The following is a 72,089-nucleotide window of genomic DNA, read 5'->3' on the forward strand; positions in this document are numbered from 1 at the left end:
CACATTCTTAGAAAAATAAGTTTGACTAAAAGTGTGGTTGTGAAACTAAAAATAAACTCTGACCAGATTGGATGATGTAAATTCAGCCTTTAAGAATGAAAGTTAAGAACGGAAAGACGTCCGTGTGCAACTGAGCTCAAAGGTTCGGCTCTGAGGAGAAGCCAAACATCAGCATTTATTCTGATAAAGAATAAAGCTTTCAAACAAAGAGCATTTTACTTGAATAGGTGAGAAAATTAGCAGCCCGCGGAACGCCGTTCATTTCAACAAAACCAGCCGAACACAAGCGAGGCAGAACGCGGTCTGAACGTCCGTCTGAGTCCTTCAAAGACAGACCAAACACACGGATTAACAAAAACAAACTACAATTTCCTATTAATTATCTTCAGGAAAAGAAAGAGAACACATTTCTGCTTTTCTCTGCGGTAAAATTGCGTCGGGGATTATAGAATTCCAGCCGTCTATTCACAAGCACAGCCGCTCATTATGTTTCCAAAACAAACAGTGAAAGAAAAATCCCAATCAAGCCTCGAGCTGCTGTGCCGTGAAATGACATCAGGAAATGTCTCGGCATTGACAGACGCCATCGGCATGACAACCTGTAATCTCCGACATCCTCGGGGAAATGACACGACATTATCATGCCATGGAAACATTTTTATTAGACATTGTGTGTAACATTAGACTACATTTAAACGTCTCCTCTCTGATTGTCTAATCGAGTCTTTCTGGACGAGATGAAGAAGACATCTGTTCTGTAGAGTAGATGAAAACTAGTATGACCCAAACACCTCGCCATGGATCAGAATGACTCAATCTCATGAACCCACGCGAGCAAACTTTTGACAATACTTTTCATGGTGTTTTTTTCACAAACACGAGCTCACAACCCCGACAGCAAAGATGATGTCGGCCGGATGACCTTTGACCCCAGTGATGCTGCCTCTGTCTGTCCCCTCGTGAATCTCATTTCCTAAAGAACACTTGCGCTCCGTCGGGCATGAAGATCCGTTCATTAATTAGCATATGTTTACTAGATGATAGTCATCAGGCCTGGAGTCAGATTGTGTTTAATGAGAAAACACAATAATCGAGGTGTAGTAGCGCTCTGCCTAATGTTTGCCAATTTAATCTCTGCAAAACATCCGGAGCCACACGCTCGACTCATAACAGTAGTTTCCATCCAGTCAAATATTGTTGTTTAAAAGAACCCTGCCTTGTGTAGATGTAGCTAACACATAACATGTAACTCTGCTGTTTCTCGGTCTGTCTCCTTGTCCTAAAAGAGAGAGAGAAAGAGAGAGAGAGAGAGAGAGACACACATTCATCAATCTATCTACAGAGCAGACGGCCATTAAATGACTCACACAGACACGGACAGACAGAAGAAGAGAATCAGGACTGAGAAACAAGAGACACTTGACGAATCTCTGACGGTCAAAGCCGGATGAGGAGCGCAACTTGAGAATACAAAGTGAACAGAAATACAGCATCTGCAGCGTCATCAACAGACAATGATGATGTCATCTGATCAAATCTGTGTAACCCCGTCTACAAAAAATCTAAATTGAAGCCGAAATGTACTCCCATATGTAAAAAAAACGTATCGTGGTCATTCAGTACAGTCACTGGAATAACAAACACGCACACGCACACGCACAAAACATACAGATATTGTGTTACACAGATATTTTTGGCTCATGATGTACAAAAATATATTACCCACAACCCCTCATTGTCTTCTGCATCAGCCTCTCATATAATGGCAGCTTATCTGAGAGAGAGAGAGACATAGAGACAGATAGAGAGAGAGAGTCTGTGTGTGTTGGGGAAATTAAAAAGGAAACTTTTGGCTGAAGTTGATAAATAGCTGCTAAAACTCATTAGTGGCAAAGTTTTGTGTGTGTGTGTGTGTGTGTGCGTGCGTACGTGCATGTGTGTGTGTGCCTCCATGTGTGAATATAAAGTTTCTAACCACATTTTACTGTGTCTTTGGTAAACTGCAGTTTAATGGAGAAAATACGCTGCAATGGTTTAAAATGATGAATTTGCACATGGTTTGTTGTGAAAATGCAAAAATAGCACACTAATTACCTTTATTTTAAACAACAAAAATAAATATTAGGCTAATAACTGTTCTGCGTGCAAAAGTGTGTTAAGTGCATCATGAAGTGTGCAGTTGTGTGTTGATCAGGATGAGTGGTGTCTAACAGAGACACAATTAGCATGTGAAGCTGACAGATGGACGAGTGATGGAGAGAAAAGTCAGACGAGCGGACAGATGCAACACACACTCCATCAATTAACCAGACCATCATTTGTGTGTGTGTGTGTGTTTCCATCTGTTAGCAATCTGACATCTCCTTCAAAACCATCGACTGTAAAACAAGATGGACGGCGTGACGTCATTCTTTCCATTATGATGAACTGAGCTTAAAGCCTAAGAAAATTAATTAATTAATTAAATTAAGCATAAAACTTCCGCTCAAACTCTCACACGCTTAATCGACCACGCCCCCTGAACGTCCCATTTGACAGCCCTGAACCAAAGAGCTTGCTCAAATAAGGTAAATACAACAACTAACAAATTTATTAGAAATCGTAAATTAATAATTGATCACATCTAGAACCTCCGACAGTCCGCTCAGAGAAGCTGTCAATCATGTTGCATCATATTTATAGCATCAAATTACTAGCTAAAATCACAGTTATCACAAAAACGAACAATTGAACACATATCAGCGTGATGACGACTACATTAAATGATCAAAACCATCTTTGCCTGGAAGTGTAATTCATTTTTTTATCTTGACTGAAGTCTCATTGGTTTACATGAAGAGGGAGGGGTTTATTACCACCAGGGGGCGATCAAAGAGCACGTGCTTCACGCAGCGTTTACGTCACACACATTGTTCTTTCAAAAATGATGTTTGATCTTAACAGATGGATTTTTCTGCAGGAATCGCATTCAACCGAGAGAAAAGAAGGACGATAAACTAAACGGGAATGGACCATCACATCATACACCAGTTAAACTTCTACTAAACGTCATTTTCCCCACCATAAAATCGTTTAATAGCCACAAACGTTTGCGCCATCTCTCCTTCATTTTACGAGCTTCTCAAACGTCTCTCGCCTGAAGGTTCTCGCAGTGATCAATGTCTGCTAAGTGTTTCTCACCAGTGTAATAAACCCAGCAGATTATCAAAGTTTTTAGGTAAACTCTTTCTCATAAACTAGGACGTACTTTCCACCGTGCGCCAGCTTTTGAGGACTGATGAAAAATGTTCCTGTCGTAATGAAATGTTAGACACTTTCCATCTTAACTCTCTGTCAGTTTTGTCATAACCACGTTGCAGTGAGATCTCAGTGGGAGCCGAGAGTGAGACATCATCTTCTGCTATGACTGATTAGTCAATACTGTGTTTTCAGTCAAAGGAAGTACACTTGAGTTGTTGTGTGGCTCGCTGAAAAAAAACAAGATGATTAATTAAGTGTGTTTTAGATGCAGATCCACGTCTATTCAACTTTTAAAATACTAAAAGTATTTATGTTTTATTTAAGCGTAATTTAATAATTAAATTAGTTTTTTCTTATTATCATGTTAAACCAAAACAATGATGTCCGTTGTTTGTCCAAATATCATAAAACGCTAATTAAATTGACATTTTTGACAACGATTTTCTGCGTTTTTTTTGCATCCGTAGCGAGCATTTTGACAATTCAAATAGTTTAAATAGCAAATACATTTGCGCTCATTTGTGCGCCAATGGGCATGCTGGTCTACAAAAGAGGTGTGCTGAGGCGCATTGTTGAGGTGTTGCTATTTTGAGGAACTGAAAATAGACTGTGCTATAGACCCACTCAAAGTCCAAGGTCAATGTTGCAATATTTTTTTGTTATTTAAAGAGCATGTTAGTAGAACATGCGCCCTTGTTTACAATGCGCTTTCACTTATTAGACACAGGGAAGCACACAAACATGCCAAATACAAAAAAATATTGGATTATAATGTAAAAGATATTTATTTTGCACATAAATATAAAATCCTGCTTGTCCTTTAGATGATCTGCTCGCGCGCTTTAACTTCACGCACAAGCAAATCAGTTTCCTCGCTTAAGAAGTGTTCAGCTTTTATGTCAACAAAGTCAGCCATGTAAATAGCGATCCGCTATGGCGCAAGCGCAACTGGCTCTTGAAGGGAATAGAAGATGACACTATGATTGGTTTACTGCACGTTACGCCCAAAAATCACATGACAAATTAAGTGAAAGTGACCTATTTGACTGGTATGGTGATCCATACCCGAAATGTGACCTCTGCAAGTGGTGAACACACGTAAACCCGAAGCAGTTGACCGATATAACTGCACTGCCAGGGAGCAAAAAGGGGTAAGGTATCTTCAGCTCAGTCGTTACCCGCCAGCAACCTTCTGGTCACGAGTCCGACTCTATAACCATTAGGCCACGATTGATAAAACGCAGTGAGACTGTTATCGCGCGATAAAAAAAATGTCGCCGTTAATCTATTCTCAAAGTTGGGTTGGGAGCTGGGTCTATACTACGCAAGCTATGATGACTTTCACCTTGATATTTTAGCGCGGATGTATACCAGCTTAACTGCACTGTACAGGGCGAGAACGAGATTTTTCAACTCACGTGATTCGCGTCATTCGCACAGCCTCATCATCTCATAAACATGACTTCATTCGCGCGATTAGCGCCGCAAGTAGGTCTATTGCCTCTTTGCATTAACACATAAATCACTCGCGCTTGACACGCCATTCACGTTTGATCTGTACACAACATAACGTTACTGTGAAATTACCGCATCAAACGTGACGTGCTAACATGGATGCAGCTATGAAGCCGCCGGGTTTGCTTCAGGGAATATTAATTTTTAAGAAGCTTCCCAATAGAAACATCGACAAGACTAAGGTTGTTTGCACCTTGTGCAATGTGGAATTGGTTTAAAAAAACCACTTTCTCTCAACAGGTAGTGGTCTAGCTTTAGTTGAAACCAGTAACTTTGTATTGAGATCTAATGTATTATGGCTCCTGTATGACATATCGCTTGTTGCTCCCTCACTCTTTGTAAGTCGCTTTGGATAAAAGCGTCTGCTAAATGACTAAATGTAAATGTACTGTAGGAGCTCTTCCAGTCTCAAGTACCACCTAAACGCAAATCATCCCTTAGCTAATGCGGAAGTAAACACGAGTTCATCTTATTGAACATAATTTAATTTTCATCACCAGTTATCATAGTAGAACAGCTTTCTCAAGCAGTTTGAGATGCATTTTGGAAACAGGAGATGAGCCCCTGGTCTAATGCGCCACCTGGCTTGAGAAACCCGTTCTCAAAGACTTACTTTTAGTCATTATTTGGGTAACACACATATTCTGAATGCCTTCGGCAGAATTCAAATGAGCCATTTTAATCTAGATTAATTCCAAGATTAATCTAGATTAAAAAATTAATCTATGCCCACCACTAATAAAAATACAGTGAAAATATTTATTTATATGCACTTTGAAAAGAGTTTAAATAGTTCTGAAAGAAGTGTTTGCTTTTGCAAGAGATGTGTGATGGTTTTCATTGTGTGTGCGTTTGTGTTAATGACATCTCTGACCACTGAAGAGCTTCTTCAGTTCCAACATAAGCACTCTTATTACACATGTAATAAACCAATTCTCTCTCTCTCTCTCTCTCTCTCTCTATGAAAGATCTGTGTGCTACAGCAGGTGAAGGGGGAGAATTAAATGTATAACCCATCCCTCAGCCAGCTGTGTGTGTGTGTGTGTGTGTGTGTGCGCATGCGTGTCTATGATGTTTTAAAACCAATATGTAAGCAAAGACATGTCCTACTCACACAAAACCCAAGGACTCATGACTCATGACTCCACTGCAAGACAAGAATAACCATGACATGATAGAGGAAACATGACACACATCTATTGAATGAACAAGTGAGTCCAGTTATCAACAAAATATCTTCTTTTGTGTTCTTTGGAAGAAATAACATGAGGGTGAGTAAAGGTTTAAAAGGTTTTAAGGTAAGAAATGACGTTTAAATGTAAAAAAATTAACGGCCAAAAAAACAGGCAATTTGGTTAAATCATATGTAAGTATATTGTCATATATGTCATTAAAAGAGATACTTATAATTAATTTGTGTAAAAAACTCTAACTTTTCTGCATACCGGGTTACAGTGTGTTATTAGTTTTAAGCGGTTGTTATCTGGGTATAACAAAACTGCAAATGTCACGAATGGCCAATAAGAATCAAGCATTCCAACCAGCCGTGTAATAATATGAAATATGAAGCGTGCAGGTGTCATGTGCTGTGGACATATTCACCCTGAGAAGACAACTGGTTGCTTTAATCTTTTTGAGTGAAAGAAGTTCTTGGATGAGATTTAGATTTTGATTGTTTAGGTTTTATTAAGTCCACTCAATTCTTTTAGTTACACATCCTTGTGAAAATAAGTAGACAGAACTTAGTAAATAAAGATGTGTTTTTCAGTGACATTTTTAGGTTTCTATCTTAATACACATTTCTATGCATAGCTCAAACACTATTAGAGCTTTTCATCAAGTTGCTAAGCATTTCATGTTTTCAGGTTAAACTGTAAAACAAATTCATAAGGTGACACTTAATTAAAGGTCTTTAGAAAGATTGATCAATCTACAGACTGCTTGAAGGGACACTACTGATAAACATAAAAACGTATTATAACCTGTAAAAATATTCCACATACAAGTTGCTTCAATGAAATAACCCTTTATTGGAAGTTAAACTTTTGCATTTAAAAAAAAAGTAAAAAAAAAACCCACTTTAGCTAACTTGGTATTTGTTATACAAAATTTGTCACTATTGTTACTGTAGGTAAGGGTTACTCAAATCTTACCCTGGAGGTCCGGAGCACTGCAGAGTTTAGCTCCAGCCCTGATCAAACACACCTGAGCAAGCTAATCAGGTTGTTCAGTATCACTAGAAAATCACAGGTATGCAAGTTTGATCAGGGTTGGAGCTAAACTCTGCAGTGCTCCGGACCTCCAGGGTAAGATTTGAGTAACCCTGCTGTAGGTTAACCTTGAAATATGTAATCATTTTGAATCAAAGTCCTACACATATAACATAAATATTTTATTTTGTCAGAACCTCTAGTAAATGATGTATTACTTTTAGTCATAATTAAAATAATCTAAATCTCTATTTGAAAGAAAAGAATGGTGACTTTTAAATGATTCAGAATCGTGCAGCTCTAGCCCCGCTCCCTCCATTCTTTTCTTCAAATTTGAGAAGCCATTTCACTCGGATGTATACATCAAGATACAGAAAAGAGAATCAATTACTTTTCGGTCTTTTTAAGACTAACTTATGATCTCATCTGAAAACAACATGTTTCTGCTTTTAAACCAAGGCTTCTCAAATAATAGTATTCATTTATTTTATATTTGTAATCCTACATGGATCATTGACATTTTTGATTTTTGTTTATTGTTTGTTTTACTGAAATGGATATCTTTTTGTGTACATGCTCTTGTTGCTGAAAACAGTTGTAGAATGTAGTGAAGTTCTAACTTCTAACTCTTTTCTAACCTTTTATTAAAAAACGTGTCCTTATGTTGTTCCAATTCCTTACATTGTTTAGCCCATTTGTAAGTCCCTTTGGATAAAGTGTCTGCTAAATGTAAATGTAGTGAAAGGTTATAGAGTGAGCTGTTCGTCTGATTCTTTTGTTTTTGTTTTGTTATTTTACTGTATTTTGTGTTATTTGGACCCCTTTGAAAATGAGATGTTACATCTCAAGGGGCTTTTAATAAATTCAAAGAATAAGTCTAACTTTACCGAATAACACATAAAATATTCATATGGTAAAATGTACTCTTTCTGTGCAGTCTGACGCACAACATGAAGATCATAACAACCAATTGTGTTGAATTAACATAATTAAATTAAGTATTCGTTTAACTCGGAAAAAAAAATGTTATGAAGAATAATGTTTATAATTTACTCAGGAGAATGAATGTATCATGGGAAGTTCAAATATGTGAGCACAACTTTTATATAAAATGAAGATTACATTACTCAACTATTTAATTACTTTGAGCATTTGGGTTTACAGTATGAAGATGTGACATCACTTGACTCTCTAGTTGCATAAGACACAACACACACGTGTGTCTGTGTGTGTGTGCATGCGTGCGTGCGTGTTTGTGTGTGTGTTTTAAAAACAAAAATAAGAGAGAAAAACAGTAAGTAAAAAGTTTCAGATCAGAATGTAATTTTGACACATAGACAGACGTGCAGAAATGACAAACAAGCTAGAGGTCCATGTGTTTGTTTCGTGTCAAAGCTGACTTTGATTCAGGCTGTGGTTGCTAATGTTACTCAAACCTCCATGAACATGAGGGTTCATTTGACAATAACACTGCTGCAATGCATGATGACATCACTAATAATGAAGTCACTGTGAACCGAAGATTCAACAGAATGAATCACTGCTGCCATCTGCAGGCCAGAAACATCACAAGCTCAACATGAAATGAATCAACACTTCAGAGGATTTTACATCCCACAAATGAGCTTCTGTCATTACTATAGCACACAGCTCACAGTATGCAGTTAACATGTCTGCGTGGGTGTGTGGGCTGTGCTCATTTACTTAAAGAGAATTTTTATTAATCTTTCAAAAGATTGTCATTCACAAAACACGTAGATTTCCATTTAAAGGTTTATGGCCACTTAGATTGCTTCTATCTATTTTATGGTAGTAAAAGGAAATCTGTTGAAGATTAGATATCATATTAGACACACGCACACGCGCACACACACAATCCTAGCCATTGATTTAGCGCTCCAACATTCCATTCCATTTTCTACCGCTTATCCGAACTACCTCGGGTCACAGGGAGCCTGCGCCTATCTCAGGAGTCATCGGGCATCAAGGCAGGATACACCCTGGATGGAGTGCCAACCCATCGCAGGGCACACACACTCACTCATTCACTCACGCACTCACTCCCTAAGTACAATTTTTTCCAGAGATGCCAATCAACCTACCATGCATGTCTTTGGACCAGGGGAGGAAACCGGAGTACCCGGAGGAAACCCCCGAGGCACGGGGAGAACATGCAAACTCCACACACACAAGTCAGAAGCAGGAATCAAAACCCCAACCCTGGAGGTGTGAGGCGAACGTGCTAACCACTAAGCCACCGTGCCCCCCGCGCTCCAACATATGATTACGATATTGCATTTATACAACAGTTCCACGACACAAGTTTGTAGATAAAGCATAAACAACATTGCAGTGACTTTAACAGTGACTTTAAAACCCTAAACGGTCTCCAAGAATGCCCTTATATATAATATAATATCATATTATTATGAAATGTATCCATTTTTAGTTTTTAAGCAGTAAATCATTGGAGCCAATATGACACCTAGTGGCCGTTGTTGGTGAAACGATTAAAAGTATCCCAGAAACCCCATTTTTTTGTGATATCAGCTTGAAATTTGAAAAAAAACTTTAATTTTCTGCCATTTTTTGATGATACTCTTTTTAAAGATGTTTAGTAAAATAAAACAATGTTTATTAATTTTGTATTATTTTTAATACACAATTCAACTGCTATAATAATACTATATATATATAGAATCTCTTCTTTAAAACAAGACCAAGATTAGGTCTCTAGACCACAGCATTCCAGAGTTAAACTAATTTAAAAATTGCAATCACTTTTAAGCTTCACCCTCAAAAAATGGGGGTGACTTAAAGGAAATGGGGAACTACTTTCTTACTCCACGAATTCCAGCCAATAATAAAAAAATCTAAATCTGCTTTATTTTCAAATCTTGCGCATGTAAATTGCATACGTTGGTATGAAAATATGAAATTGAGTTACTCTCGGACTCCGGTGCATACAAATAACACTCACACAGAATACAAATAAATAAGTAAATCATTTTAAACGGATTAATCCATTACTAAATCCAAACCATCACCTGGTTTAAATTAGCGCAGTGCTGCTTCAGTGAAGTTATTAGTGAGAAATATTGAGACAAAAGAAAGAGAGGTTGTAAACTTACACAGAATGCATTATTTCCATTGCATTGTTTATTAGCACCTACCGTGAAAGTCGCGAATTCAGATTAGGGCGAAATGACACAAACGGTGAAGCGGTTTCCGTGATGATACTGCTGGAATGGCGCTAGGCTCTAAGCCAATCGCATTCGAGAACCAGACAGAACTGTCGTATAATGAAAAATAAGCACGGTAAAAAAATGTCTACTGCCATTGTGTGTCTAGTATTATAAACTCTTTATTCGGAGGGTGCCATATAGGTTTGCGTCAAAATACCCGACGACAAAAGGTTGCAAACTAAATCCGCTTTCTCTCAGTAGATGTATTGTAAAACCATGTAAAATCTCCAGTTACTACGGTAGTTTAGATTTTTTATATTATTTACTATGAAAAGAAAATTAAGGAAAAAGTCAAGCTAATAATAGAAAACATTTTATTTCGTTTCAAGCAAACAGGTATATCTTTAACAAGAAAGGGTCCAGTTCTGGTGTAACACCCATGAATGAGGCTATAATATTGTAGTAGTTGTGCATTTTCACCGGGTATTCTCTGTAGGATGAACACAAAGAAAGATATTTGGAAGAATGCTCGCAACGGAGCAGTTCTCGGCCTCCGCTGACTCCCGTAGTAAAGATTACAATCGAAAGTGCACAGAACTGTTTGCTTTGCACATTCGTAAAAATATTTTATTTCGTGTTCAACCAAAAATGACTAAATTTGTGCACAGATATGTAACAAAATAACTAAAGCGTTTCTCATGTGTATTTCACTCATTATTAAATAAAGCCAGAGAGTTGTCGGTTTTGCCGGTTGTTGATTAGGCGCTCACGCAGTTACGTCACAGGAAAATAAGTGAACGGCGTCCAATGTGAAATGATCTAGGGTCCTTCCCAGTGCACGAGCACGCGATAAAAGCGCTGATTCACGACCTCGGGAGCTGATTGAGACGCATCCTAAAGTCTCTCGCGCTGAATTGAACTCACACGCGCACGTAACTTGGCCGTAATGCGCTGCACCTGCTGATTCAAGCCCTCTCCTCCTCATTGTCTGAGCGTTATCCAATAGCGTTTAAGTGAGTCGAAATGAGGTGTCGTGATTGGCTCATTCACATGCCAGTTTATTTAGTGCCGCAGTTTCCCGCCATCGCCCCCTTAACGTTTGAGCGCGAGCATCAGAACACACCGTTAACTTATAAACGCAAATAAGGTAAGAACAATATTTGATTCAACTTCAATTTTAAATGGAGCTCCTCGTGTATAAGCTTCGTGTGCTTATGTGTTAAAGTGAAGACGCGAGGTTTAGTCTGTAAAAATGACCTCTTTGTCCTGTTTGTAACGTTAGTGTGTTGTGTAATGAAGGCCTAACGCTACTCTATTTGGCATTTTCTTTACGAGTTTATTATTTTCACATACTAGTATGGGACGCGGATTTATTAAGCGGTGATCTGAGTTACTGTTAACGTTGAATGTATTTACTCGAGTTGTTTTGTTCATGTGTTAAGACCTTTTAGTTTGCTTGGTTGTATTAACTCTGGGGTTTATCTGAGGTGTTTCTCGTTAATGTGAGTTTGACGGTTTGTGGAAACCGTGATTTTTTTTAATTTATATATATATACCGAGAGTTATATCGTTGTCGCCATTCATTGAAGTTCTCTGTAGCATTACTTCTGCAGCGTGCACGCACAGGTGACGTGAGTGACGCGTGATTGTTTCATGCGCGTGCACAAGAATATCTCTCCGAATTCCTGTAGTAAGACAATTATTTGAGCTCAAGTCTCGATTTTTGTTGATAGATGTACACATGTGATCACGAGTTAAGTGAGGACTCTGGTTGGTTGTGAGTGAAATACACACTTTTCCACTTTTATCGTCATGTTTCTGGTCACTCACATTTTGAAAGACTGACAGGATTTTAAAGCTGTTTTAGTGCGTCGTGTCCTTCAGTGTGTGGTTAAGTGTAACCGCTCGAGCTCTGGCTGTGGCGGGAAGCCTTTCCGTGTGGAGTCTGTACGTTCTCCATGTGTCCGCGTGGGTTTCCTCCCGAGGCCCAAACACACGCGGTTTAGCTTGATTAAGGGTTCCAAATTTTAACTTGTACAACAATACAGTGCATGCATAACGATTATGTGCCTTTATTTGATTTCCAATTCCTAACCACATCAATCTAAATAATTGCAATTGTGTTTATAAATAGGGATGCAGCGATATGTAAATTTTGTCCGATACATCTTCAACATTGGAAGCCAATAGACGATATAAAGTGGCTCGATATTAATATAACCTTTTTAAAGACTGAACATTCTATTATTCCTCTGAAAATCGTGTACCAAGCCTGCTTTACACTAATTAAACTTTGACTTTTACACATTTCTGTCTTACTGTTTAAGTTAATAAACAAATTAAATGAGCAGAGCAACCCAGAAAGGTGTTCTCAATAGCCACAAGTCTAACAGGTCTCAAGACAGACAGCAGTCAGATTCAAACAATGTTTTTGTTCCTACAATTTACACATTATAAAAAATCTCTACATCAACAATGTTTGATGTCAAGGGAATGCTTATGACAGCAGGACAGTTCTGTTCTGTATTTAAACTGTGAGCAGCTGAAGTAAATTAACCAGAGAAAAAGATTGATCATTTATTGGCTATAAACCATCAACCCCAATTTAATTATTGGAATAATAAGTGGAAGTCATTTTTCTTAACCTTAGAAAAGTCTCTCTGGAGACTCAAGGGTAGGGTGAACTTCTGGAAAATGGTGTCACTGGAGGCTAAAGGCTTTCTCATGGTTTCACACTTGATTCTTCATATTAATTCTTCTTTCTTTTGCCAAACTTAATGTGTTAAACTGGTTGGTTTTGACTGCTAAGTTAACCCAGTGAGCATTTTGCTATCCCATTTGTCGCTCCTCAACTTTGCAACTTCTAGCGTTGCATTCTTATGGGCATTTAATATTTTTTGAGTTATCTGTGTATTAATTGTCTTTTTTGACTCATTAAATCTGTAAAGACATGCTGCATAGTAATTCTGCACACCTAAATATAAAACATTTTCCCTTTAAGCCTTTGCCAACATTTACATGATTATATATACAGTCAATAGTAATTATAAGATTGATTTGGTTATGAATTGGTCAAATGTGCATGGAAAAAATATGACCAGAAAATCTATGTACCTACTAATTAAACATGCATTGTATAGCTTGATATGCTGGAATGGCGTTCTGTGTGTCTGACTGTATGTTTGTTGTATAAGTGAAGTGTGACGTGAACCATGATCATAACCAGTGAGTGCATTCTTTAAGTTTCTTGAAGAAATTAACCAACTCATTCAGTCTTTACTCTTCAGTTTGAGGGCATACAGATTAGAGGTCGACCGATATGCGTTTTTCAGGCCGATACCGATTATTTCCATGCAAATTAGACCGATAACCGATATTTTGAACCGATATATATATATGGTGTAAAAACGTAAATTTATATAGAAATTAAGAACACATGCTCTGAAACATTTGAAACATTTTTAATTCTGCCTGAGAAATCTTAATCATAACACTTATATTAATACTAATAAAAGAAAGACGGGAGCACCCAGCAGAATTCTGTGAACATTTTGTAAACCACAAGCAACACAGTAAAAAACAACGAGCAACAAATGAAAAAATGAATTGAATGTAACAAATTATATTTATTTATGGAAAAAATATGTTCTGATGACTTTAACATTGCATATAATACTATTCAATTAATCATTTAGCTAATCATTGGATTAACTAGCACAATTTGAATTTATATAATAAGTGTAAATAATTGAATTGCCTTCATAGCTTTATTGTGTATGTTGTTGAAAAGACCGCAATATTTTCATGAAGCTATAACATTAAAAGCAAATTTTAGGCACACTTTAGTACATAAGCCTATTCCTTGATTGAATTGTCGGCAAGACGGGCATTTAATCACACCCATGTGTGTCTCTGAGCAATTATGTGTATAAATATAACTCGATCTGACATTTGTCGCGAGCAGCTTGAGATTGCGGAGTCTATGTGTGTGTGTGTGTGTGTGTGTGTGTGTGTGCGCTCGCGTGCATGAGTTAGTGGGCGGGCATTACTCTAGGCAAACCCCTAGAGTGACGTGTTCCGACTGCTCTCACTAAATCCTTGGCTGCGTCAGAGCCAAAAAACGCATTTCAAAATAAAATGACTTTATCGGCAAATCGGCTTTGAAAATGATCGATATCGATTATCGGCTAAATCCTTAATATCGACGCCGATAATCGGCCAATTCGATAATCGGTCGACCACTAATACAGATGAATGTTTTAATGCTTCTCTCTCTGGTACGGCTGAAAAATGGATAATCAATATAATAGTTTATATCATTTGATAACGTTAATTATTGATGCATTTTAATAGCCTTTATTAAGACCAGCAGAAAATGTGGTTTGAAATTAACCACTGTATTATTCAGTTTCCCACTTTAAACTCTATAACTGTCAAGCATCAGGCTTATTAGGCGGTGTTGGGTAAGTTACTGTGAAAAAGTAATTAATTACCAGGTACTCATTACATATTTAATAGTTATAGAGATTACTGTCCAAATTACTCTGTCCAAAAAGTATTTAGTTACTCATTACTAATTACTTTCTATTTCTTACATCGACCTTGATTAGTTAAGTGATTCAAGGATAGACATGAAATGGCTTATTTAATTCATTCAAATAAATAATCATATTAACTGACCAAAGTATTACAAATGTGAGCACAGATTTTAAAGTAAGACTTTGAATTTTGATGTCAATTACACTATTGCACACGCATATATTTCACAAAGTATTTAGTTTAAGTACATCAAAATTAACTAATTAAATTACAGAAAACATATGAGTAATCCCTTACTTTACTTTTTCAAGGGAAAAGTAATAACAATACATTAACTAATTGCTTAGTAACTAGTTACACCCAACACTGCTTATTAGGTTACTGTGACTTTGAGCACTAATGCTAATGCTGATACATATCTGCTGTGTCTGAAACCCCTCCCTCACTCATTATTACCTATATAGCGAATTACATTTGAATCCACTTTATGGGGAAGAAGTGTATGAAAACTAGTGAACGATTCGGTACACTGACGTAAATTAGCAGGCATCTTACAGCACTGTCGTGGAAATTCGTCATAACGCTTATATCACACCTGTGTGGCTTCATGGATTGGTTAATAAAATGGTAAAGTTCATTTTCACTTAATTTGTCAAGTTTTTGTATCCGTTTTTAATAAAGAGAACAACCCAACTGTTTACCACGTTTATTTACTTTAACCTCTATTTAACAAAATTAAATAGACGTTTAACAAAATTATTGAATATACTTAAAATAAAGCACCACGGTCTTTCTATAACATGTATTTAATCAGTTTATTCTCAAAAACAGGAAAATAACTGTCAACAAGAACAAACACAAGTGTATAAACGTTTATTTGTGGCATAAACGGTCAGTGTCCTCCAGCTGATTCTAATCAAGCGGTCGTCGTGTGTTGTATCATGGGTAATAGTGAGTGACATCTGACCTATTTTACTTAACTGTCTCTCTCTCCAGCTCCAAATGCAGCTTTTGTTTTAATCAGTTGTGTTGCTGTCTTCATTACCTGTGTGTTTAAAGAGTAGAGGGTCTTGTTCAAATTGTGAGTGGTTTGTTACTTTGACACCATTCCGATTAGGCCTACTACTCCCAACTTATTTTATTCATCAGGAAAACACAATATAACGCTTCCAGTCTTTTCACCTGCTACTGTCTGCCCTATGTGTGCGACTGTGTGCACAAGTCCGATTGTGTGTGTGTGTGCACGTGTTATTGTGTGTCTAAGTGTATGAGACTGTGCGTGTGTGTGTGTGTGCGCGACTGTGTGTGAATGTGTGTGTAAGTGTCTGAAACTGTGTGCATGCATGATTGTGTGAATGCGACTGTGTAATCGTGTGTGCACGCGTTATTGTGTGTGAGCCTACGACTGTGTGCATTTGTGCACGTGTGTTTGTGTATGTGTGCGACTGTGTACATGCCTGATTTTGTGTGTGTGTGTGTGTGTGTGCGTGCGCGTGCGTCCATGCGTGCGTGACACACAGACACAGGGCTGCGCTAACAGAGATAGCTCGATCAGATGAAATGTCGATGTCATTAATTTTTATGTAAACACACGCATGTATAAACTTTTGGCGTCTGTAGTTTGTGATGATGCAATATATCGCACCACGCATCATTTATTGTTTTTAAATAGCACCAAAAGTCAATAAATTGACTATGATGACAGGTATTGATATATCGGTATCAAAGTTTTACTGGTCTTGATATTGCTGAGCATTAATATGATGTCTTTACTAATGTTTGTGTGCGGAGCTGATTTAAGGTTAGTTTGGAAAGGCAGTGTTATGCGAGCGTGATGGTGTTGTGTTTGACTCTGTGCTCTTGTTTGCAGACGCTGTTATGGCCGTCAGATTGTGTGATGTGGCTTCTCTTCTGAGAAGTGGATCGTGGTCAGCTGAGCCGTGGACTGGGGTTTGTGGGACATCTTTTGTACTTTTATTATCGTCAATCATGGCCATATGTGGGGATTATAAAGCACCAAGCATATAGAGCATCAAGCATTACTGCGTCTGTTTTAGGGATGCACCGAATATTCAGCCACCGAAAATTTTCTCGGCCGAAAGACTTTTATCACCGAAACAATACGGCCGAAATGTTGTGATGACACAAACAGATACCGCTCCTTTGATGCATCTCTAGCGGACGTTATTCCTTAAATCGCAGCACTAAAGCGTCTCCTATCCTGCATGCACCCTCAGGGCTCTAGAGTGCGACCAATATTCCTTTACGTGTGTGAACCAGAGGTCGCGTAATCCCAAAAATTATTTGTCATTGACAGATTTTTTTACCAGTGACGCCATCATTCTGGCAGATTACAATGAGGGCAATTTGTAAACACCCGTTTCCCTTCATCGTGATATGCTCGTGAAGCGATCTGCGTGTCGTTGTCATTTAACTGACTAGACATGTGATGCGATTTGGGAAAACCCATCGGATGTATCGCTGGGACGCGGGAAAGACAGTTCACCTATCAAAGTAAACCACATAACATGAAGAATGAAGAAGTATTAATGCACATTTTCCGCCAGTCCTGTGTAAACTATGGCATGCAAAGTTGTTTTATACAATGTTTTCGTGAGGTGACAGAGCTCCGCGTCTACAGCACCAGGAGTTATGCCCACTCCACTGCTCACGCGAGCCGGACCGCGATCGCAAAATATACAAGAGATGATCAAAAGTCCAGACACTATGCACATGATAAACAGCGTAAAACTTGCTTCACTGCTTATTAGTTGATGTCCGTAATGTTTCATTGTGTTGTGATAATGGCAGAGCTCTCGTTCTTTAAATGTGCGCTGCACCATTTTCATTACTTTCGTTTTATTCCAACGGTTTTTTACAGTATTTTTATAGACTTCAACACTAGGAAATGTTTTTTTTTACTAAATTGTTATTAGAGTAAGTCTCTTACAACTGTAAAGTGAGTTTTACTTGTGATACTGGACTGTTGGGCTTTTATTTTCATAATTTAACTTTAAGCACGTTTTTCTCCAAATTTCAATGTGCTAAATAAATATTTGCATAATTTGTAATTGATTTATTCTTTGAAACTTTAATTATGCAATTGCAATGCCTTGATTTTAGTAAAGTTAGTACACAGTAATAGCCATAAATGCAAGGGTACTAATAATTGGCCAAATTTCTTTCGGTGTTTCGGTTTTCGGCTTTCGGCCTTGGTTTCCTCTTTTTTTTCGGTTTCGGCCAAGAATTTTCCATTCGGTGCATCCCTAGTCTGTTTCTTACATTTACATTTATGCATTTGGCAGACGCTTTTATCCAAAGCGACTTGCATTGCATTATCCTATACATTTTACATAGGTATTTGCAATCCCCTGGGATCGAACCCACAACCTTGCGTTGTTAACGCAATGCTCTTACCACTGAGCTTCTTTGGATCTGTTTCACCTGTGTGGATTATGTTTGTTAGATTTTTATACCAGGAGTTATCTGATGTCAAGGACTCGTATAATGAACCTTTTGTTTTGTGCTCCCTTCCTAAAATATACATTGTATGGTGTAAAGAGTCGCATGTGGCACTTATAAAAGTATATGACGTGGAATGCTTAAAAGTAAGTTGACTGTTCAGGGCTCTAGCTCAGGTGTTTTACACGTGTTATTGATATGTAAAAGCCTAGACCTTAAATATATGATGACCCCATTCTTTCAGAGAAAATACAACTTCTTATATTCAGAACAATATGGTTGTTTTAACGCTAAATAAAAAATGAATGAGAATTAAATGTCAAAGCCCTAAAACATATGTTTAATCGCAATAGCTTATCAGACAATTAATCGTCAGACAAATGCATTAATAATTCACTTAGAAATTAATACAAATCATCATTATTGATTTAATTATTTGTATTGCATTTGCAAATTCTCTTTCAACACAACCATATTTAAAGCATATCATTCTCAAAGCTTCTTTCTTTATTTGTTATGAACAACTCATAAAAGAGAACACAATTCCTTTAATATCAGTGAGGGTTTTGGGGCCCGTCCATTGTTTGATAAACATTATAAATCGATATCTTTATTATGCTGCTGGCCCTTTAAGAGCTTGCGCAATATACTGTAATACACACGTTTGTTTCTCAAGATGAACCTGACTACTTTCACAAGGATCCTTGTTAATACTGGAATTTTGAAGTTATTTTGTGTTTATATGTCCTTTTTAGAGTAAGAAGGCGCGAAAGAGAACTCTTTGTATTTTGTGTGTTGTGTCTGGCTGTGCACATCTCAAACAACCTGCGAGTCCTGAAGGATTTTAGTGATTATTCTTTATGAATGCTGCATTGACTCACAAATAAATAGGATTTAACGTCATGTATAACATTAACAATACTGCAAATCGTACAAAACTTCAGAGAGCTTTAGACAATAGTAAAGTGCTTAAAGTTTAAACACAAGTTTCCTGCATTAGCTTCACATGCATACAATACACACAGCACATTTCCTTATCTTTGCTGTTTTGTACATTCCGCCGAAATTCTTGTATTCTGCATGTGGCAAAACATTTATTTCAGTTGTAAGATTAAGCGCTTCACTCGTTAGCTCTGTTGGTCCTTCCGCTTCCTCGTATCGTTCAATAATACATAGATTAGTGAATGGTTGAAGGAGGGGAGAAGAAAATGAGTGACTGAATGCCCCACTCTATGTATAAAATTTATAGTACGCAAAAATGACACTGGTGCGACAATTGAGAAAATTGCACTGGCAGTTACAAATGAAACGAAGAAACCAAACTTTTCTTAGCAAAAGCTCTCCTCTGCCTCAGTCACCTGTCCATCATTACACCTCACGCTTTCAGACATGCGCCTCACGAACTCTTGCCTATTTAGTCAAACTGAACGTTCTTTTATTTCTGCACGGCTCTACTCTATCGGACATTTTAAGCGCTGCATTCTTTACCATTGATTGTAAGGGCAGTAACGCATCTTGTTAATATGAATATCTTTGGTGTTTCGAGTAAACGGTTGTCGACAATTAATCGATTGTGAATTAATCATAAACATCCCTATAGCCAACACGCCGTTATTACTGGACTGGTACTTGAACATCTATATGAACCAGCTATGCTTTCAAAGACCTTTAACGTCACTCAAGTGTCTTGTGAATGAAGTTTGGTGGAGATGATAATGCTCAACACTCCAGGTGCTCATCTGTTCAACTGCCCCTCTTATGCGTTTGTGTAGCAGGTGATCGCTGCCATGGAGACGCAGCTGTCTAACGGGCCCAACTGCACCAGCAACGGTCCCAACAGCGTCTCCAATAACTGCACATCACCTGCTGAGCCCCCTGACGGCGGCGAGGACAGTAAAACCAATCTGATCGTCAACTATCTCCCTCAAAACATGACTCAGGAGGAGCTGAAGAGTTTGTTCGGCAGCATTGGAGAGATCGAGTCCTGCAAACTCGTGCGAGACAAAATCACAGGTACACTCTTTACAGGAAGTTATGCAACCGAAAGAAAATGGACGTGAATCATTCGTAGGTGCTGCGTGTGTGGCTTTTACGGTTTTGTAAAAGACCTGAATGGTGTGAGAACACCTGTGCAGATTTCTGATTTTTGACCGCGTATATGTTCAGGTCAGAGTTTAGGTTATGGCTTTGTGAACTATGTGGAGCCTAAAGACGCAGAGAAAGCCATCAACACTTTAAACGGACTGAGACTACAGACCAAAACCATCAAGGTAAGAACCATACTGTACCCTGACCCTCTTTACCTGTGTGTCTAACTCTCAGTAAATGCTTTGTGTTGTTTGTTAAGGTGTCGTACGCTCGACCGAGCTCGGCCTCCATTCGTGATGCTAACCTGTATGTGAGTGGTCTGCCTAAAACCATGACTCAGAAAGAGTTGGAGCAGCTGTTTTCCCAGTACGGACGCATCATCACCTCCAGAATCCTTCTTGACCAGGTCACAGGTGAGATGAGCAGATCAGACTCTATGACTGTACTCTGTACCTCATCCATACCTCACTCATTAAATTCAAGATTTACATTCTGAGCTGTCAAGTCTGATTTGGCTGGACATTCGATTCAGAATCAATTCTGAGGGTCACAATTCAATTCAGAATTGATCCTTGACATCCTTATAAGTGTTGACACGTTTGCTTCTAGTCTCTGAATGGTCACATACTGTATTTTAATGCACCTACCTGCCCAATAAAGTGGTTCTCATAGACATATTTTCTGTTTCTCTTGTCAAACAAGTGCAAAATAGTCATTCAAGGCTGAGTAAGCTTTCTGGAGAATGCTAACGTCTGCCTGCTAGCAGTAAAATCATACGACCCCTCCCTCCCTGCGAATAGCTATCCAAGCCACACCTCCTCCAGAACATGTGAGCGTGCAGAGAAGCTATTGGGTCAGATCAGTTCCAATACCATCATGTTTTTTCAGTGGTGAATGAGACATGAAAGTACAAAGTGAATAACACGAACAATAGTGAATGTTAACTACAGGAGTTAGCTCCAGCACGTTTACGGGTGTTTAGTAAAATGTTTCACTGTTTAACTTTTGCTTGTAACTTTGAAAACATATAAAAAGCAAATCCACTAGATGGAAATCCTACAACCTAAAAAAGCCTATCTGCTTATGCTAACGCCCTGGCTCAAGTAAAAGGCAGGAAAGGAGTCCAGATGCTAGTTTTTGTTGTTTTTGTAGTTGTTTTAGCTAATTGAGCTAATAATGGCAGCTAAGAAGTGTGTTTTGGGATGTGACGGGGAAAAGCCTTGTTTTATGTTCCATGTTAAGGACCCGGTGTCAAGACAGCAGTGGATGGAGTTTGTAATTCCGGGAGTTGTGAAAATGTTTTTTTTGTGAAACGTCATTTCGAAGACGATTGTTTCTCAAACAAGTACCTGTTTTACTCTGGATTTTCAAGTCACTTGCAACTGAGTGACGGAGCGGTGCCAACGATAAAAGTGACCGATTTGGAGTCTGAACCACAGCCGGTAAGTAAAACTTTGTCTACTTTTTATTGAACCCATTGAAACGGAAATCAAATATTCTGTGTTTATGTGATATGCGTGAAAGACAGGTACAGTTGATACGAGACATTCTACCAGGTCTGCTCTCGTTTAGTAATCACAAGACTTTTCGTCCAAAAATGTGCATATAGTGAGGAATATAGATATACTGAAACACCTTTACTTCGTATTTCTTTACACAGACTGATGAGTTTTAAGCTCCGTTCAACTATTAAAAACTATATCTTTTTCTTTCACGTGACCGCTCTTAAGACCGCAGGACTGGTGTCTCCAGGCAGGGTCCTAAAGTACACCCGATTTCTCATGACACATGCAGACAGATGATTTGCTGATTTGTGTTGCGTTTGTTCTCCTGTCTTCAGAAAATGTCCAATTAATCGATACTTTGATTTTAAATCAAAATAGTGTCTTTTTGGAGAAACCGTTGCTTTCGTTCAGTGGGAAAATGTCGTCAGTACTGGCCAGCTAGCACAAGGTCTCGCTTTCCTGGTGCAGGAAACATCTCTCTCTGCGTCTGTGAGTGAGCGGTAGGAGGTCAAGATGGTCACTGAGGGAAAACCTGCAACCTTTAGCTTAGAAAGGTAACGGCTTACGCTTTAGCTGTATGCAGGAAAAGAGTACAGATGCTAGTTTTTAATGGATATCAATGTGTTAGCCATTACGGTTTCTTCAATTGGATTATTACGGACCCTTTCATCTCTTTATAATAAGAGTATCTCTGGAGAGCAGCACATGCACAGCCTCTTTCTCTGTAACCATGTGCTGCTCTCCAGAGATACTCTTATTATAAAGAGAGTGTAAAATCTCTGCTCGTTTAGGTGTGTACGGTGATTTACATTCAAGCATTTATCAGACGCTTTTATCCATTCAAGATATACATTTTTCGCTCTACAATTGGGCCACAGGAACACGACGATGTGTCTTGGTTTAACAACAGAAAATATGTCAATCACAACAGCTTTATTGGGCAATAAGCAGTTTATAATGTTCAGAGAGCAGAATCGAAACGGGTCTGAAGTTCCAACTTTTGCTGCCTTCACGTGCTCTATGAAATTTGATAATTCCAACTTCAACCCGGAAATAATTTATGAACCTTGTAATACTTGTTAAGATACTTGTAATATTTTAATGCTACTAAATCATTAGTAACATTGATATGAATAAATATTATAATGTTAGTAAATCCAGACGTTACTTCCGTGTTTGTGGTGGGAAATATCCCACTTCCATGGTGTATTGAATTCAGTATTAAAACTATTTTAGGACCTCATGAATATGTTAATTAGCGTGTTAATAAACACATTGATCAGTGCCTGTCAGCAAAGTTTGAGCTTCTGTTGACCCAATCTGATGAGTGCTGTCTGATGAACTGACTGCATTCAGGATGGGTGTTGCTAATATGACATTAAAGATCAAATAAATACATTTAGGATGCGTTCACACCAACCCAAATAACATACTGAAGGTACATGAACACTTGATTTGCATGTGGATGTTCGGTTTATATTGCTTCCCACGTTTGTGGACTTTGATAATAAGTGTCATAATTTAAAGACAATTATTTACCACAATCACAATTAGCGATTAATCATCAGCAAGGTTTTACAATTGTGACTAGTTGTTTGTTGAAACCCTGTCACTCCATACTAAAGCTCCACCAGAACTCTCACTGTTGTTTGTTTATAACTTGAGGAGTTGTACCGGGTGTTCAGAGGTGTTGGGTTTATATGCATATGATGTCTTTACTCGTGTTAACGTGTTAAGGTGTGTCCAGAGGCGTTGGGTTCATCCGTTTTGATCGGCGTGTTGAAGCTGAGGAGGCCATTAAAGGTCAAAACGGGCAGAAGCCGCCGGGCGCTACAGAACCCATCACAGTGAAGTTTGCCAACAACCCCAGTCAGAAGAGCAGTCAGGCGTTACTCTCTCACCTTTACCAGTCCCCCGGCAGGCGATACCCAGGACCTCTGGCACAGCAAGCACAGAGATTCAGGTAGCACTCGCTCACTGCTCTCCTGATGACTTCACATCAATTTTAATTGAATTTGAGAATGTGATTTGTGTTTCAGGCTGGACAATCTGCTCAATATGGCGTATGGTGTCAAGAGGTACGTTAATGTATGTTTGTAAGAAAGCTTTTAAAGCAATGCCTCATAGAGCATTCACACCTAACGCGACTTGTGCAAATAAATTGCGCCATAAGATGTATTGTACAGATCCAGGTATGCACATACAGCGACGATGATTTTGTCCTCCATTGTTGTTTTGAATTTCTGCCTCCTCTCGCTACGTCATAATCACGTCACTACTAGAGCAAACTCCTGATTGGTTAATGCAGCGCAAATATTCGCCAAAGTTCAGATCTTTCGATTCGTTTAAATCATTCTTTAGGCGTTTCAAAAGGTTGCGCTGCATGATGTCCTATCGCGTCTTTGCATTGACTTGACATGTAAGTCTCTTGCTCTTAACGCTTCTTTCGTGTTTGGTGGGAACACAGAGTTACTGTGACCAGGGATTAGAGTTTTCTGTCTAAATAGGGAGTCAAGAAAGGGAAGGACAGCATGCAGGAGACAAAGTGATGATAAAAGAAAATTAGTTTTTAGGTTTAATTACGTTTAGATGCTCAATCTAACTGCATCTATTCCATAACTCATAAACAATTTGTAAGGGGAAATCCACAGCTAGCCGTAGGTTAAAAGCTTTAATGCACCACGTGTAGGCCAAGAACGACCCGACGCAAATCCTTTAGTGCACAGCTAGCTGTGGATAATCCCGCTTATACCATGGTCGTTTGCCAAAATAAAGCTGTTGTTGATGTTTACGCTGTCATTTTAGATCAAACGGGTGAAAATGAGTTATTTTGGTGGGTTTTAATGCACACCTTCCAGCCAATCAGAATCCAGGATTGAAACAGACTATGGTATAAAGAGAAAGTCAAGGATATGGAAATAAGAAATTAAATGCAACACAGTATATACGTTTGTTCTCTCACTTCAGAATGTCTTCATCTTCAGAAAATACACAAAGAAATTCAGATCCTACGATCCATCATAGCCTTCACTGTACAAATTAAATATAGCTTAAAGCTTATTGTTCTAGAGGTTATTCAGTCAGGAGCAGTGAGTGTGTTTTGTCTTTTTGTTGCTTGATGAGCAATAAAAACTGAAATGTTTATGTTTTAAGAGCAAGCGCAGCAATCCAACACATTTGCCATTTGAACAATGTCCTGTGGTGCGGTAACCGGGGTATAAGCTGAATAATTGACTATGCTCTGCATCGTGGCCCCATCGCCTCCTCGGGGTTGTGCATTAACTTTAGAATAATTGAATGGCCCGTCGTCTATTATTCCTTATTTATACTACAGTATTTTTTTTGGACAAATGTGTTTACTACTGTATAGGAAAGCATTGAAAAACAGAACTCAAAAGGAAATAACGAATTTGGGGAAACCTACAGTTATATAGTGGAAAGGCGGCTGAAGAAGCGAAAACAAGCAGATGTCATAGTTCTGTGTCAGCCACCGTAGTGCTTCGAAATAGAGGGTGGAGGGGCGGAGTGAGCCATTGGTTGCAGTTCACAACCTCACCACTAGAGGACACTCAATGTCATACACCGGACATTTAAACTGCTCTACACTCTTGGGATAAAACTAAAATGGGTCATTATAATATCATACGAGTTCATAGTTCACAAAAGCTTGTGTGGTCAAATAAAAGGGTTACTTATTTTTCTTGGGCCAATCACATGCCTGAGTGATGTATAAGAGTTGTTCTCCGAGATCAAACACAATCTGAGCATGTTTCTTGACCAACAGAACATGAGTGAACGGTGTGATTGCTTTAGAGTTAGTGGAGTGTAAATCTCCTGTCAGAATTCTATCATTGCTTTTAGTGACATTGTGTTCTGTTTGTTTCGGCAGTAGATTCTCACCAGTGAACATTGACGGGGTCACCAGTCTGGCGGGCATGAATCTTCCGGGTCACGCTGGTGCGGGTTGGTGTGTATTTGTGTATAATCTGGCTCCAGATGCGGATGAGAGCGTTCTCTGGCAGATGTTTGGTCCATTCGGTGCCGTGACTAACGTGAAGGTCATACGAGACTTTAACACCAACAAATGCAAAGGCTTCGGCTTTGTCACCATGACGAACTACGACGAAGCCGCTGTGGCCATCGCCAGTCTGAACGGATATCGACTCGGCGACAGAGTTCTACAGGTCTCTTTCAAAACTAACAAAACACACAAAGCTTGAACCAGTGAACACACACAACTTTAAACGCTCAAAAGAAAATAAGCAATATTTAGCCTTCTTGTTTTTTGTTTTTAAGCTTTAAGTTTCTTTTAAAAGCTTTAGTTTGAAGATCAGTACGAGACCGTGTGTGTTTTGGTTTTCAGTTGCCTTTTGATTTCTTGTATTTCACTCTACATCTCTGAGTTGGATTAAGTAGGTTATTTTGTTTTGTAATTGCTTGTTAATGTTAAAATAAAGGCAGAATAAAAATCTTAACTAAATTGCCGAATTGCTGCAAACCTCTGAGGTTTAGAAGCGTCTATTTTTATAAAAATAAGCATTTGTGGTCCTTTTTACTAGAGATGCTGCAGCGTAAGTATTTTCATCTTTGTGTGATGCCTCATGAGCTTCAGAAACTTTCACAGAAAGTTCGTAACGCTTAATGTTTGGTAAATGAAAATAAAACGGAAACCTCCTGAGGGGTTTGTATCAGGATTTAAGACTGGCCGTGTTTGACACGATATACTGCAAGTTCATTTAAGTTGCTTTTTATTTTTCTTTAGAAACGCAGGCTGAGAAACTCCAATTTTATTGTTCCTGCAGGTGATTTTTCATTTGACCTGGTTTTCTTTGAAGATGACTTGGTACAAGAGTATAAGTATGTTTGTTTGCCTTATTTTTGTGTTTTTTGATGATTTGGAAGAGGCATTTATTATCATTGTAGCAGGTTTGGTTATGTCGTCTTATATTAAGAGAAGTGTGGACACGTGGGGTTATATTTCCTTTACTTTCATATGCTGTATATTTATGTGGTTTGAAGATGTGCCGCATGGTTTTTTTTGTGTTTAAATGCAGGCGCTTCATTTGTTGGTGATGTCATAATCCTGTGATTGCGTTCACAGTCGCTCTGGACATATGCCTTCTACTCCACACTTGAAGTGCTCTGAGATTTTTCTTCGTTTCATCTTCTGTTCATTTGGGTTAATGTTCAAACTGAGTGAATGAACTGTGATCTCAGAACGTCTGCAGTGTGATCCATTGCATAATGTGTGAATGATTGTTTATTTAAACTTGTACAGCATGACATTTTTCCTTCATTTGGGTTTATTAAGTATCTTATGTTAAGCATTTAAATCAGACAAGATGTACGTGTTGTTTTATGTTTGGAATCCTTTGCTTTTTTTATGTTAACTACATCAATAAATGTGTAGATGCTAAAGCACACTTTAGTTTTGTCCTATTGTTTTGTAAAGGGTTTTGTAACTCTATTGACATCCACACCAGCGGACGATAACGTTATGCTTTCGTTCACATTCCCCAATCAATGTTTTTCCCCAAAATATGACCACAAAGGTTGGAAATGCGTTGTGTCTGGAATGTTAATCATCGATACCCAAACCGTAGAGATCCGCCAGAGATTGTAAACCGGTCTGTGTATCGCTCATCAGCTGAAAGTGCACCTAACCACATGCTTCTTTGTATCTCTATCATTATATGTGTGACGTAAATCCTGCTTTACTCCTAAATGATTTTTATTTTAAACTTCTAGTTATGGTTATAATGTGAATGGCTCTTAATAGTTGTTGGTTGGGCATCTGAAGGTTTTTGTTAGGATGGTTTTATCTTTACAAGTCTGTTGGTAAATGTGAATTCAGCGTAATACTGGAAGCAGACGCATCACGGAGTAACGCATCTTTTTCCATCTGAATCTATTCTTAATTGTTATTTGAGCATCCTTGTTTCCTTTTACTGCGTCTTCACTCCAACCTTTCAGGACACAAGTGAAGGAAGCAAGGAAAAGACAAAAGGATGGAGGAATTACATCAAGTGAAATGGTATACCCTCGCTCTCTTTCGCGTCCCTTCAAAGTGTCATCACTAAATGACTGTGGAAACTGAGTTTGCTTCCAAAATAAGAACTTCAGTTTTTTGTATTAGCTGTATTTTTTTAGTTATGATGGCTTAAATCAAATCTAACCAACTGCAGTTCGATTGATGTTAATTGGAATGCACAATAAAAAACGGAGTTAACTCATTTTGGAAACAAACTCTTCATATTTAGCACATTGAGAATCTAAAGAGTTCTTGATCCACGCTACATTAAAATAAAGTTAAAAACATGCTTAAAAGCGGTAAGAAATAATTAACACTTTCTGAAACGTATTCGAACGCTGGGGGAGTGTATTGAGCATAGAAATACTATGTCATATAAATCCGACTCGACTTTTGACAAGTTTACCATGTCAAGCATGAGAAATGAGAAGCCAGCACGTTCAACAGTGTAAAGAGGTCATAATGCATGAAAAAGCATCTGCCCCTTAACTATAAGCAATACGTTTAATTAATAAAAAAGAAGTATGAGGAGCAAAACACGGACACACAAATGCAGGAACATGCACACACACAAAACAGACACACAAACCAATATGCTTGAAACACAACCCCGCAGGCACGGAACACAAAACTGTGTATCGCAAAGAAGAAATACAGTTGTGAAAAAACATTTAGAATGACATAAATATACATTTTCATGAAGTCTACTGCGTCAGTGATTTTTTAAAAATTTTGTTAGATGTTACTATGCTATACTGAAGTACAATTGCAAGCAGTTCATAAGTGTCAAAGGCTTTTATTGACAATTATATTAAGTTTACACAAAGAATAAATATTTGCAGAGTTGACTGTTCGTTTTCCAATTTGCACGGGCATGCTGTCAATCAACTTCTGGTCACATCCTCACTGATGGCAGCCCATTCTTGCAGAATGCTTGGCGTTTGCCAGAGTTTGAAGGTTTTTGTTTGTCCTACCGCCTCTTGAGGATTGAGCACAAGTTCTCAATGGGATTAAGGTCTAGGGATTTTCCTGGCCATGGACCCAAAATGTTGATGTTTTGGTCCCCGAGCCTCTTAGTTATTACTTTTGCCTTGTGGCAAGGTTCTCCATCATGCTGGAAAAGGCATTGTTCATCACCAGACTGTTCTTGGATGGTTGGGAGAAGTTGCTCTCTGGGGATGTTTTTGTACAATTCTTTGTTCATGGCCGCGTTCGAAGGCAAAATTGTGAGTGAGCCAGTAAAGCATCCTGGTCTCAGGATGCTTTACTGTTGGCATGACACAGGACTGATTGTAGCGCTCACCTTTTGCACCCTGAAGCTTAATTAAACCATTTTATTACTCCGTTAGTCACAGTACTGAACTGGGTGAAGACGGAACTAATGAGCACGAGCAGTTGACAGAAGTATAATTAATGATTTATATATTTTGTGCGGAGCCTGAGGGTCTGTGTAGTATTTTCATCCCATTCTGCTGGAATGAAACACTTTGTGTGTTACGCCAGGGCGAGTGATGTTACTACTTCAGGGCGTAAAAGAATTGGTGAACCAGTTCAGTGAAACGAACTGTCTGAAAGACCCGGTTTGCAGAAAAGAGCCAGACTTCCCTTCACTATGGAACAGCGGGCAGATCATTTCACAAATGTGGAACAGATCCAGAGAAGACTGATGTTTTGGGCACCACAAGACCACAAGAGAGTTCTTTGGCAGAGCGTTTGGATCTGGGTAGGCTTGCACCAGCCATTCGTAATTTCTTTCAACGTAACTATTAGCTAGTTTGTAACTAAATCTGTATGTTATCCCTGGGGGGTACACAAGTCTGTATTGGCGAGTGAAGATAAGGGGGTGCTGAACCAGTGGTGGTCTTGTAGGCCAAGAGTAGAGCCTTCAATTTGATACGAGCAACAATAGGGAGCCTATGTTACTTAATGAAAAGAGAAGTGAAATGTGCTCGCTTCGGTTCATTGAAGACCTGTCATGATTCTGCCGCATCGTGCCATGTTTCTTTTGGTCTATTGGCGGGATCATGACAGAACCCCATGTTTTTATGTGGAGATGGCCAATTATGGCCCTCTCTCTGGTCTCATCTCTATTCCCTTCCTATCGTCTCATCGTGCTGTGCTGGATGATTTTGGAGTGTTTGCTATGTGTCCGTGTCACCCGCCTTGTCCTGAATTGTCATGCAAGTCTAGTTTAGTTATTTGTAGTCATGTCTAATGTTGTATCTTGTCTAGTTAGTGTAGTGAGTTCTTGTGTACCCGGACTATTCTATTGTTTTACACCCTTGTGGGATTTTGTTTCATGTTTTGTACCTGTCATTAATGTCCTTGTTTACCCCTTACCCGCTGTCTGCGATTGGGTCCTCTGTTCCTGGGTTCTGTCAGCATACCCTGACAAGACCACTCTTGCATGTAAATACATGTAAACATCCTTATTGTATGTTGGCACTCTTGCCATCTTAAAGGTCCAGTCAGTGAAATATAGCTGCAAGGTTGCGAATTGCAACCAACCGCTAACTCGGCCCCTCCTGTTCGAAACATTATGACTGCTGACAGAACATCGTCAATTATATGCAAGGGGTCCCGCAGTGTATGTAGAAATAGCTCATTCTGAGGTAATAAAAACATAACGCTTCATTGTGTAAACTCTTTATACACCTATGAAGACATAATTATGTATATTATATTGCATTTCTATCAATAGTTACAGAAAATTACACACTGCACCTTTAGGTTACCTGTAACCAGTAATGATGCAAGTTTGGATTTAGGCTTTTTTATATTCATACATTGAGATGATTCACAATTTAACATAGTTCAAGGCATATCATGTTTACTATGTAACTACTCCTCTCCTAATTCCCTTTCTGATGAGCTATGTTATAATACTATAGCATGCGTCGTACTATGTCCATTACTATGTTATTCAATGCAAATTAACCATACTATCATAGCTATGCTAATAAGGCGGCATGAACAGCTAAACCCTGTAGGGCTTTATAGTTAAATGTTTAAAGTTAATGCGTTGCTGAACATGTAACCAGTGCAATGTTGATAGAACCGGACTAGTATGCTAATACCTATTTGTCCATGTTAAAACTGTAGCTGCTCTGTTTTGAACAAGCTGGAGTTTTTGTAATAAGGCAGGCTACAGGGCAACTGCCTAATATTGCGTTACAATAATCTAGTCTTGACATCATGAAAGTATGGATTAGCTCCTTTGCATCTGACAGTGACAGTATATGATGTGTAGTGTATTTCAGGGAAAAGTATGAGTTTAACCACAGTAAAATACGTATAATTTATGGTGATTAACTATACCTATTTTTACACACTTTACCTGATGCAGTATACCTATTAATAGCGACAAACTAAATGCACCCATCCAGTGAGTGACCAGCAGATCGTATATCAACTCTAAGAAATATTACTTTCCTGGCCTTGGAAACATAGCACTCTTACTGTAGTACAGTACCGCTTTAGAAATCATAACGAAATCAAGCAGTTGACGTGACGTTAATATGTGATGAGTAAACACAGAAACAATTGAAGTGTGGATCCAAATGCGGGTTTATTGACCACACTAAAGGGAAAACAAACCGACTAACTAACAAATAACACATGAATTGTAAAATCAGTAAAGAAATTAAAGAATAGACGAAGCAAAGAATGGCAGTATCAGCTATTCACATCTGCATAAACATTTACATTTAGGCATTTGGCAGAAGCTTTTATCCAAAGCGATTTACATTTCATTATCCTATACATTTATACATAGGTATGTGCAATCCCCTGGGATTGAATGCTCTTACCACTGAGCTACAGGAAAGCTCAGTAGTAAACCATCGAGGACAGTCTCCTTAGTTAAAAGGGGTTACAGCTTAAGCGCAGCAATTTAGAATATAGTTAAGATATTTGCACTGGCTTCCTGAGTGTGCGCGGGGAAAGGGTTTTCAGAGTCATGATGGTTTCAAAGCAAGCGGGTCCCGTGTAATTCTTTCGTAGAACCGGATTGGTGGACGAAGGTAGAACGAACTTAGCCGAAAAAAACTGCCAGAATAAACTGTCTCCAAGACGAGAGACAGGTCTCGATGACGTGACCGAGCAGGACCGCACAAACACAAGATGAGCTTTCCTGTAGCTCAGTGGTAAGAGCAAGGTTGTGGGTTCGATCCCAGGGGATTGCAAATACCTATGTAAAATGTATAGGATAATGAAATGTAAATAAAAGCGTCTGCCAAATGCATAAAAAAAAAGATGAGCTTGGTTTCCTCCGTGCACAGATGTTTTAAGCCTGGGGGCGATCCAATTGGATAAAATGATTTTGTGCGCGAAAACCATGTTTCTTTGTCCTGCTTACTAGCTCATATGCAGCTAGAAGTTTTGAGCTGTAATACTCTTAGAATAGGATAAAATGAGTATGGTATAAAATACATTACTGTGCTATGCAACATCTTGTAAGGAATGAAAAGGGAAACATTTAGATATGAAATATGCAGGGATTATAGGTACATTGACCTGAAGTTTGTACAAGAATGTAAATATAAACAGAATACAACTAAGCACACATGCCTTTGAGATTATAGGTGAGGCCGAATAACATGGGGACAAGCATACAATGTGGGAATACATGTATATACATTTTAAAACTGTCTTTCATGGCTACGGAGAAGCAGAGAAATTCAAAGGAGTGAAACTGGTTCTCAGTCTCTAAGGCCCACATAACTTTTCTCACTTTGGTGAACGTCCTGTCCTCCCCCAAGAACCCCCTTTGAAGTCCAGGGAAGAGTATTGAAAACTGTCCTGGTCAGTGATGAAGGTGTTAAAATGGGGCAATTGGACCATTTACATTTACTTCTATTCATTTGGCAGACGCTTTTATAGATTACCTTTTTTTAGGGGCAGCTATCACTGCAGACCAAACAGGGGTAAGGTGCCTTGCTCAAGGTCACTTCAGTCATTTCCTGGTGGCACTGAGAATTGAACCAGCGACCTTCTGATTACGACTCGAACTCTCTACCCACTAGACCAGACTGAGACTCACTGGCGTCTGGTAGATGCCCTGGTCAGAGCCTGTGGTGTTTTACGATACCAAATAGTAACCTTTGCTCCGACCAGATCCTACAGATGTCATTTATATATTTTCTCAAAAAAAGCATTTTTACAGGTATTGGCAACATGGTTTTTAAATGACAGATTAAAATGCCCAGATCCTAGCTGTCAACAAGGGTTCAGGAGACTATGGTATGTTGTGGGTTTTTGTGCGTAAGAAAGCTAGTAGATGGTTGGTTATGCTATTCTGTCTCCTCCCTGACCTGGTCTTAAATCAAGATTCATTCTAAATATTTAATGTGCAGCATCTCACCATCACATTGTTCAGTACGGGCCCGTGCATACACATTCTTTTGGTGGTGTGAGGGAAGCCTAATAATTCAGGCAGAATCATTTTTAACTCATCTTTCTCTTTTATCACTCCAATCCTCAGGTCCTTACACTGGTTACCAGTTACTTTTAGAATCAAGGACCTAAATACATCTCAGATATGCTCATTGAATATAAACCAAACAGACTTCTCAGATCATCAGGATCAGTCCCTTAGAGATAACAAGGGTTCACTCAAAACAGGGCGAGTCAGCGTTTAGTCATTACACCACCCGTAGCTGGAATCTGCTTCCAGAAGATACCAGACATTCACCAACAGAAGCTACTTTTAAATCCAGATTAAACACACACTTGTTTAGCTGTGCATTCACAACCTGAGCACTGTCCTGCTTTACATCAACTGCACTTCTAATTCTAATGAAGAGAGAGATGGTGGTCTAGTGGGTTAAACCACTGAACTGATAAATCAAAGGTTGCTGGTTCAATCCCAGCAGCCACCACCAGTGTGTCCTTGAGCAAGACACTTTACTCCATGTTGCTCCAGGGGGATTGTCCCTGTAATAAGTGCACTGTAAGTCGCTTTGGATAAAAGCGTCTGCCAAATGACTAAATGTAATGTATTTTATTTTTGCTCTTATTCTTTTTATATATACACTCACATTTTTTAATCAATTTTATTGGTGTACAAGTATTTGTGATCTTAAATTATTTGCATTTTAAAGATACGTTTTATTTCTTTCTGTCAATCATTTTATGTAAAGCACTTTGAATTGCCCTTGTTTATGAAATGTGCTATAGAAATAAACTTGCCTTGCCTTTTATACACACATTTAATACATTTTTTTACTCTCAGGTGACGTTTTAAGTTAAACAAAAAGTATAGCTATATTTCTAGAACATTGCTGCTTACACTTTCTGCTGCTACACTTTCTTGTGGCATGTTCTGCGTTTTAATGTTTATTATGACAGCCAAGAGTGTCATATAGGGTACATTTTTAATTTGTGATTGTTGTAGTGTTTTAAGTACTGCCAAATTAATAAAAAATGCTTAGATAACTGATCTCAGATCTGATCTACCTCAGATGTTTAACAGCGCTCTTAAGTGTCAATCTGATTGAGTCCCCCAATCAAATGAATTAAGGCGAGGATCACTGTCCAATCAAATGAAAGAAGGCGTGAGTTGCTATGGACAGAAGTCAAGCTCGATTTCAGTTTCTACTGTGAAAGAGTGGGTTGTAAGTACCTAACTGTTTAATGTTTTATCATAGAAATGTTAGGGGCCATTCACATGTCACATCTAAAAATGTGTGCAAAACACCAACTGCGGCGCTTTCGCCCTCTTTTCAGAGCGCCAGGAGTTTACACTCTTGTGTTGTGCGTGCTTGACCTTCCTCAACATTTAAACAACAAACCTGAGTAAACCACCGATTATAAAAACAATTATCCAACTCCAAAACGCTGAAAACATATAATTTACGTGTTTAATGTCAGTTTGACACATCAAAAACATTACCAGACCTTCACTAGATCATGCTTAACTGCCTGGCTTTGACTCCGATGTGTTTGTAGGTTGTTGTAAGCATATTAAAAAAACTCTATGATTTGCAAATAATTCAAATGCCACGCTAAAATGGGCGTATCGTATTGATAGATCCAACTATGAGATATGGCTTGTAGATCTTATAGATCTAAACTTTGAGTCCAGGTTCACTAGATCTCTCTCCGTCAGGAACAAATTACACCTGGAGATATCAACTCCGTTGTGAGTCAATCCTTTGACCCAAACAACAGGGAGATATAGAGCTGAAGGGAAGAACAGCAGGCAGGAGACGAAGTGATGTTAAATAGACAGACAAATGATTTATTGAATAATCTCAGTTGTGTGTTGATGCTCAAACTTCGTCTGACTAGAAACAGATTCAATATGTGTTTTTAACATTCAAGATTACAGTATCAAAACATTGTCTCATGACATTATTATGAACCTTGAGATGGAGACCAACAGATACTCATATCAGCATAAGACACAATACAACTCCCAGGTTAAACAACAGGAAAGTAAGGATCAAATAATATGAATAGAAGTGAATAATAAAATAAATGAATGAATACATATGATGAATATTGTAATAAATGTGATAAATGAAATGGAATAATAAAATGATATAAACAAGAAACAAGTGTATGTTTCTATCCAGATCTATTAGTATGCACGTCACGCACAATTGAACTTTGGCATATGTATTACACGATATTGCAAGAGTGTGTTGTTTGTACGCAATTGATGAGAATGGGTCTGTATGGTTGCATGTCTGTATGGTAGCAAATCATTGCACGGCCTGTTTCGTTGTGTTGTTGACTCATTGCTTAAAAATAGCATCAACCCACATTTTAGGGAAAAAAAAGTTTATTTATTTATTTAGGGAAACTATGTCTTCATTTACACATTTAACTTGCTACTCTCTTCAGCAGTCAATGGTTTAAACAGTTTCTTTTATTTGACTTTAACAAAATGGGACATAAACATATATGTACTTTAAGCAGGTGTAAACGTTTACTATGTTTCAATAAAAAGTAATATAACAGTATAAAAATAGAAATGCAGACCACAGCTGTACTTATGTCATGTGTCATTTTCGTGGTCATGTGTCGTGGCTTGAGTAGAGGCCGGTGGGGTTGAACGTGTCTTTGGGATGTGGCAGATCTCGTAGGAGGCTGCTGAATGGATATCCAGTTGGCGGCCGCAGGGACATCGCGGGGAGAAATCCAGAAGTTATGTATGGCGGAATAAAGTTTGGCGTTGAGTAGGTAAGTCGCAGTGGACCAAACGCGAACCGTTGGTTGAACCCCATCAAACCTTCGCTCCTGAAGCAGTTTGTGGATGAGGACTGGAGGGGGGAGAAAGCAGATTTGGAGCTGAAGTGTCTCAGTGGAGCATCTGTGAAGCTGTTTGATTGGGAGACGGGCACATTCTCACAGGACGGCACGGCAGCTCCAGTGGGGCTGTGACCCTGCTGATAACCCAGCACCAGATCGATGGCCTTCAGAACGTCCTCTGAACTGCTTTTAAGAGCCGCCTCCAGAACGGACGCTTTCAGGTGAGGGAAGATCTTCTGTAAAACTGTAGCGGGGGTTCTCCTGCTAAGGTCTGATGGGTGGTCTTTGAGTTTCTTGAGCTCGATGTCTGACTCTAGATCGGACTTTAGCGACTTCACATGGACTGAGAGATGATCCGGGCCTGGAGACACACTGTCATTCACGGGGTCACTTGAGGGGATGATTGTAGACGCGCAAGGTAGAAATAAAGCCTGATTCATGAACCCATCAGTCACACTGCTCTTACTCTGGGGGTTTTCTGCAAAGGTACAAATAATGTCAGAACACGTAAGAGTCCATCTTAAAACATGGAATGATTTCACAGAGGACAAAAAGACTAAATTTGAAGTTTGTGAAATAAATGTCAACCCCAAACTGGGAACACATTTCCTCACCCGGGTGAAGCATGCAATCACATTTACAAAACCAATATTTACTAACAGCTTTACTAAAAGTTGGTTATTACTCTGAAGTATGTCTAAACACACACACACACACACACACACACAGCAGTAGAGAATGCACGTACCGTCTTTGAAAGTGTCAAACGGGGGTGAAGTGGACGGGTTTGTGCCGATCCCGGTCGCTCTCGCTGTGGGGTAAACCATCTGCAGCTCCTCCTGCGCCTGTTGCCTCCGCAGCGCCACCTGCGCCGCCATGACACGCTGCCGCTCCGCGATTAATGCGCACTTGACACACTCGCAGTCCCGCCAGCGGCAGAAGCGTTTGTGTCCCTTAAGAGCCGAAACCACCCCGTGATTCCTGCAGCGGGCGCATTTCGGGCTGCGCGGGTAACTCCTGTCCTCCGGGCGGAGGAAAAGCGCCGGATGCGGCGGAAAAAGAGCGAAGCGACCGCTGATCGACTCCATGAGTAAGAGAGAGAGAGCTACAAATGCCAAAGGAGTGAAGGAGCTGAAGATTAAATCCTGCAGGTGAAAAGAAACAGGACACCTGACACACCCCTCAAACACACACACACACCCTTCATCCCACATCACATTCATCTCAGTTCTGTTCTACATCAACACCTGAAATCTTCTCAACATCTGTGGACTGATGTGTGTTTCACACTGATCAATACTTTTATCATGTTTCATTCAAATATAGCCTACTAACAATGTTGTTCTCAGATCACAACACTTTCTTGGTGTTTTCAGATGAAGTAGTTTGCAGAACATCCGCACATCAATATAAGAGTCACATATACTGTATAATGTTGGTCCTTTCTCGTTTCACTTCTTTTGTCTTTAATCCATAGGAAACGTCATTCAGCATTTGCACGCCAAGCTTTTTCTTTCCGCTATTTGCGTTCTGTTGGCTGGTGTGACGCCCTTGTGTGCTCTTCTGGACAAGATGCAGAAAAGAAAAGAAATGAAATGAGGGATTTTATCATTTCATTCAACGTCTTCTCCATCTGTATGTTATCAGTGAGTTGTGCAGATCTTATCTAAACACATGTTGCGCTTCTACACGCATGAGCAACAGAGCCACTATAACACAAGACAGTGTGTGTGGGATCTAACACAATGATGCTCCTCACTAACACTAAACATTTCACCACACGTTCAATAGGCCTGAGCTTGACTTTCATATCATTACCAAATATGAGGATTTAAGGACCATTGTAGTTTTCTGGATTTTTTTAATCTGTCCAAATTTTGCTTTTGACTCTTGATTTTTTTACGTTTGGTTTTAAAATAGATTTCAAACAAAGTTGTAATTTGCTGATAATCTACAAGTTTTGTGTGGTTGGTTGTGTTGTCAACTCTGTGTCTGATTGGCAGTTAACTCTGAAGTAAAGGTACAAGTGCTACAAAATAAAACTGAATTGAATTGAATGAGATAAAAGTTCTGTGTGTTTACAACATGTTTATTTGCTCTCCCACTTGTAAATTGCTTTGGAGAAAAGCGTCTGCCATATGAAGAATATTCAGAGTCACCAGAATACTGTTCAGAATTGATCTTATATTCTTCACAAGACAAATTGCAACACAACTGACGATCAAAGATTTCAATTTTTTTTGTTTAACCAGATCATTTTAAAGATTTTGTAAACATTTTAAATGAGATTATTTTCTGCAGCATGTTTCTTATTCGAAATGTGAGACTTAAACAAACATGAGTTCCTCTTGTAAGCCATGCTCCTTAACCTCTCTCTTTCCCTCTCCCTCCCTCTCTCGCACTCTCTCTCTCTTTCCCTCTCCCTCCCTCTCTCGCACTCTCTCTCTCTTTCCCTCTCCCTCCCTCTCTCGCACTCTCTCTCTCTCTCTTTCCCTCTCCCTCCCTCTCTCGCACTCTCTCTCTCTCTTTCCCTCTCCCTCCCTCTCTCGCACTCTCTCTCTCTCTTTCCCTCTCCCTCCCTCTCTCGCACTCTCTCTCTCTCTTTCCCTCTCCCTCCCTCTCTCTGTCTTGATTGTTTGCTGCCACTGAGGTAAGAGACAAGTGAGGGTCCCTGATGGCTCGTATCTGTTCTGGAGACAGATACGAAAAGCAAAAGCAAAAGCAAAAGCTCTGCCAGAAGAAACCAAATTATTAAAATGACAAATTATAAAAAAATTAAAAATCTGAAAATACTTCACACATTTAAAGGTACAGTGTGTAGGATTTTGAAGGATTTATTCACCAAAATGTAATATATAATACAAAACTGTGTTGTGAGTGGTGAAGAAATACCTTACAAAATGAACCGAAATGTTTATATTATCTTACAATGAGCCATTTTATGTATATACACCACGGGCACACCCTTACATTTAATTTATTAATGTGCACAGCCATGTGTCTATAGTACGACTACACGGACAAACTAAGCGCGTTTCGTAAAACGAAGGACGCACGGGACTAGTTCTTCTTCTTCGGCTGTGTTTTGAGGCAGCTTGCAAAGCGACTACATAGAAGGATTAGCAGAAGAAGAGGAAGAACAATAACAGCATTTACTTTTTTATTAGAAATATAAACGGTTCTTTGTTGCAGTAAGAAGCAAAATTTGCGCTAATGGCGGACCACACATACTCCGCACAAGAGCCGATAGAGCGTCAATCTGTTCATTCAAAAAAGAGAAAATACGATGCAGCCAGGCGACGTCGAGACAAAAAACGGCAGAAAACCCGAATAAACATCGGCGTGGCTTTTCCCAAATGGAGGGCACTGAAGCAGGAAAAGGGTTTGCTAAGCGACGCTGAAGTTGCCAGCTTTCTGCTGGACCGGTAAGTTTGTCTAATTTCCGCTATATAAGTGAACTGTTTGTTTGATAGCTTTAGCTAATAGATGAGCATGAGCATCATTCCTTGTTTTTAGCACTTTGTAATTGTAATATAATTCCTTTTTGCATGGCCGTGTGCAAATCAAGTTAGAAATCATTTTTACAATCATAATTTGCATAAATCGGGTGTAAATTATATTATAATACTGCTTAGCTTCTTTGCATACAAATGTGTAATTTAATAATTGATAGGATAAAATCCAAACTTCCAAGTTGCATAATTTATCAGCAATACAGTGTCAACGAAGATTTGAGAAGATACAAGTGATCAATTGGGGTGATGCCAAACGTCTGCTTTTAGATTACACGCCTTTAGCCTTAGCAAGCGGTTTCAATAGGCAGTAAGTTATGAACCAAGTTAGCGTGGCAAAAAATGCTATGCAAAATAAGCGAATACATCACTGACACAATGCTAAACAAGTAACAATAATATTCACTATAACGATTAGAGTAAATGATGAATTAAGTCAATTTAATTATTATTTTTTCCTTGTAAATTAACCTTGTCACTTGACTTGCAAAGGTTACTCTCTGCTGTCTCAGACGACGACATCTCTGTCCTGTGTCCGTAGCTTCGGTCTGTTTTTCGTCTGTGAGACGTAGATTGCATTTATAAACACCACCGATAATGGCCGCTATCATTTACGGAACCCTTTTGTCCTGTGACGGCAACCATAGCTTCTCCAATGGGAGACAGAGGGGGGTATCGGAGCTGTAGGTTGCAATTTCCTACATCGCAAATAGTGGCCTCTGAAACTTACACACAGAACCTTTAATGTGTTTTTCAGTCTGGCATCAGTGACTAAACCCTTATATTTAATGTCCTCTCCTTCCTCAGAAATTGTCTATCTTCCATGCTATATAGCAGCACAAAGTCAGTTTGTGTCATGAATGTTATTTCTGAAAACTCAAGTAATGAAGAATGACCTCGAATGGTGTGAAGCTTTTAGGCTTTGAACAGACACGTTTCTATCCCATGATGCCACAGCTTAAGTTTATTCTTTTCATTCTGTTGTCAACACATCATAGGTGAACGAGCAGTAGAGTCACATGGTGGATGTACAGTAGTGTGTCATGATACTACATGGGGCATAGTGTTTTAATTTAGCGCTGTCACAGTACATGTTTTAGCCGTATATTCTCTCCCCTGCAGGTCTATTGCTCTCACACAGTTTCTCAGTCCAGTGAGTCTTTTTTCTTTAGTGTTTTTCTGTTTTACCAAGAACATGAGTAAGGGGCATAGTGCCTTTATACCAATCCACTGTTAAACAGCTACACAGGTCCTGAAATGAGATATTCAGAAGAACTTCCCATAACGTTTTATACCGTTTTCCATTGTAGTCCTTAAACTAACTGACATGATTCTCAAGAGCTCTGGGGCTCATTTAAAAAGCGTGCGTACATGCTGAGTTGATCGTAGAGTGTGTATGCAAAAATACATACACCAACTTTCATATTTATAAAAACATTCTTTGACGTGAAAAGTGATTGGCGCCACATGAGGGTCTGCGCAGACAAACACACTTTTACTTGTCCCAGTTCTGCAGATTTTTCTTTCTGTTTGTGAAGGATTTGGACGTAGACAGGTGCTCTTTCCTTATCAATGACATTAAGACATTGTTCAAATTTCAAGTGCAATTTTAAGACAGTTTGCAATATAAAAAGAGGGTACACAGGTTTTCTGCGTGTAATTGGTTCTATCAACCACATGTCCGCACTTTGAGAAACGATGTTAAAATCAAATCAAGGGCGGTTTCTACAGAACATTTTATAAATGAGTCCCTAGTTATTTTGTGAGTTATCTTTAAGGTAAAAACATCATATCACATCTTCTCATGTCTTCAGAGACACAACGGATGTACTGTTTTTTTCTAATGTTAAAGTCTTCATCCCAGCATAATATTTACATTATAACATTGAAATATGATGTTTTGTGTGTGTGTAATGTACCCATTAAAGGGAAATAAATAAGAAGCTCTTTATCAGTTCCTTGTTTCCCAGATTCGATACGCTTTTGTGTTTCAAGATTGTACAAAACCTTTTGATATGCATCATGTAACTAATCTTGACACATATCCGCATATAAAAGTATGAAGGAATGAAAATGAGCTGAAAGAGAAATCAGATACTACCAGACGTTAGAGAGAAGTTGATCTGTCAATGTTAATCTCTCACTGGGAAACAATCATGTGTCTGATATACACACACCATCAGCATCCACATCAGACAGATAGAACATCATGTTATTGTTTATGTCCTTGTGCACCTACACTAACAGACATGACTACACAAGTGATTCTCATCAGCACTGAGCAAATGATCTCTGAACTCTCATCTCACTCTTCTGCCTGTTGTTGCACGTCTCCTTCATTCACAACAATCACAGTTTGTGTTCAGACAGAGAAATCCAAAATCATTACAGGTCGATCCGTGTCACGTCAAACTAGATACAGTACATGTTCACATGTTGATGATGTGGTCACGGTCGATGGGCTGTGACACAGCGGCAGGAGTCAAACTGTCTGAGAGGAGCTTGTATCAGCGTGCTCATGCCTAACCTGCTTATCATTCAGGTAATGTAAACAGATCCATTCCCGTCTCTTCCGTCAAGTGTTTGCCAGGTCGCTGGGGTCATACTGCGACTGAAGTTCATATCACAGACTGCACGAGGGGACACGCACACATCATGAGATATGCACATAAATACTGTAGTTTACAGATGTGTATGTGAAGTCTGACGCTTCAGTAAGTCTGGAAATATCAGATGTCACATTGGCGTGTTACAAAGCACTGTGACTCCGGTCATGCCAAGGTTAGGGAGGGGTCAAGGGTCATGAGATAATATGCGGAGATTAACGTTCTTGTGGGGAGCATTGACTCCCGCTTATTGTCTGGGTTCACATGTGATTGTTATGCTGAATTCTTAAATTGTGAGGATGAAGCGACGCCAGTGAACATGTGTTCGACACTGAGAAGAGAAACACTCCAGAGCTGCTATAAAGTCATATCTTCAGCATTCAGACACACATCTCAAGTCCTATTGACCTTAACTGAAATAAAGCAGCATGATGTGACCATTCATGTCATTTCTGCATTTGTTGAGTTAAAAAAAAACAGAATACAATTAACATATATTTCTCTTAAAACATATTTGCATTGTAGTTCCATTCTTACCTTGAAACATAACGGTTGCTTTTCTGAAATAAACCTGCAATAATAAACCTCCATGACTCATGCTGTGGACAAATGTGACCTCCGGAGGAAGAAACGGCACTTGTGGTCATCATTCTCACATAATGTTGTTTTATTTTATTTCACATTTACAGTACATTTACTTTTATGCATTTGGCAGACGCTTTTATCCACAGCGACTCACATTGCATTATCCTATACATTTATACTTAGGTATGTGCAATCCCCTGCGATCGAACCCACAACCTTGCGTTGTTAACGCAATACTCTTACCACTGAGCTACAGGAAAGCGCACATCAGCCTCCAGAGTTTCTTAAATATTGTTGTGCCTTCATTCTCATCACAGCCCGATGTTTTAAATAATAACTCAATGAGTTAAACAAAGACATGAAAGCAGATTTGACAACTGAAGCGAGTGAAAGATCTTAGAAAACTCAGGAGACGAAGCTCAGATTAGGTAAAACTGTGGGTTTAGGCCGAACATATTGTTCAATAGAAAGATGAGAGTTCGTATGCTACAGCGAGAGACAGAAAGACAATCATGTGGATGTGAATTCCCTGAGAGGGCTTTAATCGTCAGGTCCATTTCAATCTGCTCAAATGCTCCTTTTCATCCATGTCAAGAAGAACTCGAGCACTAAGCTAACACAATGATAAACTGATCCTAAATATTAACTTCCTGCGGCTGCTTTAGTTTTAAGGATTTTGAACTATTACTTCGTAAATTTGAGCATTTGGTTATCACTCAGTGATCCACGGAAGTCTTATTTATTTGTGTTTTGTGTTTCGGTTTCTGTATAGAAGTAAATCTCAATGCATTTACACCTTTATCAAATGTAATCTAAACACCACAGAATAACATTACAGTGGTTCCATCAAAGTCTGAAGGTTTGGGTTTGATTCAGTCACACAAAACACATGTCAAAGCTGAAACACTAACCAACTCAAAAGTCCTTTGACGGGTGCCAGACAAGGGCAAATATTGACATTATGTTTATATTTGATTATAAACGTTACATCCTGTTTTTTATCTTAAATGTGATCACATCAGTCAGAGAAAGAGACAAACACAACCCATTTCCTTCAGGTAAGGTCGTATTAGATTAAACAAGTGTGTGTCTTCTGATAGCAGAACTCAGAGTTTCAACACGCTGTGTTATCGCCGATGATCTTGTTGGCAGAAGGAGCATCTTACATGCCTGCAGTATCTCACCATCTTCTCTTAACGCGTCTCTTTACATTCGAGCCCCTGCAGATCCAGCGGATTCTTATTGTGTGACTGGAAGCTTGTGTTCACACCACCACTGCGGATCCGAGCCCTCATATACCGTCCAGATCTAATCTTCAACTGAAAACAACCCTCAACTGATCTAACGCATGCAGATGGTTATGAGAAATGTCACACAAGCTGAAGTTCATAACTTCAGCATTTAGAGGTATCGTTTGTTTGTGCTGTATTGAAATCATATAGAAGCAGCGCTCTGAACACCGACAGTATTAAGGGCTGTGTCCACCGAAGCGCATTTACACAACTGAAAACGCCCTCTGAGGCGCAGTGTTCTGCTCAAAGTTGAGCATTTTTCAACACGGTCGCACACCGGCGCCGATCGTGCGGAAAACGTCAACTGATGGCCGTTGAAAAAAATGGAAAAAACACGCCGGAGATGGTGGTCTAGAGGGAGGGAGAGGGAAAGAGAGAGAGAGAGTGCGAGAGAGGGAGGGAGAGGGAAAGAGAGAGAGAGAGTGCGAGAGAGGGAGGGAGAAGGAAAGAGAGAGAGAGAGTGCCTCCAGGGCACCACACAGATTTTATTAAAGAATTTGGTGGGTTCTTATCAGAACTAGTACTGGCCGAGGATAGAGTCCTTGTCGTTGGTGACTTTAACATCCATGTAGATAATGATACAGATGCCTTGGGACTGGGTTTCAAAGACACTCTTAACTCCATGGGCGTTAGTCAACATGTGTCAGGACCCACTCATCTTCGTAATCATACTTTAGATTTAATACTATTTTACGGTATAAATGTGGACGATGTGAAAATCCTTCAGCACAGTGAAGACGTTTCGGATCATTATCTGATATTATGTTTGCTTCACTGGCTTACCGCTGCAAATCAAACTTCTTGTTACAAATATGGTAGAACGAATACTACCAAAGATGCGTTTCTCGATAATCTGCCTGAATTGTCTCAATTCTCTAGCATGAGTAAAAACTTTGAAGATCTTGACATTACTATTACATTACTATACATTACTATCCAGTACGGAGCCCTGTGGTACACCGTACTGGACTTGGGATTTGCGGGACACCTCATTGTTTAATGCTACAAATTGAAAACGGTCGGATAAATAAGACTTAAACCATTTCAACGCTATTCTGTTAATGCCGACGTAATTTTCGAGTCTATGTAGAAGTATGCTGTGGTCAATGGTGTCAAATGCAGCACTGAGGTCTAGCAGCACCAATAACGAAATACAGTCACGGTCAGACACAAAAAGCAGATCATTTGTAACTCTGATCCAAGCAGTCTCTGTACTGTGACATGCTCGAAATCCAGACTGGAATTCATCATTAATGTCATTCCTTTGGAGGAAGGAGCATAACTGAGTTGGAACTACTTTTTCCAGAACTTTAGATATAAAAGGTAAATTCGATATAGGCCTGTAATTCCCTAGTTCTTTAGGGTCAAGTTTGGGTTTTTGACAAGGGGCCTTATAACAGCCACCTTAAATGCTTTAGGCACATTTCCTAATGTCAGAGATGAGTTAATAATACTAAGAAGAGGATCCATAATTTCTGGGAGCATTTCTTTCAGTAGTTTTGTAGGTATAGTTTCCAAGAAGGTGCTAATGTTTCCGAGAAGATGGATTTAAAATTTTCAATAGTAATGTCAAGATCTTCAAAGTTTTTACTCATGCTAGAGAATTGAGACAATTCAGGCAGATTATCGAGAAACGCATCTTTGGTAGTATTCGTTCTACCATATTTGTAACAAGAAGTTTGATTTGCAGCGGTAAGCCAGTGAAGCAAACATAATATCAGATAATGATCCGAAACGTCTTCACTGTGCTGAAGGATTTTCACATCGTCCACATTTATACCGTAAAATAGTATTAAATCTAAAGTATGATTACGAAGATGAGTGGGTCCTGACACATGTTGACTAACGCCCATGGAGTTAAGAGTGTCTTTGAAACCCAGTCCCAAGGCATCTGTATCATTATCTACATGGATGTTAAAGTCACCAACGACAAGGACTCTATCCTCGGCCAGTACTAGTTCTGATAAGAACCCACCAAATTCTTTAATAAAATCTGTGTGGTGCCCTGGAGGCCTATATACAATAGCTAGAATACATTTAAAAAGTGTTTGGTCCTTAGTATTAGGTGTTAATAAGTGAAGTACAATGACTTCAAAAAAATTGTTAGACTTCTGAGAGATGCTAAAATAATTATTGTGAAGTGCAGCGACACGTCCTCCTCTACCTTTTAGACAAGGCTCGTGTTTATAGTGATAATCTTGGGGAACGGATTCATTTAGAGTAATATAATCATCTGGCTTTAGCCATGTTTCTGTCAAACAGAGCATGTCTATTTTATGATCGGTTATCAAATCGTTTACAAAAAGTGCTTTATTTGAGAGAGATCTAATATTAAGCAATCCGAGTCGTAACAGTTGATTATCTGTATTTTGTTCATGTTTGATTTGTTAAACATTTATCAAATTACTTTCAAGAGGTTTACGCAATATCTTATGTTTGCTAATCCGGGGGACAGACACAGTCTCTATTTTATGATGTTTGTGAGAAGGGATTATTACATGTTGTATATTTTGTGTATTCTGCAACATGAGACGGCAAGCAGACAGTTGGTTAAGCCATTCTGTCTCCTTCCTGACCTGGACCCCAGGTAGTCAGACTTTAGCATTATTAAGACTATGTGCCAAATTTCTAGAGAGGAGGGAAACCCCATCCCAGGAGGGATGGAGACCATCTCGTTTCAACAGGTCAGGTCTGCCCTCAAAACTCTTCCAGTTATTTATAAAATCTATATTATTCTGCAGGCACCACTCAGACAACCAGCCATTTTGTGATGATAATCTGCTATAAATCTCATCACCACGGTAAGCAGTAAGGGGGCCAGAGAATATTGCATTGTCTGACATTGTGCTTGCGAGCTCACACACCTCTTTAATATTACCTCTAACATCATTTGTGCCAACGTAAATAATAATCTTACTGTATTTACGATTAGCATTAGCCAGCACATTTAAATTTGACTTGATGTCGGGCTCTCTGGCTCCCGGTAAACATTTGACTATGGTGTCTGGTGCCCCCATGTTAACGTTCCAGACAATAGAATCACCGAAACGGAAGTAGCAATGTTCTTCTTTTTCATATGGTGACGTGTATCTGAGTGAAACGGCTTCTGAACTGGATTGGATCCTTGTTGATAAATTGGCTGTTGATAACAAAATGGAGACAGATTTGAATGAGTTTAGTCTGTTGTGGAGGATAACCCACCCATCCCCACTAGACCAGGGGTCTCGAACACGTGGCCTGACTGGAGGAACCTCACCAAGACGTCCAGATTCAGACTTTTTTGATTTCAGTGTATTAGAGAGTGTTACGGCATGAAAAGAAGAGGTGGGAGTGTAATGTTTGTAATACATTTGAAAAAAGAATGGTGTGCACGGATAAATCATTCAGAAGAAATACTGCAACACTGTGTAAAAATAAGTCATATTTTCAGGGTTTGGCTGAAGAACCCAAATGCAGGCAGACATAGTGGCGAAGGTGTTAAACAGATGTTTATTAAACAAAAACAGGATCAACTCAAAAGCCCACGAGGGGGGAACATAGGCAAGACTAAAAATAATAACGCAAGACAAAAAGATTTCCTACGAGGGGCAAAAATGAAACCAAAACTCACCGACACAAGGTCACAAAGAACAGGCAAGGTAATGTATCCACAGACAAGACTGGCACGGGATAGACACGACACGACACGACTAGGTATGATACAAAATGAACAAGCACAGGACAATGAAACATGAGGACTATTTAAAGGGGAGACAGACAAAGGATAATTATTGAGGACCTGGTCAAAGAGATCAAACAATAAGGGAAAGGTAACGAGACGAAAAGGGCGGGAAACACAGACGAGACTCGGAGAGAGAGGCCCAACCTCTCTCTCCACAAAGAACCTTAGGCTATGTCATGGCTCCGCCCCAAGACCAAGAATAGACAAGAAAAGATGGCGGAACCATGACACATATTTCATTTCATTGTGACATTAATAAAAATGTTATGTTCATTCTCCATTATGGATGCGTATCAAAGTGTATTCAAGATGTGTGTCCGTCTAGTTTATTTGAGCGATTTTGAGCTGATTGACAGCTCATGATGGGTCATAAGAGTGTTATAAAGTGAGCAGCCTCTAAATAAAGACCCAAACAGACGGTTAAAACAGTTCTCTGGTGCTGTGAGGATAATAATCGAACTATCAAGAAGAAAACAGTTAGATTCATCCACACATAGGAGAAGTGCAGTCAAAGCACAACTTATTACACAAATTCATCATGAACTACTTATTAACATCAATATTGGTTGTATATTAGTAGACTAAGGTTTGTGTGAAGAGTAAAGGAATAGAAAGGATCAAGAACTCAGTATTATTTCGCAACTCTATAAAATTCTTCATTCTGATTGATCAGGCACGACATTTAAAGATATGTTATTTTCTGATAACAAACAGTAGAACTGATAACACACAAAGCTCATTTGAGTACTGACAGTCATCTGGACTGCTAATATTGAAATGTTTAATGCATCATTCTGGCACATGTTTTCTCATACAAGATTTATATTTGTTACATTTGAGTTTAAAGCAATATTTCCTGTCCGATATGGCGTCAGATAGTATGACGAACGTATATATGTAAGGGAGAATAGAGAACAAACTTAGATGTAAGTTACCTAAAGATTTTATTTGCAGCCCAATTTCAAATGGTGTAATTTAAACAAATAATAAAATAACAAAACAAATGTCAACGTGTATTTAAACAATGAAAGCAGACCATCCCTACTAACTGACACTAAACAATGTCATAAAAGTCATGGTTTGACTTTGCAGACCTGGAATCCAACATGGTCCTCCTTTACACATTAACCCTAATCATAACACATATACATAGTTCTGTTAACAACATGATGACCTCAAATCATATATGTGACCCTGGACAACAAAACCAGTAGTAAGTCGCACGGGTATATTTCTGACAAAAGACGAAAATACATTGTTAGGGTCAAAATGATCAATTTTTATTTTATGTCAAAAATCGTTAGTATATTAAGTAAAGATCATGTTCCATGAAGATATTTTGTAAATTTCCTACCCTAAATATGTCAAAACTTTATTTTTGTGAGTCGATCCCTTAATATCGCGAACAAAAAATCATTGTCATTACAAGAGTAAGCCAATAGAGAGTGTTAAAACAAACCTGTTTCTTCTTAGCAACGGCCTGCTATAGCGTCTCACGTGCGCAGCGTACACAATCCGTCATGATCGCGCTTCAAAACATGGATTCTGATGGAAGCGCGTTTGCTCAATCTAAACGCTAATGACAGCAATAATTTAACGAACCTAGTAAATGATTGTTTCGCAAATCATTGGGAAGATAATACAGAATGTCCAGAGACCGGCTTGACATAAGGGGATGCCCCGGAAGACGACGAATTCAATCAATGTTTAGATCGCTTCGACTCCGTGACATGAAGGAATACAAAGTGTTCACTGCGGACTCAGAATTCAACCCGCTTGAGTGGGAAAATTCTTCAAAGTTCAGGTCAGTTAGTCACAAACGTTCTTAAATACCTTCTTTACAAAGTAGTGGTTTTCATGAGTTGTTTATGTCAAAGTTATGCCAATTTTGCTCTGACAAAATGTAAACAAAACATCATCTTAGCATGTAGATCTGCCTCTGTTAATGATGATTCGTTGCCAGCTCAAGTGTAAAATTGTATATGTTCCTGGAGAATTCTTTTTATGAAATTTTGTGTGTATAAAGTTTAAGCTGTGGTAAATCAATGGTGTAAGTTTCATTTATTTCCCATCATTAGTAATATGCGTTGCTAAGGACTACTTCTGGAAAACTTTATAGGCGATTTTCTCAATATTTTGATTTTTTCCACTCTCAGATTCCAGAATTTTAAATGGTTATATCTCGGCCAAATAGTGTCCTATCATAACAAACTATATACCAATAGAAAGTGTATTTAGTCAGCTTTCATGTGGTGTATAAATCTCAATTTTGAAAAATTTACCCATAAGACTGGTTTTGTCGTCCAGGGTCACATATGGCAAGACATTAACAATACAATCCTAAATACAACTCGAAATATTTCAAGAATACTTCTTAATAAAGACATGAAACAATCAATAAACGTCTCTTCAAAACACACGAAACCATTTCCTACTGTAGCACGATTATGACTTACACAGCCTAGATGTGATATGTGCAGATGTAATAATTTATCACTAATCATTAAAACTCCCTCTAAACAGAGCCGCGTTGAGATCCAGTGATGACGTCATTATACAGTCACGGCATCACATGTGCATACTCAGTTGACATGACAAAATAAAAGCCTTTATGTTTATACGAGACCTATTTGACTCGCTGACCTCATCACGCTGTCGTTGAGTTATTTAAGATTATCATCCAGGAAGTTGAAGTGCAGGGAGAAAACTTTGCAGAAATTGTATTATTCACGCTCAATATAATTCAATTTAGAATTCAATACAAATATATAAAAATCGCTCAATAAGACATCAGAATAAAATGGAACTTCTCCAATACTGTCTAGAAATCATCTCGGGGTGAAGCAGTTTTAAAAAAATGACAAGAGAACATTTCTATAAATTCTACACACAGACTGACAACACTGAAGGTATCCCAATGTTGTAAAGAAGTCAACAGATATGTGTTTGTGTGTGGTGCTGATACACAGTCAGTCAAGTGTGTCGTTCTCTCTTCCTGCAGCTAAATTGTTTGCCTAACACTGAAATATACAAGATCTCATCAGGTTGTCTAAACATCATCAATCCACAAGTAAAGTCACTGAAGAATCTGAGAACCCTAACCCTAACCACGAGAGAGAAAAGACACGTGAGAAAGTGCTAATTTATGCAACAAAATCAACACAACAACACAACAAATACAGCAATTATGTGTGTGTAGACCCACTTTTCCTGATGAGAGGGTTCAACACCCGCACTTTTTCTGCAGTTTTTGCACAAACGAGTCACAAAAAATGCCGAGCGCACCGCCACGCGAAATGAGGTCGAGCTCACTCGAAGCGAATTTCCGCTAATGACGCAATGACGTCATATTTGGCGCGCGCACCCAAGCGTATCGAAAGCCAACAGTATCACAATTCGCGTGCTTTGGATCGCCGTATTACAGTTTTTTCCAACTGCTTACACACAAAATCTTTTCATGTCACATGATTTTTTAAACCTCTCACCAAAAGTGCAAAACTAAACACAAAATCTCCAAAACCACAAGCTATTTCTCAGCCTTTGACTCAGCGTTCATTGCATAAAACACTTTTTTCAAAACATTACACACAATTATTTACCTAAAACACAAAAATCTAACAGGAAGTGACTTGCTTTCCTTTTCCAAACACAACCAGTCAAAATGCTACACTTATTCACCAGGTCACACACACTCTCCTCACATGTGGAAACACTAATTGCTTAACTGATCACTATCCAATCACTGCTTTACTGTAGTATTGGCCTATAAATAGATCAAAGGTCAGATTACCTGTTTTGAACAATGCATGCAACAATGGACAGAGAGCAAGAGGAGTAGGAGGAAGAGGAGGAAGAGGAAGAAGAGGACGAGGGCAAAGAAGAGAAGGAAGGAGAGCCATCTCTGATAAGATTAGGGGAACACTTGTTGATCTTGTGATCAACCACGGTTTGACCATGAGAGAGGCTGGAATGAGACTCCAGCCCAATTTGAGTCGATTTACAGTGGCATCAATAATTCAAACCTTCAGAAATGAGAACAGGTATGAAACTATCTAATGACTATTTTAGCTATACAGTAATGTACAGTAAATACCTATGACTTCATAGTATTGCAAAAACATTTGTAACTCTAAACCATCCATTTATTGCACTGCCTTGAATGAATGAGGTTGGTTATCATGCTGTACTACAGTTTGTACACAATGCTTGTCCCTGATCCAGATCAGGAGCATGCTAGATTTGTGGTTACATGGGACAATGTTAGTTTTCACCGTGCTGTTCTGGTCCAAAACTGGTTTACCACCCATCAGCAATTTGTAGTTTTGTACGTACCCCCAAATTCACCTTTTCTAAATCCCATAGAGGAATTCTTCTCAGCCAGGCGCTGGAAAGTCTATGATCGTCAACCCTATGCCCGCATGGCGCTTCTCCAGGCAATGGAGGACGCATGTGGGGACATAGAGTTTGCCTCTGTCCAAGGTTGGATACGCCATGCTAAGAGATACTTCCCTCGATGTTTGGCAAGAGAAAATGTTTCTAGTGATGTGGACAAAGTATTGTGGCCAGCCCCAGCCCGAAGAAGCGATGAAGCGTAGCTCAACAATGATGGCTGCACCTCCACCAATTTCTGGACTGCCCCCCGGGACCCCACACACACAATTCTGAAGAACATACTTTTGGTTTATATATGTCTTTGATTTTGTTGAATGCTACTGTAATCAGGGATGGGCAGTATTTCAAATACATGTATTTAAAATACGTATTTGAAATACAAAATAGTATTTTGTATTTTGTATTTTAAAGCCTTTGGAAAAATCTAATTTAATTTGTATTTAAATACATTTAAGATGAGTATTTTTGTATTTTCAAAATACTCAAAATACTTTGAGCCAGTCAACCTTTTTATCAGGGTGTTTTCGTGCATCAACCAACATAATTCAGGCCAGACACGCCCTTCCCCAGCCCTAACATTCATGCACGTGAGCTTCAGCTGTAGCTACAACCCAACAATCTGTATTGATTGTGTGCATCTGTGATGACACTGATTAATGATACACCACACAAAATCTTTAGCTTTTAGTAGAAAAAAAACAACCTTTGGTTGAATAATGCCAAATTCTAATTTTATTTATTTTTTATTTTAGACAAACTTTCTATTTTTGTTACTGAGTTTGAAGTTATGATGGTGATAAAACATCCATCCATCCATCCATTTTCTACCGCTTTTCCGAACTACCTCGGGTCACGGGGCATCAAGGCAGGATACACCCTGGATGGAGTGCCAACCCATTGCAGGGCACACACACTCACTCATTCGCTCACGCACTCACACCCTACGGACAATTTTTCCAGAGATGCCAATCAACCTACCATGCATATCTTTGGACCAGGGGAGGAAACCGGAGTCCCGGAGGAAACCCCCGAGGCACAGGGAGAACATGCAAACTCCACACACACAAGTCGGAAGCGGGAATCGAACCCCCAACCCTGGAGGTGTGAGGCGAACGTGCTAACCGTTAAGCCACCGTGGGTGATAAAACATAATAAAATAAAACATTTTATAAAGTGTCTTTTTTTGTAGTTATGTATTTCCTACCAGGCAGGGGAAGGGAAGCGGTAAATAAAATGAAAACGAAAGTTTCTTAGCAGTTAAACACATCATGCTTTTTGGCATTTAGAATAGGCCCAGATAGATTTTAGCCTAATAGGGGTACCTGCACTGAATCACCAATTTCACATGTATTTTGTGTATTTTCAAAATACAAAATACTGTATTTGTATTTAAATACATTTTTCCACACAGTATTTTGTATTTGTATTTAAATACACTTTTCCACACAGTATTTTGTATTTGTATTTTAAATACATTTACATGTATTTATGCCCATCCCTGACTGTAATAAACAGTAATGTTTGGCCTAATATATATGTTCTGTATCTAGATTGCATTTGTGTTTACAGTGTACTTGTTTCCCCTCAGCAGATAACTTTCACTGTAGAACATTGTATCGAAATGTAGATATGAGCACATGAAAGACAAAAGAGCTTTAAATTTAGAACAACAGTGTTTACTTGGTATATCGAAACATTCACTTTTATGAAAGAAGTATTTGCCATTTGTTGCAAATGCTTCATCCTGACATGTGTTTATGGAATTTTGAATGCAGTGTTAAATTTTGAAGGAGATATGAGGCATTTTGCATTTTGTGTGTGCAGTTTTGGGAATTGTGTGTAGAGTTTTGAGAAAAGGTGACATAGTTTTGAAAACGTGTGTAAGCAGTTGGAAAAAACTGTAATATCAAAACGCCGATTTCTTAACGCCGCCAGGCGTTAAATAAGCGCCGCCTGGTGCTAAATTAACGTCATATTCTATAGTCGTCATACACTTTCTATACCCAGTGGGCACCTTGATGTCAATTTGAAGTCAAAGTTTAGACAAGATTTGATCAAGATGGTGCACAACATCATTTCAAATTCAAATCATACATCAAATTCTTCAAGGTTGTTAATGAGGTGAAAATATGAGGTTTATCCCATAATGAAATTGGTTAATGTAAGTATAGCCCAATATGTTTGACATTGATATGACGTCAAATCAACGTTGGATTATAGGCGTTCATTTGATGTTGTATTGACATCACATTGACATCAATGTAAATCCAGTTAGCCTGAAGTTGAAATTTCTTTTCAACTTCATTTTGTTTTCAACTGATCTATGGTAGGGCTCTTATAACTTTTTTATTATTTTTTTCTTTTTCTTAATTTTTCTTAAAAGTCATTAATTAATCATTAATTTTATTATGAAAAATGTTGAGCCTACAATGCCCATTCATTCTCTGTACTTTTAATGCCCATTTATTATGTCTTATGTATTTCTTAATACCACCTGTAGAAGGCGCCATGGCCTATTTCACATTTCCGGGTTTCTCATCACCTGAAGTTAGTGAATGGATTATAACAATTAATTTATTTTTTGTGTGAAATTTGATGCAAATGGTATAACATATTATTTTATACATACGCGTAAAAAAAATAAAATTTATAAAAAATATTTGGAGGATTTACTACGTTGACCGTTGAAAAGTACGTCATCAAGTCTTGCGTAGAGTCCAGCGCTTGCTATGCGGTCGAAGCATTGGAGAAGGTTGTCGCTTTTTATCAGGTGAGTAATAAACATCTCATGAAATAAAAAATACGTTATATTGGGTAACTTTGAAAACCTAGAAGATTGTGTTTTGATGAAATATATGACTTGGCGATATATTAGAATCTGGTGAATTGAAATATCCAGCCAGAAGTAACGTGAAGATTTCTGAGGTAAAATTAACAGAGTTAACGTTAGATCCATTAAGCGTGTAACATTGAGTTAACGATTTAGAAATGTCAGCGATTAATGTAAGTTTTGCAATTAATGTTCGGATAAAATAAAAATGCCCTCATTTGAATCTCTTTACCGATGCTATGCGACAAAGCGAAACATACCCATAATTATAATTCATAATTTGATACACACTGATGAAGTGCTCTAAAATGTCCTGGTAGAAGGTCCACTGTGTCAAGCAGGACCTGTCCACACATACTAAAGGTACCAAAAGCTGGTTCAATGACCATTTGTGTTACTGTGCTCAAAGGAAAAATGTTTTTTATTTGTGTGCATATACGTTGTAATATCAGAACTTTCTATTATTAAATATACATCGGCTAGTAATACATTTCTAAATATATGAATGAGAGTTAAATCTTTCGATTTTAACCAGTTATTTCTCTTAAAACTAGTTCTCAGCTGTTCTGGTCACTTAGTTGTATTGTTCAATAATCTTAACAATCATTGAATACTGATTTGGTTGTCTTTTTTGTCAGAATTCTTACAAACAGATTGATGTCAACAATGAATATGGATGGCTCAGGGCTAAAGAAGATCTTTGGAAAAACACTGCTATGCCGTGTTATAATAGGTACTACATTACTTTTCTTGTATGATTAGAGGATGTAGTATCTATCCAGGAGGATACAAGGATACAATTCGCGATACAAGGCTTACGATACCGATGATATCGCGGTGTTGCGATACTACGATAATCAACGTTTTGTTTGTCCATTCTACAACGATACATCACAATATCTGCCTAACTATGAAAAAAAATGTGCAACATATGCTACATTTCAAGTAAATTAAACATGTAATGCTTCAATTAAAATCTTATCTTAGTAAACTGACACATTTAAAACATTTAACAACCCTTAAATATTTAATAATGGCACATTTCTAAATTTAACAGACACTTATTTAAACCTGGGAACATCTTAGTGTTAACCAACTTAAATAAAATAAACATTTAAGAGCAGCAACTTGCATTAACTTCTATGTACAAGTGATGGTTGCTGTAAAATGTCAGGTATATTTTAATGTCTTAAAAGGAGTGCTAATTGTGGTTTCATCTTCATTTAGATGCACTACAGCAGTCCAAACCTTCAGCATCAGAGGCTGAAATAAAAAAATACAGCTAAAAAATCTCCGGTCTGCTCCCGATAGATGTGGGGGTATGGGACAACAAAAGGGGAAATCGGCGATTGATGTGTGTTCAGATTCTGAATAAGTAGGCCTTTAGCCAATTGTTTATCCAAATTGTTTCTGTTCATTTTGGATATGATCTGGGAAAACCCATCACATGGTGAAATAAAAAATACTGGTTTTAGTATTATATGAAAGCTATTAAGCCCTTTCCAAAACTGTTTTTATTTAATTTGCACATTGTTTTTAACAAATGGAAAGTGCTTGAGAGCTTTCATATGATATCAAACCTGTAATATGTACAATTTTCTCATGTGATGGGTTTTTCCAGATCACTTCACATTTATATATTAATCTAAATTTTAATATTTAATTTAAATGTAATTCAAGGAGGATTTAATATTTATTAGTGGTTTAAGAACATTTTAAAATTCTGGAATTGTAGCTGATTGTATTTAATTAAACATGTCTTACATTAAGCACTGTTGTTTCATTATTTATTGGTCTAGAATAGGACATCAATGTGTTAAAAAATGTAAAAGAAAATGCTAAACAAATTAACGTCAAAACTTGACGTCAATTTGATGTCAAGTTTTGACATCGATTTGATTTGCATTTTTGACCAATTCTTCAATGCCGATGTTTGACGTCAATTTGATGTCTATTTAACATCAATTGCCCACTGGGTAACAAGACAAACAATGTAAAATCCGCAAATAGATCCAAGCGGCAATCGAACCAGTCAAGTACACAACATGCGGTTGCAAGCCAACCGTGTTGACCTCTAGACTAGTAATGACGACTACCCAGTGGGCAATTGATGTTAAATAGAAGCATTACATGTTTAATTTACTTGAAATGTAGCATATGTTGCACATTTTTTTTCATAGTTAGGCAGATATTGTGATGTATCGTTGTAGAATGGACAAACAAAACGTTGATTATCGTAGTATCGCAACACCGCGATATCATCGGTATCGTAAGCCTTGTATTGCGAATTGTATCCTCCTGGATAGATACTACATCCTCTAATCATACAAGAAAAGTAATGTAGTACCTATTATAACACGGCATAGCAGTGTTTTTCCAAAGGCCTTCTTTAGCCCTGAGCCATCCATATTCATTGTTGACATCAATCTGTTTGTAAGAATTCTGACAAAAAAGACAACCAAATCAGTATTCAATGATTGTTAAGATTATTGAACAATACAACTAAGTGACCAGAACAGCTGAGAACTAGTTTTAAGAGAAATAACTGGTTAAAATCGAAAGATTTAACTCTCATTCATATATTTAGAAATGTATTACTAGCCGATGTATATTTAATAATAGAAAGTTCTGATATTACAACGTATATGCACACAAATAAAAAACATTTTTCCTTTGAGCACAGTAACACAAATGGTCATTGAACCAGCTTTTGGTACCTTTAGTATGTGTGGACAGGTCCTGCTTGACACAGTGGACCTTCTACCAGGACATTTTAGAGCACTTCATCAGTGTGTATCAAATTATGAATTATAATTATGGGTATGTTTCGCTTTGTCGCATAGCATCGGTAAAGAGATTCAAATGAGGGCATTTTTATTTTATCCGAACATTAATTGCAAAACTTACATTAATCGCTGACATTTCTAAATCGTTAACTCAACGTTACACGCTTAATGGATCTAACGTTAACTCTGTTAATTTTACCTCAGAAATCTTCACGTTACTTCTGGCTGGATATTTCAATACACCAGATTCTAATATATCGCCAAGTCATATATTTTATCAAAACACAATCTTCTAGGTTTTCAAAGTTACCCAATATAACGTATTTTTTATTTCATGAGATGTTTATTACTCACCTGATAAAAAGCGACAACCTTCTCCAATGCTTCGACCGCATAGCAAGCGCTGGACTCTACGCAAGACTTGATGACGTACTTTTCAACGGTCAACGTAGTATATCCTCCAAATATTTTTTATAAATTTAATTTTTTTTACGCGTATGTATAAAATAATATGTTATACCATTTGCATCAAATTTCACACAAAAAAAAATGAATTGTTGTAGTCCATTCACTAACTTCAGGTGATGAGAAACCCGGAAATGTGAAATAGGCCATGGCGCCTTCTACAGGTGGTATTAAGAAATACATAAGACATAATAAATGGGCATTAAAAGTACAGAGAATGAATGGGCATTGTAGGCTCAACATTTTTCATAATAAAATTAATGATTATTAAGAAAAATTAAGAAAAAGAAAAAAAAAAAAAAAAAAGTTATAAGAGCCCTACCATAGATCAGTTGAAAACAAAATGAAGTTGAAAAGAAATTTCAACTTCAGGCTAACTGGATTTACATTGATGTCAATGTGATGTCAATACAACATCAAATGAACGCCTATAATGCAACGTTGATTTGACGTCATATCAATGTCAAACATATTGGGCTATACTTACATTAACCAATTTCATTATGGGATAAACCTCATATTTTCACCTCATTAACAACCTTGAAGAATTTGATGTATGATTTGAATTTGAAATGATGTTGTGCACCATCTTGATCAAATCTTGTCTAAACTTTGACTTCAAATTGACATCAAGGTGCCCGCTGAGTATGTTTATCTGTGTCACAGGGATTTTTAATTTATATTTTAGCATTTATTTTGAGGTAAATATATAAAGAAAGTCAGGAATAAGAGCTCTTTTTCCACAACAAACTTACAGTATACTCTAAATTTCTCAATCGCTCCCGACACCGTCCAGACAGCCTCGCCAACAGCCTTTCAATATTCACCTTAACGCACATCACCTGCCCACTTACATTTCATTAGCACCCGACCATGGTGCACATTATCTACATATTTCCCTTTACCTCTGTGAAGAGATTGACGCTATACCGTATGTGGAACTGACTTTCAGCCGAGTTTTAAGATGTAATTAATTTTAAATTTACATTTTTTACATTTTAGTCATTTGGCAGACGCTTTTATCCAAAGCGACTTACAGTGCACTTATTTCAGGGACAATCCCCCAGGGGCGTAGCAAGCTTTTCAAAAGTGCGGGGGATGGATGTGTTTTGTTTGTTAACAATGAAAACGTTGAATGTAATGACAGAACGGTACAAAAGATATAACATACAAGATATAAAAAGCTTCACATTTAAATGTGTGATACTAGTAAAGTATAAAAACACATTCGGAACACACAGAAAATAAGTAAAAACTCTGTTGTGAAAATACACAACAGTAGACTTGATAATGAATCAGAAATACTTTAATAATCCCAGGGGGGAAAGACAGTGGAAAGCTTGATAGTGACATGGGTCTGACAGGACTGTGACTGTGACCGCTAAAGTTTGCTTACTTGCACCTTGAAAAGGGGAGATATAAAAAAACACACACACAAAGCTTTTTCTCTGGTGGTATAAATAATGTAACAGTTTTCTGTTTTTAAACATTAAAATAATATACACTTTTCGTTCATAGTTCTTCAACAGGTACAATCAAATAGGTAAGTATCCACAAAAGTATTCAGCTAAACAAAAAAAGCAATGTTCAAAATATCAAAATCAATAAACCCATAAATACACTGCTTAAATACTTAAATACAGTCCTGGTCAATTCCCTGCCTTCTTCATCACAGTTACTTTATACATTGCATGCCACATAAATAAACGAATTTAGCTATTTCTGAACAATATCCCAATTTGCAATTAGGATTAGTCTAAAAATTTAATATAATTCAGGAAACACTCGACATATCAACAAAACATTAACAGAACATCTCCCCAAACACATATCAAGGTTATTTAAAAACTTTGAAAGCATAAACACTCATTCAAAGTCGCTGGAAAAGGAAGACGTAAATAACCATAACCGTTCCCGCCTCCTCAGCACGAGCTAACCGATAAATCTAGCACACCAAGAGAGGCGGGACTTAAGGCAGAACAGCCAATCATCATCCGGTCACACTCAAAGCCGGTGTTCTGATTGAGTGGGAGGGGAGAGGAAGCAGTCGCATCGAGCGCAGACACAGAGCGGCAAGAGAAACGCTGGAGCGACTGCTGTAAGGCGTTTGCACAAAACTGCGGAAAAACTGCAAAAAAGTGCGGGTGTTTAACCCCTTTCACCGGGAAAAGTGTGGGTGTTTTAACACCCACATCCCCCACGGTTGCGACGCCTTACAAAAGTGCGGGGGAGGGATGTGGTTTGTTTGTTAACAATAAAATTTTTAAATACAATAACAGAAGGGTACAAAAGGTACAAGATATAAAAAAGTTTCCCATTTAAATGAGTGATAATGTAAAAGTGTAAAAACGCACACAGAAAATAAGTCAAAACTCTGTTGTGAAAATAGACTTGCTAAAGAATCAGAAATACTTTAATAATCCCAGGGGGAAATTAGGACCAGTCACGGAATTTACATAGTATGTCTTGTTATGTTTATCTGCGTCACAGGGATTGTTTATTTATATTTCAGCATTTAATTTGTGGTTAATATATATAGAAAGTCAGGAATAAGAGCTCTTTTTCCACAACAAGCCCCCGACACCGTCCAGACAGCCACGCCAACAGCCTTTCAATAATCACCTTCAATAATATTGTTTCATATGCTTTGTCGAGTAAAATGGTGTCGTAAAATGGTAAAATGGAGATGGTGGTCTAGTGGGTTAAAACACTGAACTGGTAATCAAAAGGTTGCTGGTTCGATGCCAGCAGCCACCACCAGTGTGTCCTTGAGCAAGACACTTTACTCCATGTTGCTCCAGGCAGACTGCACCTGACCCCAGTTAACTTCCAGTCTTGGTTTGGCTTTCGTCTAAAATATTATTATTATTAATACTATTTATATTTAATTTAATTTATCTTCATTTTCATTTCTATTATTATTGTATTGTATAATAATTGTATTTTTTTTTTTTTTAAATGTGTCCTGTGGTTCGATGGCATTTAAAGAAACTGTACATTACACTGACATCTAGCGGTTGAGTTTGCTATTGCAGTCTAAATGCTAAATATTGGATAAACAAGTTTAGTACTCTTCTTCTCGTTTTCTTTTGGTTGCTTTCAGAAATAATCTACGGGCGCTCTATTGTCTGTGAATGTGTACCGGAAGGTTGAATCTGGTTTCTACTAAAACATTTTCCTTTCCCTCTCTCTTCTTTGTTGCTTGATAAAATCACTGTTTATGTCCAAGACAATATCTCATGTCTGTGTTTTATGCGTGTTCTACAGTGTTTCCTACTATGGGAATCAATGGGTCTTGAGTAGGGATGCACCGAATATTCGGCCACCGAAAATTTCGGCCGAAAGTCTTTTATCACCGAAACAAAACGGCCGAAATGTTGTGATGACACAAACAGATACCGCTCCTTTGATGCATCTCTAGCGGACTTTATTCCTTTAATCGCAGCACTAAAGCGTCTCCTATACTGCATGCACCCTCAGGGCTCTAGAGTGCGACCCATATTCCTTTACGTGTGTGAACCAGAGGTCGCGTAATCCCAAAGATTCTTTGTCATTGACAGATTTTTTAACCAGTGACGGAAAAATCTGATGGCCGCCCGTCATTCTAGCAGATTACAATGAGGGCAGTTTGTGAACACACGTTTCCCTTCAGCGTGATATGCTCGTGAAGCGATCTGCGTGTCGTTGTCATTTGACTGACTAGACATGTGATGCGATTTGGGAAAACCCATCGGATGTATCGCTGGGACGCGGGAAAGACAGTTCACCTATCAAAGTAAACCACATAACATGAAGAATGAAGAAGTATTAATGCACATTTTCCGCCAGTCCTGTGTAAACTATGGCATGCAAAGTTGTTTTATACAATGTTTTCGTGAGGTGACAGAGCTCCGCGTCTACAGCACCAGGATCGCGATAGCAAAATATACAAGAGATGATCAAAAGTCCAGACGCTATGCACATGATAAACAGCGTAAAACTTGCTTCACTGCTTATTAGTTGATGTCCGTAATGTTTCATTGTGTTGTGATAATGGCAGAGCTCTCGTTCTTTAAATGTGCGCTGCACCATTTTCATTACTTTCGTTTTATTCCAACGGTTTTGTACAGTAATTTTATAGACTTCAGCACTAGGAAAAGTGTTTTTACTTAATTTTTATTAGAGTAAGTCTCTTACCACTGTAAAGTGATTTTTACTTGTGATATTGGACTGTTGGGCTTTTATTTTCATAACTTAACTTTAAACACGTTTTTCTCCAAATTCCGTTCCTGAACATCATAGCGCTTCAGACGACAGAATAAGTTGGTTATTCTATTCTTACGCTACTTATTATCAACTTTGCACATCTGCAACTCTTGGTGCATTTGTTGTTGTTAAAGTTCTACAGTTAACATATGGGCTATGGGAGTCTTTGTTTGGATACACTATTATGTTGAAGGCCTACAGAGAAAATATTGTTGTATCTTAAGCAGTTGCACTTGTTCTGAATTGACTTTCTTGTAGTAGTCCTACAGAAAAAAATGTAAAATGCACTTGACCTAAATGCACTTTGTTTTCATGAGAGAACATTTAATTGTACAACTTTTCAGCAGGCCAGTACCCTGTACATTATTATTTAATATACACATGAGTGGGGTCAAGTTAAACATCTTAGTTGAATTTTATTTTATACTGTGCATTGTTGCAATGTGCTAAATAAATATTTGCATAATTTGTAATTGATTTATTCTTTGAAACTTTAATATTTATGCAATTGCAATGCCTTGATTTTAGTAAAGTTAGTACACAGTAATAGCAATAAATGCAAGGGTACTAATAATTGGCCAAATTTCTTTCGGTATTTCGGTTTTCGGCTTTCGGCCTTGGTTTCCTCTTTTTCGGTTTTCGGCCAAGAATTTTCCTTTCTGTGCATCCCTAGTCTTGAGATCTGTTATAAGTATTCTTCCAAATATCTGTGTTCATCATAACAAAGACAGAATTGTCATTTTTGGGTGAAGTATCCCTTTCAGACGGACTGGGCTTGTGAGGGACGGAACCGTTTCAAAGACAAACTTAAAATGAGGAGCACTTATCTGAAGCGAATAGATAAGAAACATTATACATCACAGTTTAAAAAGACTTTGCCGCTTTAAAAGAGATTATGTGATCATCAACACAGGGAATATGGTCTTTAATAAAAATGTGAGACAGAAAGGGGATTTACAAGGATTCTTTAATATATATATATAAACAAATACATATGACATCATGTGATGTGGATTACATTTCTCATATGAAATGCTTGGTTTAAAGTAAGTATTTCTTCCATATATCGTATTATAAATAAAACGTAGAGAGAATGATAAAAAGTGTGAAAAGCTTTAGGACGTGATCTTTAGTATAATGTTGATCAGATCAATGGCCAGATGACGATATAGCAGCTTTATGATACATGCAACGCTTTGCTGTTGCTTTTAAATACAAAAGAATGATGATTTACTGTAACAACAACTGAAGAGAAGTGTTCAACCATCACCCCACTCCTATATAAAGTGAAGGACAGAATGCTGATGTGTAGTTTGTGAATGTGAGCAGAAGCTTGAAACTGGTTTAAGTGCTGTCAGTAGATTCACATTCTGCTATAAACGATGACTTGAAAACGGCAGAAACGCGTTTGTTTAGATTGAACCGCAAGTTACTCCCATGGATCACGCAAAGGGTCATGGGGCGTAGCAAACGTGTGATATGTCCCATTTCACAGAGAAGTTCAGGGCAGCGGCCTGAAGACAGCAGCAGGTAGAACAGTCATCTGCTAGTTAGACTGTTTGAAACAACATGGTTTGCACCGATGCACACGCAGGTGTTGTATGTGTAAGTATGCAGGAGTGGGAGTGCACAGCTCAGGGGAGGAGCCAGGGGGGCTTTTTATCCCTATTTCGGTTAGATTTAATAATCATTACTGCACTTGACACTGTAAAAAATACACTTGTTAATGTATACATCACAGTTATAGTACTTTATTTTAAAGGGAGGGTAGGTGATCCTGTCTAGAAAATTTTTTTGTCATGTTGGTTGGAAATCTCCTCCTGATAGCAATCAAGAAGTATAGTGCTCAAATAATGATTTTATAATTATGTATTTTCTTTGAGATGAGCAGGACCCAAAAAGGTTTGCCCAATCAAAAACTTCTGGGCGAACGCAGTGATTGGTCATGTGTTAATTTTTCACTGTGTCAATGTAGGGAGAATGGTGGACAATCAGCAACAATCAAACTTTCCTGCGGAACCGACATCAAGTAAATCTACCTTGTTTGCATTTGTTACAAATATTTCAAATCAATAATTTACTTTTGTGATAAGCAGCCGTGTAATAAGCAGGATAATGCACGTGGCTGGCGGTTTTCATCGGGAAATAAACCCCTTCAGTGTTATACGAGCCCCTCCGCTTGAGGGCATAAATCGAGTTTTCCCTTGCAGCTCTGCTAGTTTTCCTGTATATTTGAATCCTGTGCGAATCAGCCGATGACTTTACAGATGTTTCTCAGAAGAATGAGTTTACCCCAACCTGCCCATATTAAACTACATCAATATTTGGGATTTGGCTCCCTCCTGGGGTGGGGGCAGACATTACAGGTATGATAAGTATTTGTAGTAAGTCTCATTTACATCATTTTGAAAATATAATCATTTGACTGTGTGTTTGTACCTCTCTGGAGTTGATTAAGAAAGCTTCATTACCCTGATAAAGAGAAATCACATTTCAAACATTCCTCAGACACATAACAAACTTCTTTACATTTACGCATTTGGCAGACGCTTTTATCAAAAGTGATTTACATTGCATTACACTATACATGTGTTTCCAAGTATGTTCTAACTAGTGGTGGGCATAGATTATTTTTTTTAATCTAGATTAATCTAGATTAATTCCAAAATTAATCTAGATTAATCTAGATTAAAATGGCTCATTTGAATTCTGCCGAAGGCATTCAGAATATGTGTGCTACCCAAATAATGACTAAAAGTAAGTCTTTGAGAACGGGTTTCTCAAGCCAGGTGGCGCAATAGACCAGGGGCTCATCTCCTGTTTCCAAAATGCACCACAAACTGCTTGAGAAAGCTGTTCTACTATGATAATTGGTGATGAAAATTAAATTATGTTCAATAAAATGAACTCGTGTTTACTTCCGCATTAGCTAAGGGATGATTTCCGTTAAGGTGGTACTTGAGACTGGAAGAGCTCCTACAGTACATTTACATTTAGTCATTTAGCAGACGCTTTTATCCAAAGCGACTTATAAAGAGTGAGGGAGCAACAAGAGATATGTCATACAGGAGCCATAATACATTAGATCTCAATACAAAGTTACTGGTTTCAACTAAAGCTAGACCACTACCTGTTGAGAGAGTTTTTTTTTTTAAACCAATTCCGCATTGCATAAGGTGCAAACAACCTTAGTCTTGTCGATGTTTCTATTGGGAAGCTTCTTAATAATTAATATTCCCTGAAGCAAACCCGGCGGCTTCATAGCTGCATCCATGTTAGCACGTCACGTTTGATGCGCTAATTTCACAGTAACGTTATGTTGTGTTCAGACCAAACGCGAATGGCGCGTCAAGCGCGAGTGATTTATATGTTAATGAAAAGAGCCAATAGACCTACTTGCTGCGCGAATCGCGCGAATGAAGCCCTGGTTATGAGATGATGAGGCGGGGCGAATGACGCGAATGAAGCCCTGGTTATGAGATGATGAGGAGGCTTCTGCTTCCGCGAATGACGCGAATCACGCGAGTTGAAAAATCTCGTTCTCGCCCCGTACAGTGCAGTTAAGCTGGTATACATCCGCGCTAAAATATCAAGGTGAAAGTCATCATAGCTTGCGTAGTATAGACCCAGCTGCCAACCCAACTTTGAGAATAGATTAACGGCGACATTTTTTTTAACGCGCGATAATAGTCTCACTGCGTTAACGCCGTTAACGCCGTTAACGGCCCACCACTAGTTCTAACCCATTACCTTGGCTTTGCTAGCAACACGCTCTTACCACTGAGCTACAGGAAAGGACATTTACACATCAGATGCTGATCAACACAGCAGTGAAATGTGAGGAATACTTGTCCTTAAAAAAGACATTTTTGTCTCTATTTGCTTTTCTGTTTTCAGCTCGGGATGCTCCAGTCCGGTTCCTGCTCCCATCAAGACATCAGATGACCCATCACACTCAGGAAGATGTCGCCGGCCTGTGCAAGGGCCTCCGTTTTTTATTTAAACTTAGGGTTAGGTTTTAATTAGGGTTAATTTGTTTGTGTTTTATGTGTATTTAACATTGTGTCGTTGTGTAAAGCTGCTTCGCAATAGTGTCAACTGTGAAAAGGGCTATACAAAGAAAGGTGAATTGAATCTTAATGAAATTTAGGATAGAAGGGAGTTTTCACCCTAAAATCCTCCCATGTATTTTATGAGCCGTCATAAACACAATCAGAGAGAGATCGAATAACCCCTGAAGATGTTTTAAATGAAGGACATTAGCCTAAACGAGTACATGATAAAGTCAGACTGATATTCGCAGACTTAGTGTCCAGTGAACTTCTGATTGGATTTATTCTGTTGCATTTCTAGAACTTGAAAAACATCATTTCAGCAGATGTATAAGAGACAAACAAATAGAGGCAAAGAAGTCTGTTAGAGCAAACTGTCTTTACAGGATAAAGAGCAAAGCTCTCCAAAACAACGTTGGATTAAATCACAACCATTGGACATTTCACTAATGTATTTCAATATTACACCTTCTCTATTTAATATTTCATACTTGAGTGTTAAGTTACATAAACTTATCAAGTCTTGACACTGTAATCAGGATGAACAGCCAGAGGTGAACTCTGACCCCCGACACTACAAACACGCTTGCCTTTGGCTGCTCACCAGGAGTCTAGACATTGAATGGAACTACTCACTGAAGAATGCATTAAGCCTAACTCTTATATGTAGTTGAAAGAAGCTGAATCTGAACTGCAATATTTATGTTTTTAACATATTTATTATATTGTGGGAGAAACGTTTAGCTGGAAGATTTAACATGAGATACAAAACATGTTGCAGATTAGAGATCTGAAATGATTTTAGTCATAAATAAGTTACGAGCCAAACTGCAAGACCAAAACAAACAAATAAAAAACAAAGAAATGCAAGGAAAAGCAGCTATAAGCTCAATCATTAGATGTATAGATGTACATGTATTTGCTCTCAACTTCTGGCAGGAGTGGAATTTCCCTTCACAGTTTTCTTAAGATGGTGATAATTGGGTAAAATCTTCATGAGGAAATCCAGCTGCAGCGTCTGAGGCTGAAAATGAAGAACGTAAGAGTGAAAAGAATGTCTGATTTACACCATTCATCTTCAGGAGAAACACACATTACCTGCGGCCTTTCAGTCTGCACGCGTCTCAGACACTCGGAGCCATAGATCACTGTGTTCTCTGGAATCACTTCACATGTGTTCACCTGACAGCATGCACCCACGATACAGCCGCTGGTCAGCATCACGTTCCTGCCCACTTCAGCTGAAAACACAACAGCACTGGTTCTGTTTCAAAACATCCAAGCAGCAGCTGCACTAGTGCATCAATGTCACTCACTCATGATCAACTGTACAAATAAACTATAAATATATAGACTTTTCCATAGTTTTTCTATGTTAGCATGTGCTAGGCTAGACAGACATGTTTGGCCGTTCGCTTGTGTCGCCTGAATAGCAGCTGACTGCCCCACAAGCAGTGGCGGCTGGTGAATTTGTTTTGAGATGGGGCTGTGGCTAGGGTGACCACCACCCAACAAACTAAATGTGGGACAGATAATCCGTTTGTGTGGGACAATGTGGGACACACTTGAAAAACGCAAAATTGTGAATTATACAGAATGAAAACATTTGTATATAATATCTTTACTTATAAAAATAAGTTTTTATTTAGTCCATTCAAAGCATAACATAATTAAGACATAGATTAAATGTTATATAACATTAAACAATTTGAATAGCGATTTCAATTTAAGGGTCACAGATGCAGAGTTATCATGTGTTGTAGACTTTGAAGATGTTCTTAAAAAGAGAAAACTAAAGGAATAAAGAACAAACTAATAATGAAAAAGAATTTCTCTTTATACATTTCATGATTTGCTAATACTTTTTATTTTAATACGCTAACCAAAACGAAAACGCGTTTCAAAGCGACAGTTTACGATGTTTTAGTGACTTTTTATTCGCCAAGTTGACATGACGGGATCGCCATCCGATCTACTGACAGACGTTGAAGCCCCTTTGATGGCTAAAATCACAGTCTTCTTCTCATAAACTGGATTAAAAGCTTTAAAAATTCGCATTTGTATGAGCTTGTTGTTCACTGGTGTGGGTTAGGGTTGCTGCTTTTGACACAGCGCTGTTAAATAGTTAAATACTGTAAACAATGGCTCATGTGCGTTTCGGGTTAACGTTTTTCTTAATGTGACAACTAACTAGATTGCTGAAAACGCTGTGCAGTACAACACAAAGCGGAAAGGGGCTCACCCTAGCTGTGGCACACTGGGACAGCAAAAAAATCAGCAAGCAGCAACAAAGTTAAAGAACATCTAGTTACCTGTTTATTCATGAAATCATCTCTGATCAGTTCATTTACCATTAGATACCATTAGAGAAGCTTCGGGTGTACTGTTTGATTAAGAGGTCAGTGTGATCTGGAATTACCGGAGCATGTAATTGACACACAATTGGAAACTGCACCAATACAGACCAGTCCTGATTTTAGCAGTTTGGGGCGACAGAAAAATAGCCCATTTCAGGTAAGATTTCTGGACGCTGATTGGGTAAATTTTGTGTCACAACTTAAATAAATTGTATATCTTAAATCACGATTTGACTCAATTCTATAAAGTCCCGCCTCCTGTGGGCGATTCCTCGATCGCCCCTCAGCTGAAATTGAGACGTGCAGACAGGCCATATTGTCATGACGAAAACATATATTTTCCACAGATGATTATTAGTATTTTTTTTAATTATATAATTATAATTTTGTGTGTATAGTTCAGGGAGGGCAGCGCTCTAGCACCCTTTCTTGGCCAGCCGCCACTGACCACAAGTACAGCAATTGCAAGTTCACATTACATTATAAGAAAAAGATTAACACACTAATCTCTTCAGAGAAGCAATCGTGTTTCCCTCACCTGCACCATATAACGGGATGTATTTATATAGTTTAACTGTTTCTTTGAAGGCCATGATGAGCAATGAGGGTTCAGTCAGTGAAGGAAGCGAATTTGACAGAGTTCTATACCGTCCTTTTCCCTCACACATCCAAATGACATGTTTAACATGCTGGGTAAGTGTTTTATGATTGTTGTATTTTATGATGCGTAGAAAAAAACTAGTGCTGTCGATCGATAAAAAAAAAAGAATCGGATTAATCACACATTTGTTCTGTGATTAATTGCACATAACAATAATACTTTAAAATATACTTTTACATTTGAATAATTTCACATTTAATCTTGATATTAATGTAGAAAAACATATTTCCTTAACAGCGTCATTTTCTGAATGAAAGCAAACATTGTGATCTTAGTACTGTAACTGATGTCTCTATTAAATTGATTATTTTAACATTAATTATAGCCATTCAACAGTATAATTCAGAGCTATCATTTAGGAAATATACAGACATTTAAGGAAGTTCTTAAGTATGTATTTAAGTATCTTATGTATTTAAAATCTTAAATACATAAGAATTCTCATTAGAGCTACAAAATCACAATGGTTTCTTCTTTTATTTGTTCGTTGATGAACATTAGTGACAGGAGTCACAGCAGCACATTTAAGAGCGCCGCCCCTTTGAGAGCGGTCTCAGTATACAGATCTGATGATCACCGCACTCCCATCTTCTGATTAAGAAGCATTTAATTGAGTTTTATACAGTTCATACAGTATCTTAGCTTTAAAAAAAAAAACGAATTTGCCACGCTGTCCTGGAAATAGACATTCAGAAGTGTTTACATTTATTTTCAGTTTCAGTCCAGTAATTCTTTTTCTATCTTTTGTGACTTTTTCAGAGGCTTATTCTAGGTGATTTATTTATTATTATTTCTAGGTTTTGCAGGAAAAAAAAGCATATGGGCAAATACATTATGCAGCGCGAACTCAATCAAGATCCAAGTCTACTCCTGATCCAGGATGGGTCACAGATGGGCGCAGACATGGATTTATGCACATACGCAGTTGATGTCCAGCTGTCGCTGTTATAAGCATGAATTGAGTGACTAAGTTGCAGATCCTTTTTGTAGATTAAGTGTGATCATGTTATGTCAGTATATTAAACTAGAGAACTATACTAGGACACGACGGAGAGTGCTCCATAACACCAGTAAAGCTATCAGCCTATCTGCCAGGGCTCAGACCCGGACAGTCCCGGTGGGATCAACACTGTGTATTGTATACTGAAATATCGTAAAATGGGTTTAAAAATCAGATCACTGTTATTGAAATACATTTTATTGTGATATATAGGGGTGTGCGATATGACGATATTTGATCGCGAACGATTAAAATGACTGCACTATCCACTTTTTCGGAATAATCGTTACATCATCCTATATAGTGCAAGACATGTTATATCCGTTGCTGTTCTATTGAAGTCGTCAACATCCTTGCGATAGATTGCGCCATGTTTACAAGCTTGTATACGTTGCTTGTGAATTCAGTAAGATTAAGTGACGCGGTCAGTGACGATGGAGGGAAACACGGAGGAGTTGGTCCCTAAAAAAATTCTACATCAGTAATATTGAAATGGTTTGGGTTTTCCCCAACTGACACGGCCCAAACAACAGTTATTTGCAAATATGGCAATGATAAGATTCTCACGTCAAACACAACAAACCTTTATAACCACATCAAAAGAGAGCAGCCGAAAGAGTATGCCGATAGTCAAATTATAAAGGGATCCCACGCAAGTAAATCAGGTAGGACCAAGCATCAAGAAACTACAAGACTTAAACAAACGACTTTAAGGAAAGAAGGATTTGAGAAAGGAACTCCGTATGACAGAACGAGCAAGCGCTGGAAAGATGTAACTGACGCGGTCGCATTTTACCTGGCCAAAGAAATGATTTCCATAAAGACTGTGGAAAATGAGGGCTTTAAAAAACTGCTCAAAGTCGTAGATCCACGTTACGAAATAACCAGCCGCAAAAAAATGTCCTTCACGGCAATTCCACAGCTTTACTCCGAGTGCCGCCACAAGATGCAAAACAAAATTCAAAATGTAAAGTTTTTTGCTAACAGCTGATTTATGGTCTTGCACTTGCATTAAATATTAACTTGATTAAAATATATATGGTAAATGGGGCTGTATTGTAGCCCCTTTAATTAGCAAAATAGTCCTAAAACCAACTTGAAGAAGAACCGGGATAAAATCGTGATCTATCTAGATCGCCCACCCCTACTGATACATATTGTTATCGAATTCTTGTCCAGCCCTAATATAAAGCCCTTAAATGGTTTCGCATCTAGCGTGTCTAACACATTACGCCCTCTAAACTCCTGACTTTTGATAATATCTAGTATAACTAAATCCACAAAGGGGGAAGAGCATTCTCATACCTATGGTTACCCCTTGTTTGCTTTACAAGCAGTAAAGCGACAGTATCCCATTCGTTTCAAAGGAGAGCTGGTGATTTCCAGCGATACGTGCAGTAGCAACCATTGGTGACCAGACGGAGCGTGTCCAGCAACACGAAGTTATTTCTCAAAGTTGAGAAATAATAAAAGCCGTAAAATGAGTCTTCTATCAAACTCAGCAGGGTTTCACATTGTGACACGAAACACTCTATTGACCGAAAACCAGTATTG

General features: G+C 38.3%; 3 protein-coding genes across 8 annotated transcripts in view; 1 reads left to right on the forward strand and 2 right to left on the reverse strand.

Annotated features, from left to right (window-relative positions):
- The first annotated feature begins 11,034 nt into the window (after window positions 1–11,034).
- On the forward strand, window positions 11,035–27,165 carry elavl2 (ELAV like neuron-specific RNA binding protein 2). 6 transcript variants are annotated; one of them, XM_056756919.1, is made up of 8 exons: window positions 11,035–11,297; window positions 16,560–16,639; window positions 19,927–20,164; window positions 20,318–20,421; window positions 20,499–20,652; window positions 23,482–23,707; window positions 23,784–23,822; window positions 25,637–27,165. In XM_056756919.1, exons 2-8 carry the CDS (start codon window positions 16,568–16,570, stop codon window positions 25,962–25,964), a joined length of 1,161 nt encoding a protein of 386 aa, XP_056612897.1. In that variant the 5' UTR covers window positions 11,035–11,297; window positions 16,560–16,567; the 3' UTR covers window positions 25,965–27,165. The 6 variants fall into 6 exon arrangements, with proteins under 6 accessions (XP_056612897.1, XP_056612888.1, XP_056612881.1 ...); XM_056756910.1 differs by having other exon boundaries at window positions 11,040–11,297; window positions 19,924–20,164; XM_056756903.1 differs by having other exon boundaries at window positions 11,043–11,297; window positions 25,634–27,165.
- Window positions 27,166–34,995: 7,830 nt separating this feature from the next.
- Window positions 34,996–37,137, reverse strand: LOC130425547 (doublesex- and mab-3-related transcription factor A2-like). The gene is made up of 2 exons (XM_056751778.1): window positions 36,780–37,137; window positions 34,996–36,509 (listed from the first exon to the last, which is right to left on the reverse strand). Exons 1-2 carry the CDS (start codon window positions 37,117–37,119, stop codon window positions 35,797–35,799), a joined length of 1,053 nt encoding a protein of 350 aa, XP_056607756.1. The 5' UTR covers window positions 37,120–37,137; the 3' UTR covers window positions 34,996–35,796.
- A 30,079-nt stretch (window positions 37,138–67,216) lies between these two features.
- dctn6 (dynactin subunit 6) overlaps window positions 67,217–72,089 on the reverse strand; it is a 7,005-nt gene continuing 2,132 nt past the window's right edge. The window contains exons 6-7 of the mRNA XM_056758677.1: window positions 67,616–67,758; window positions 67,217–67,541 (exon numbers count right to left, since the gene is read on the reverse strand). Coding sequence (XP_056614655.1) covers window positions 67,443–67,541; window positions 67,616–67,758 — 242 coding nt within the window. The 3' untranslated portion in view covers window positions 67,217–67,442. The remainder of the gene's footprint in view (window positions 67,542–67,615; window positions 67,759–72,089) is intronic.

The sequence above is a fragment of the Triplophysa dalaica genome, chromosome 1 (assembly GCF_015846415.1).
Source record: "Triplophysa dalaica isolate WHDGS20190420 chromosome 1, ASM1584641v1, whole genome shotgun sequence".
NCBI classification, from domain to species: Eukaryota; Metazoa; Chordata; class Actinopteri; order Cypriniformes; family Nemacheilidae; genus Triplophysa; species Triplophysa dalaica.

Coding starts and splice junctions, on each gene's coding strand:
- elavl2 (XM_056756888.1), top strand. CDS start 16,568: ATGGCCGTCAGATTGTGTGATGTGGCTTCTCTTCTGAGAAGTGGATCG. Junction 20,422..20,498: donor TACAGACCAAAACCATCAAG/GTAAGAACCATA, acceptor TTGTTTGTTAAG/GTGTCGTACGCTCGACCGAG. Junction 23,708..23,783: donor CAGCAAGCACAGAGATTCAG/GTAGCACTCGCT, acceptor TTTGTGTTTCAG/GCTGGACAATCTGCTCAATA.
- LOC130425547 (XM_056751778.1), bottom strand. CDS start 37,119: ATGGAGTCGATCAGCGGTCGCTTCGCTCTTTTTCCGCCGCATCCGGCG. Junction 36,510..36,779: donor GTTTGACACTTTCAAAGACG/GTACGTGCATTC, acceptor GTACCTTTGCAG/AAAACCCCCAGAGTAAGAGC.